General features: G+C 44.0%; 3 protein-coding genes across 13 annotated transcripts; 1 reads left to right on the top strand and 2 right to left on the bottom strand.

Moving 5' to 3' along the window:
• Window positions 1-21,638: 21,638 nt before the first annotated feature.
• Atpsckmt (ATP synthase c subunit lysine N-methyltransferase) lies at window positions 21,639-36,843 on the bottom strand. Of its 9 annotated transcripts, XM_039102846.1 has the most exons (7): window positions 36,554-36,627; window positions 34,876-34,998; window positions 34,676-34,741; window positions 33,278-33,555; window positions 31,172-31,309; window positions 29,807-29,857; window positions 21,639-22,491 (listed from the first exon to the last, which is right to left on the bottom strand). In XM_039102846.1, the coding sequence occupies exons 4-7, from the start codon at window positions 33,332-33,334 to the stop codon at window positions 22,321-22,323; spliced, it is 417 nt and encodes a 138-aa protein (XP_038958774.1). In that variant the 5' UTR covers window positions 33,335-33,555; window positions 34,676-34,741; window positions 34,876-34,998; window positions 36,554-36,627; the 3' UTR covers window positions 21,639-22,320. The 9 variants fall into 9 exon arrangements, with proteins under 9 accessions (XP_038958774.1, XP_038958772.1, XP_038958773.1 ...); XM_039102844.1 differs by having other exon boundaries at window positions 34,676-34,998; XM_039102845.2 differs by lacking the exon at window positions 36,554-36,627 and having other exon boundaries at window positions 34,860-35,928.
• Window positions 36,844-37,060: 217 nt separating this feature from the next.
• Window positions 37,061-48,213, top strand: Cct5 (chaperonin containing TCP1 subunit 5). Its single transcript, NM_001004078.1, has 11 exons — window positions 37,061-37,167; window positions 40,584-40,644; window positions 40,986-41,150; window positions 42,805-43,003; window positions 44,193-44,385; window positions 44,465-44,614; window positions 45,038-45,157; window positions 45,770-45,955; window positions 46,052-46,189; window positions 46,362-46,542; window positions 47,975-48,213. The coding sequence occupies exons 1-11, from the start codon at window positions 37,063-37,065 to the stop codon at window positions 48,100-48,102; spliced, it is 1,626 nt and encodes a 541-aa protein (NP_001004078.1). The 5' UTR covers window positions 37,061-37,062; the 3' UTR covers window positions 48,103-48,213.
• A 742-nt stretch (window positions 48,214-48,955) lies between these two features.
• Cmbl (carboxymethylenebutenolidase homolog) lies at window positions 48,956-70,706 on the bottom strand. Of its 3 annotated transcripts, none has more exons than NM_001008770.3 (6): window positions 70,687-70,706; window positions 57,179-57,411; window positions 54,647-54,754; window positions 53,292-53,434; window positions 50,706-50,797; window positions 48,956-49,490 (listed from the first exon to the last, which is right to left on the bottom strand). In NM_001008770.3, the coding sequence occupies exons 2-6, from the start codon at window positions 57,391-57,393 to the stop codon at window positions 49,311-49,313; spliced, it is 738 nt and encodes a 245-aa protein (NP_001008770.1). In that variant the 5' UTR covers window positions 57,394-57,411; window positions 70,687-70,706; the 3' UTR covers window positions 48,956-49,310. The 3 variants fall into 3 exon arrangements, with proteins under 3 accessions (NP_001008770.1, XP_006232159.1, XP_063137823.1); XM_006232097.5 differs by lacking the exon at window positions 70,687-70,706 and adding an exon at window positions 67,434-69,701; XM_063281753.1 differs by lacking the exon at window positions 70,687-70,706 and adding an exon at window positions 59,555-59,714.
• Between the last annotated feature and the right edge of the window lie 390 nt (window positions 70,707-71,096).

The following is a 71,096-nucleotide window of genomic DNA, read 5'->3' as shown; positions in this document are numbered from 1 at the left end:
CCCTACCTAATGAATCGTATGTATGTTACTTATCAGTAGGGGACAGAATGAAGATGAAGTACTGAGGATTTTTGGCTCCTGAACATTCTACATGTGATTTTTTTTTAAAGAATTGTACTTTAACAGTAGAATATTACTTAGCCATGAAAAAAAATCCTTTAGAATCACAAGTCATTATGCCAAGTGAAATGAGCCAAATGCAGAAAGACAAATCCTACATGGTCTCACTCATGTGTGAAAAGTAGCTGCTCTCTTAGGAGTTGAGGGTAAAATGATGGTTACCAGAGTCTAGGAAATGGGGAGAAAGAGGCATGGGAATGGTTGGACAATAGGTACGAAGTTTGTCAGCTAAGAGAAGTATATTCTGGTCTTCTTTTGTATAGTACTGTGACAATAGATTAAGTAAACATATTTCAAAAAAAGCCAGAAGCAAAGGTTTCTTTTTTTATTTTATTTTATTTTTTTATTAACTTGAGTATTTCTTATATACATTTCCAGTGTTATTCCCTTTCCCAGTTTCCGGGCAAACATCCCCCTCCCCCCTCCCCTTTCTTATCGGTGTTCCCCTCCCCATCCTCCCCCCATTGCCGCCCTCCCCCCAACAATCTAGTTCACTGGGGGTTCAGTCTTAGCAGGACCCAGGGCTTCCCCTTCCACTGGTGCTCTTACTAGGATATTCATTGCTACCTATGAGGTCAGAGTCCAGGGTCAGTCCATGTAAGAAGCAAAGGTTTTACATGATTTTTTTTTTACCAAGGATCAATGTCTGCAGAGACATATTGGTTTATCCTGTCTTTAACATTACATGTTGTGTGCAGGTACCAACACATGCTACACATATTTATATTTATACACATAATTGTGTATAATTCTATGCATCAAAATTAATTTAAAAGAAACCACTAGTAAACTAGTGAGATTGCACATCACTATGAGATCCCAGTCAGGACAGCACCAACGAAGCAGATGCCTGCTCTCTTTCCTCTGTCTGTTTTTATGTCCTCATGAAACTTAAAATGAATTACAAGTCTGAAGAGGTTGTAGCAAAAGTATTTTGGGTTAATGTATGTTGGTCCCTTTGAAGTTGAATTCCCTATGGCCATTACTGCTTAAAGCTGATACCCGGAAGGATGAAGCAGACAGTACAGTGAGCTCTGTGTGACTCTTTGTCTTTTAGTGCAGGGTTACTTAAGCTTCAGATCCATATGTTTTATGTTACAGAACTAAAGTGCCTACTGACTTGGTTGATAAATTCTCACGATTGATTTAGCTGCTCTTATATCCTCCCGCTAATTGAAAAAAGAATTAACTAAAGGCAGATTCTTGGTTTCCTGATGCTGTAACAAAATACCTGTGACTGGCACTTCATGAAGCAGTTTATGGAGCAGGCATCTCTCTTTGTCTTGAGGCTCTGTTCCCATACTCATCTACTTTATTCTTCCCTTCCTCTCCATATACCTTCCAGATGGGCAAAACAGCTCTGTCAACAACATCTAACTGGGGCAATTACAGTCTCTGCCACTACAGAGAAATGGGTTCGATTTTCCAGACCCTAAATCCAAAGTCCTAGGAAAACTCCACATGTGAACTGGAAGCCCCCTTGGGCCAATCAGTTGTAAGAAAGGAAGAAAAGGCATGTTGTACAAAATGGCTTCCTAAGTAGATATGGCAGAAAACATCTGGAAACTTCCAGAAGAAAGGCCAATACTTGATTTGACGGTCAATTCTACCCTCTCTCTCTCTCATGGGCAGCCCTTCCCAGGGGTCCTCTGGAGGCTCTGTTTCCCTTCCTGAATCCCTCCATTCTTTCCTTGAGGCTCTCTACTTTCTGGACCACACACATTCACGGCATGTTCTAGTCTACAGAGTGTTTCAAGCTAATCTTAACTCCTATTATTACAACATTACGGAAGGCATGGTAGGTTCCTTATAAATCTCACTATTCCTGAAAATATACAGCATTCAGTGAGATCACCATGCTATTGTTTGACAACTACTAAGAGTCATGCATAATCTGACCCTGTTCCTTGTAGTTTGCATTTAACCTCATCATGGTCCAGAGATTTTTGGTAGGTCATTCAGAGTCAATTCCTCGAGTGCTGTTACAGCCCAAAGCAGGTGGAACTGATGAGGCCCAGGCTTAGCTTGGATTAGTGATTATACACAACCTTCCCCTGGACGTATGGAGGCAAGCAAGAAGAGGACTATGAGTGGATTTAAAGGAATCTGTCACCACTACTGACACCCTAACCTAGAACAGAGATTCAATAGCGTTACCTTTCAATCCAAATTGTACACAGTGATTGACAGGCAAACTCTGAGGTTAGTTCTTTTTATCTAATCAATGAAGAACAAAATCTAATATATTGAATGACTTGGTTATATACAGTCAAATTCCATGAGAATTTGGGAAATTTTCTCTAACTTCATTAATGATTTGATCAGTCAAGACAGACTGGTTTATGGCACTGCCATTAAAAAGTCCCTAGGATTTCCCTGGCTTTAAATAGTGCATCTCACCTATACCCACAACCATTGTGGGTTGGCTGAAAATACAGGTTAATAGACACTCTGCCATCTGGATGTCCCAGGTTGCAGTTACGAGGGGAACAGAAAGCAGCAAACAGCACTTCGGCGGGTAAGACAGTCCATCTGCTGGTGGTGGATACCTGTAACCCCAGAACCTAGGAGACAGAGACAGAGGACTGGGAGTCCAAGTCTAACTTGATCTACATGAGACCCTGTCTGAAAACAAAGGTTCTGCACCCTTCATTTCTGCTCACAATGCTTCAGCCAAATGAGCTATGTGGGTGCACCAAGGGGGCATGGAGAAGAAGCCTACCATGATGGGATACTGTCACAAAGCCCTGACGATAACTGCAGCCCACTGTCTGACCCTCCAGTATTCAGCTGTTTTCATTCATTCTCTCCCCAAGAGAAGGACTTCAAAATCCCCCACCTAGTCATAGGTCAGGAACCTCTGGGTGATGGTCTTCAAATCTCCATTAGGACCTCATTGTTTGCAGTTTAACAGAAAACCACAGAGTATGTGGGTTAAAAAACAGAGAGATATCTCACAATTCTGGATGCTGCCTGTCCAGGATCAAGGTCTCTTAGGCTTAAATTTTTTTTCCCCCGTGGCCTCTCTCCTTAGCTTACAGATAGTCATTTTCTCCTTGTGTTCTCATGTGATGTGTAGTCTTTCCTCTGTTGCTTTTATCTTCTTATAAAGCCACCAGTCTTCTTGGACTAAGACCTAGACTTATGACTTCATGTAACCCTAACTACCCTTTTAAAGTCCCTGTTTCTAAATATGATACCACTGGGGGTTAAGGCTTCAAATTAAATCCTGAAGGCTGCAAAGCAGTCCTTACCAAGAAATGATAGCAAGAACTGGACCTGGATAGTCACCTATTGTTCTGGAGGCCATGAGTTAAAAAGACAAGTTATCTACCTTCTATATGTCCAGTCTACAGAAGTAGACTAAAGAATACATACCTCTGAGAAGCATTTTAATTTGAGAAGAGGGGAAGAAAGGGGTAGACAGCAACACTGGCTGTAAGCTTCTCTGAAAGTCCCTGAACAAACAATGACCTGGGGAAGGTCATCTGTCCTTAAATGTGCACAGTGGGGGAAGCCATGTTACCAGTCCTATAGTCTCCGGCTTGCTTTCCCATTATGCTCTGCGGCACATGCAAACTAGGTATCAGAGAACGCCCTTGGCCCACAGCTGCACAGCTGCCTTATCTCACTTCCTGCTCCAAACTGTTTCTGGTTTGGGGTCATTTTCGGTCTCTTCCACTTAGCCTTTCTTCATTCTGTCTGCTGGTTCCTTTGTAGGACACCTCTTGCAATGACTCCATCTGCTTTGTATCAGATGATGACAGTTCCTTGTGCTAACAACCACACCTACGATCATCTTCAAAGACCTCCTTGGCCTCTACTCTGGTCCACTTCAGTCCTTCATAGGTTTTGATAGTGATGAGGCAGCAAATGAAACATAATCAGGTGAGTGGTGTTTGAAGGTAGATGAACAGGCTGTGTGCCCTTTGGGACAAGCTCGGCTTTAATGTATTTTTATTGCCAAGAGGCTCTCCCAATTTTATCCCCTCCTGTTGGGCACCTGGAGTCAGTCAGCCTTTCTGAAGATGTGAAGCTTCACACTTTCCATTCATTCCTGCTTGGAGCCCAGCTAATTCTTTTGTGAACTTGTGTCTTACAAACACCATGTCAAAGGCAACCAACAGAGAGCAAAACACATCACAACCATTGCATTTCCTCCTCTTTCCCTATGGCTATCAATTCATGGCCTTCTGAGTCACTGCGGGCAACTGTTTAACCAAGGTTGTGCTGCTCAGTCACCGGTCATCCTCCCAAACTCGGCAATGCTCTCTCCACAGTCTGCAGCTTGTCTTTCAAACCCATGACAAATCATGCTCCTCTAATTATGTTAGTACCCTGCTCCAACTAGCACTTTATGAACTGGTCAGAATAAAACTAAGTTCTGGAAAAATAAATAATGCTTTCTTTCTCCAGTGACATCCTCCTTATGAATTAGCTTGAGGTAGAAGGGAGCCGTCTTGGCTCCACGTCATCTTCACTTAGGGGTACGACCTAACAAAGCCCCTACTATGGCATAGCCCCTGCTATGGCCAGAAAACATGGCTGTAATTGGTGCATTAGAGCTTTCAGACTTCTGATGACTCTTTATTGGCCAACCTGAGTCACATGACCAGGTCTAATTTTGATAGGAGAACACATTCTTGTCCCAGGAAAGTACGGTATCTGAACAGCAATAAACAACCCTATGTCTCGCATTCTTTTGGATGGTTTGTTTTAGATTGGGGTACTTTGGAATAAATTCCAAATAAACGCTCCACATGCCTGTATCCAAAAAGGCCCACCCACCTTTGCCCATGCTTCTACACACGCCATTTCCCAGCATGATTTTAACACTGAAGTCCCACTAGATTTTTATGAAGATGGATATGAAGCAGGATAGTTTTTTCACTATAGATCCACTATAGATCTTCACTATAGATCCACTCAGGAGCACCCATGTAGCATCAAACACACTGTGGGGGGAGGGAGGAGAATGGCTGTCATCTTTAGTAAGTGAGTTCACTCTTGGTTCTGTTAACCTTTATTGCTCAGGAAATAATTCTTAACCTGGTTATTTTGAAAGATACGACCTATAGTATCTAAAGAATTATCAGTATCTGGAGAGATCCACTCTGCTTCTGTATTCCAAACTGTCCAGTGTGTGCTTCCTTCTCTGACGAAGGGAGGCAGTTTACAGTTGGTACAAAAATGCCTGATGTTTTCGTGTATATGATTAACCCACTGTGGATTCTTTCCATTCTCTGTTTGACTCACATCAGTTATTTTTCCCTTCTGCACAATGCTAAGGGTGCCCTTTCAGGAAACCATTTCTCCCAAATATCACCTTTGTAATATGTATGGAGAGCATTTTACTCATTTAATAATAGAACACCAAGCCTATATTCCTTAACACTCAGTGTATGGCCCAAGCTCAACAAATGAACCCTATATTCATTGATACTAGAATAGGGTAATTTTAGTGCCCTTCTTGGTATAATACTGTGTCCTGGTTTTCCCTGTAGAGTACAGGAAGCCCTGTACATACTTGTACCTGGGTTAACCCCGTATTCATGACTTAAGAAACACAAGGTGGTCTCAGCTCTGTTGCTAAATGCAATATGAAAACTCAGTGCTTGTTACATCGTCCAGAACAACTTTTCTGTCTTATTTACTTCAACGACATTGGGCGCACACTCAAGAAAGATAATGCTCTGTGGTTATGTCTTCTCTGGGAGCTGCAAACAAGACCCAGCCAGCCTGCTGAGCACATGTAGATGGGATTCCAATGCGAACAGAAGCTGCGCTGCTCACTGAACAGAATGAACCGCAGCTGCTGGTTTAGTTCTGGCTCAAATCACAATTTGTGACTTCTGCCATCTCCACGGGCTGGTTAAAGCTCTGATTCATGCATGAACCACTCAGGCCATATGGGGTAGGCAACTCTGCTCAGTCTGCAGCTTTCTAGTCCAATTTCATCAAGTGCAAGAAAACAGGCTCCTGTTACCACATCTATTTTCTGATGATTAGTTAGCAGCTGCGCTTAAACTCAAGTAGTTTTAATCTTCCAAAATAGAATGTGACTTACTCAGAGTAAAAGTTATGGTTATTAAAAACTACCATTCCGGTCATAGGCCTTAGGGTAGACCTGATATTGTTACTTTGCTAAATGGTCAGCTGACAGAATTTCCTTCTAAATATTTATGTTTACACCACAGACCTGAGCTGTTCACAACTTTGTTTGCAGAAGCTTCTTTTTGCACTGGGCAGCAGTCAGTAGGGAGAGGGGTGCATGAGTGGCCAACGGGCTGAGTGCTCTAGGTCACTTCTCACACACACCGAAGGTGGGGTAACATCTGTGAAGTAGAGGCAGCAAATATGCAGAGCGGGAAGCTGAAAAGAGTGCTGTCTCCTGAACATGAATCATGAATTCACAGCAGGAGAGTAGCCTGCATAAGACCTGCAAAAGATCAAGCCAGTCAAAAATCCTTGCAAGGTGGGGTAGATGATCTTTAAGCCCTCCCCTTCCTGAGGAGATGTTGGCAGCTGATAGTTACTGGAGGAAGAAGAATGACCTCTCTCTCTCTCTCTCTCTCTCTCTCTCTCTCTCTCAATAATGTGGCCACTGGGCAGCTTCTCATGCCCAAGCAGACAGTGTCACATCTATGCGTATATGGGCATATCTAAGTATATGGACTTAGAGGGTAGTAAAAAAATAAGAATTTTTTAAAAAATGGGAAAAGGAATGTTGAAGGGGATGTGGGAGAAGGTGTAGTGGGGAAACAGAGGTAGATATGATTATACCCCGTTGTGTGTATGGATAAACTTCTCAAGAAAAAGGATTAAAGAAAACAACTTTTTAAATAGCCCTGCCTGGCCAATGAGATGACTCATTAGTAAAGATACTTACCAGCAAACCTTGAATGAGCTCAGTTCAATTCCTGGGACCCACAAGGTGGCAAGAGAAACCAGGTCTCTGGCATCCGCGGGCACACGTGGCACTCACACCCTTTAATCAAAGGCTTAGACAGTTCCCTGCCTTGCCTCATAGACTTCCAAGAACAAGCCCTGACTCTGTGCTCTCAAACCTTCCCTCGGCAGGGTCCTGACAGCAGCTGGTGGCAGTGTCCAGTGGCAGACAGGAAGCTCTGCCAAGCATGCCTGTTGCTCTTTCCATTCCTGTTCTCTGTCTTATGTAATAAGTTTTGGACACACTCTGCTGATCGATAATCAGGGCTCTAATAAGATGGTGAATATTGGCTCAAGTGGACGTGTGCCACCCAGATCAGCAACAAAGTGTGCCCATTAACAAAGAATCTAGTATGAAAAAATCACAGTCCTCCAATGTTGTTTGCCTTTGAAAGGCAGATAGTAACTAACACATCAGACCTAGGCAGCCGTAGTCAACAAGGCTAGTTCTAGACAAGTCGAGAAACTGCAGTATAAAGGCAAGCATTGCTTCAGAAAGATAAAAGCAGGAGTCACTGGTCTCCAGGGAGGAGGTGGGTCCTCCTGAAACAGGCTTGCAGCTTCTCTCCAGTGCACATATTGGCAGGATCTATGGGGAAGCAGCGGGCAGAGCAGCAAAGTGTGTGCAATCTGAGTGGGCAACACCAGCCTAAGCAGGGGAGGTTAGGGAGAGGGGGAGCTGGGAAGCAACACAGAGTAGCTACCACACTTCCTCTCTGCCCCAACGCAGTTCCAGTTGATGCTCTAGGGAAAAAACAAACAAACAAACAAACGGTCATGACTTTCATTCCCTGGCTTTATATGACCCCACCAAGCAATTTAGAGATTTGACCAGCCACAGGTCTTGTCTATAACCAGTCAGGGAGACAAGACGCAAACACTGGGACCACCGACTTTCCTGCGCCAACGCAGTTTTCTATGACCTTGGACACACCCCATTCTCAGGCACCTGTTATTTAACATGAAGAAATTGGATCAAATCTTCTTAAAACTCGTTCCAATCTGTAATTCTTAGAGATCAATACAGAGAAGTTCACCTGTTACCAACATTGTTTTGTTGGAGAGGGGATTAACACATGAGATGCTGAGATTCAGAAGAAACAAAGGCTGGGTCGTGAAAGGTCAAAAGACCTGACAAAGAAGACAGGAGAAAGAAACAAACGCTAGAATAGTGCCATAGTAGAGGCAAGCGGCTATGTCCAGCACTCTGGAGGCAGGGCAGACAGAGCTATGCATAGCTGAGGCTAGCCCAGTCTACATACAAAGTTCCAGATCAACCAAGGCTACATAGTAAGAACCTGTCTCACAAAAGAAAACAAGAAGAGGAGGAAGAGGAGGAAGAAAACAAAGACGAAGAGGAATAGGAGTAGGAGAAGGAAATGGAGAAGGAACAGGAAAAGGAACAGGAGGAGGGGAAGGAGGAAGTGTAATAGAAGAAATTCAAAGATGCCAGAGAAACTATGGGTGTTTACAGGGAGGAAGCACACAGCAGGAGCCTGCCTGGCATCTCCGTTATTCTGACCATGCGTGACGGCTCCTTAATGGCTTCTAGTGGCTGGGACTTGGAAGCTCTGTGTATACTATAATTCCTGCGTAGGCTGGAGACAGAATGGGTGCCAGCCCACTTCAAGGAAAGCCAGCCGTCTGTAGGAACGAACTGGAGTCCTGGTGCAGAAACCTAATCTTCTCTTCCCCTCAGGGCTGTAAAAATGGAAGATGAGAGGCCTGTGCATATTGCCATCTGCCACAAAGCATTTCTTGACATCCGACTCCCTTCATATAGATGAAATACTTGGTGCTTCTTGGCAGAATGGTGTTATTTCAATGTGTACGTATAACTCACTCCCACGCTGTGGGACGAATTGCTTCTGACTGAATCACAGAAAAGGCAGGTGACAGTGCTATGACTGGACTATGTTTGTAGGGAGGACATCAAAACACTATCCCCCATAATTCTCCCTTGACTACGGTTACAAATCACCTGATAATTAAATATCTTCTTCAAGGTACCGTGGCCAATTTAATGAGGGCCAAACCCATCATAACAGATTGTTAATCTGAGCTGGAGGGTCTTTTTTTTCTCTTTGTTTCATTTCCAAAGATTTTTATTGCTATAAGATATTTGGTTATACTCTTTATTAGGCTGATAAGTTTTGAATTGCTTTTCATTTTATTATCACATTAGTTCCTTCTTAATGGTTTTACTGGAACTCAGACGTCTCCTGGGTTTTAATAACCTCTCTTTTTTCAGCACTTATAGTCATGGAATTAATTGTATAGAATCATGATCCTTCAGTGAATGTGTCACTGGGCCAAAAAAAGGGAAATTCAGTAAGAAGAATTGGACCTTGAAGAGTGATTAACGATTCATCCTGCTGCAGATTTCTTGCTTGCAGACTTCCATTTGCTTTGCAGAGGCAGAATTCCCCCTCACTCTACCTTAAGAATTTCACTCAGACTAAGTACTTCAGAATTCTCTGAAGTGGGGAACAGGACAATCAACTGTTTAGGCATCAGCTAAATTGTTTTTAACCTATGAAAGGTCTTCTCTTACCTACCGAAGAGTAACCTCTTTGTCGATTGCAGTGTTTAGTGGATGATAACATTAATACGTATGAGAGGAAATCACCGCGTTATCAGTAACCAAAGTTCTTTGCATCTTATTTTCCTGCTAATTTTCCTTGTTCCATGGCGTTCATGATTCTCCTAAGAATAAATACCTACTAATTAGAATACTGAGGTCAAGTCTTCTTTACTAAGTCACAATTTAATTAATATGAATTAATATGGAAAGAACAAATGTCAGCTGCAAAAGGCTCTAAAATAACATATAATTTACATAATTTCTTGGATATTGTCAAACAATGAGAGTATCAAGTGGAAATAGTCAAGTTTTCCAAAAAGAACAAATAATTGAACACCAGATTATGGAAATAAGAGTTGGGCAAATTAAAATGATAGCTACCAAATAAAATACCATTAAGCAAATAAATATTTTTAAAGAAACCTTTATTTTTGCCAGTATATAACTAGATATACAGACAGATAGATGGATGGATGGATGATAAATAGGTACTTCAGTTCACACCTCTCCAGCAGCAATAACTGAGAATATTACCTCATGCTAAAACCTCCCTTCTAAATCTAACCCATAATGGATGCTCAATAAATGTCTACCAAACGAGTGGGTTTGTTCAATTAATGGATTTAATCAGATAAAGGAACTGAGCCCATCAAAAATAACTCCTTGGTCTGACAAAGCTAAAAGTTTTTCAGGCAGTCAATTATTAACGAAGTTTATCTTCCAGGATCCGAGTTATCCCTAAAGGTGAGTAAGGAAAGTATTAAAATGAGAACCAAATTAAAACAGGATTATTAACATCTTCAAAAGTACATATAACCACAGAGCCTCACCAGTGGACTTTACAAAATGCTTAAGGAATCATTCACTTGAATGCCCTAAAATTTCTACAAAATAAACACCAAGAGTATCACAAAGGCCAGGTAGGGTGGCTTATCCCTGTAACCCCAATCCTGGGGAGGCTAAAGGCTGCAAAACTGACAACATACTGAGTTCCAGGAAAGCATGGGAAAGCATGTGTTTCATTAAACAAAACACAAGTCTATCAAGGAAGAGGAACCCTTTCCAAGCTCATTCTGAGTCCAGCACTACCCTAATGCCAAAAGGAGTCATCCTGAGACCAGAAAACTACATAGCAACATCCTTTATGACTACAATCACAAATCCTCAACTAAGCACTAGAATACAGAAACATGCAAAAATGCTCACCATAACCAAGTAACATCTATCCTAAGAGCACAAGACTGATTCAACACATGAAGAACTACCAAAGTAATACAGCATAGAGACAGAAGGGGGAAACACACACACACACACACACACACACACACACTTACTCCACACTTTATTCTATAAACAAAAATTAACCCAAAGTAGATTACAGACATAAATGCAAAGCTAAAGGTATAAAACTTCTCAAATTAAATATACCAGAAGCCATGACCTTGACAAAGGTTTCTTAGACATAACAAACCTCAGTTCAATTATTTCAAAGATTTAATTAAATTTAACTATCAAAATTTAAAACTCCTGCTCTACCAAAAGACGGTGTTAAGTGACAAAGAGAAATATGGCAAAACACAATGGGGAGAAATATTGGCAAAACACAAGCTTGGTAAAGAGTTTCTCTTCTAATTAAAGACCTATCAAAGCTCAATTAGAAATAAATAATCCAAAGATTTAAAGATGCAAAAGCTTTGCACAGCTATTTCACTCAGGGCTGCAAAAGCATTTGAGATCTTTGACCGTGTATGTCACATCATGAGGTGTTCTATAGTGTATGGCTGAGAAGATGTTCCCTGGCTTGCATCACGAGGAGGCAGTAGAATATACTAGAAGGACGAGTCAGGAGGGCTGAGGCGGGAGCACTGGCCACTTTCCCAAGCTGCTAGACATAGTCTGCTGCTTTCCTCTAAAGCTGGCGTGTCCTGAGCAACCTTGCTCCCAGTCCTTTTATTTGTAATCATCAAAAAAAGCAAAAGGAAGGAAAAGTGAATCTCTTTCTACTGATGAATAAATAGGTCAGCAAAAGGAGCACATCCACAGTGGACCCTCCTAGGTAGCATGAAGGAATCTCAGATGTATGAGCCTCAGAAGGAGCCAGTTCAGAGAGCTCATCTCCGTGACATCACTCACAGGCAACTCGGACAAGGCAAAGCACGGGCACAGAAAGTGGACAGTGATTGCCAGGCAGGACCTGGGGACAGGAGCCATCTTCAAAAGGATATAAAGGGACCTTGTGAATAATGGATCCGTTCTGGGTCTTAATTGGGGTGCTGATCACATGACTCTGAATTGTCAAAACTCACAGTGCTGTGAACTAAACGGTGTGAATTTTTCCACATTGATTACAGCTGCAATGTTAAAGTGTATGGCTTTTATATTTTACCACAAACGCCTTCACACAGGGTTACATTTCTGTAGTGTTTGGGTGTGTTACCACTATCGGGCCATGCACAGAAGATATTCCAATTTCTTAGAACAGACTATTAGTTTTTCTGTATAAAGGACTGAAGACTGACAGGAAAATATCAAGCTTGCTCTGAAACCTCCTCCTGCTGTGAGAAAAAAGAATGTTCCAAAATTGCAAATCACTGTCCCTCCTCTCCCTTCACATGCAAGCCCTTCTTTCTTGTTTGTGTTCTGGCGATAGTTCATTTGCTTTATCCTAGTTCATCTGACTTGTTTCGTGCTTCCTGGCAGTTTGCAGGATCTGGCCAGTAGTCATATGGACGACGTGAAGTCTCTGCGGATTGATATCAGTCTGGACACAATCTACTGTGTTTGATAGCAGAGCGATGCTTTCTGCGTGAAATAAAAAAGCAGAGCCATCTGTTTTCCTAGAAACACTCCCTGTGCAGGATCAAATTTCGTGTCTTAAGTGGCACCAAATTTTTAAAAAGAAAAAAGAATTACACGAAGAAGTAAACAGCAAACAACCGAAGAAAGCACTACATCCCCACACATGAGCCAACTGGCCGAGCGGAGTAAAGCATCAATCTACTGCACACTTATGTCATCTGAAGAAGCGCTGAGCGCCCGAGCCACTCCCCTTTGCTTCTGAACACTAATGGGGGAAATGTTTTCCTTTCATTTACTGCAAACAACGGAGATGCTGTATCAGCAGACAGGCCACCACACAAAACACACACCAAAAAATAACAAAAAAAAACCAAGATTCTGCCTAGCACGTCGTGAGCAAAACAAAGAGGTTTCCTTAGGGCCTGATTTTTGCAATCTGAAGTTGAATCCTGAAAAAGTAAACTGTGGGAAGAAAGGGCCTCCCTCGAGGACAGAAAGAGTGTGCAGACAGACAGAGGACCAGAGGTCTAAGACACACACACACACACACACACACACACACACACACACACACACACACACTGAAGCAACACCAGGCTGAAGTCAGGGAGAGGAAGATCAAAGCAGCCCTGCTTTCCACGAGCTGAAAAACTGTTAAGTAGAAGAGAATTAGTTACGTATACATAGAAGCAGGAACACAGCAAATCTAAAACTCATCCCTCTCTTGGAATATACTACCCCAGAGTGCATATTTCAATTAACAAGACAAAGGAAAAACGGTTAGTAGAAAAATTCTCCTAGCTAATCATTTGCTAAAAGTAAATTTTAATATAAAAATTACAAATCTCAGGTCAGCATGCTGCTCAAGCTGCCAGCCTGAATGTGACTGGGATCTACACAATGAAAGGTGAGAACCAGCTCCTGTAAGTTGTCCTCTGGCCTCCACGTGCTGACATGTATACAACACATAATGAACTAATTAACGGAATGTAACAATTATACATTCCTGGGGCTGGAGAGATGGCTCAGCAGTTAAGAACACTGGCTGCTTTTCCAGAGGTCCTGAGTTCAAATCCCAGCCACCACATAGTGGCTCACAACCATTTGTAATGGGATCTTGGCGCCCTCTTCTGGTGTGTCTAAAGACAGCAGCAATGTACTCACATACGTTAAATAAATTACGCATTCCTAATTTGAGTCCATTATCTCAGGAAGAAGCTAATGCTGCTAAAACTCTGTCTCAGTTAGGGTTTTATTGCTGTGAACAGACACCATGACCAAGGCAACTCCTACAATATAGATAACATTTAATTGGGACTGGCTTACAGGTTGTCCATTATCACCAAGGCAGGATCATGGCAGCATCCAGGCAGGCATGGTGCAGTAGGAGCTGAGAGTTCTACATCTTCACCTGAAGGACACTGGAAGAAGACTGACTTCCAGGCAGTCAGGATGAGGGTATTAAATAAAGCCCATGCCCAAAATGATAAACCTATTCCAACAAGGCCACACCTCCTAATAGTGCCACTCCCTGGGCCAATCATATACAAACCATCACAAACTCCATGGTAAAAGAAACATTTAAAAAGCCAAACAAGTAGTAAAATGTATTCCAACTGGGGATTCTTAACCCACAGAGGGACAACGCTGCTGTTACCTGGCCATGTGGATAAGGGCTCCCAAGTTCTGCCCACAGCTTGAGATGTACCCTGATCCTCTGAGCTGCATCTGCCTGTCTTGGAGAGTTAACCTGGGGCAACACTACCCTAGGCAATTGTGTTTGAGCAAGGATCCTCTGCGGTGCCATTCTCAGCTCAGGTTCTCTCCATTCAAATGAATTTGTATCCTCCCAAGTTCTAGGCTCTGAAGGGCAGATTCTTGACAACAAGAGATTTCTCCTATTGGCCCAGTGCAAAGTGAACTAATGTTTTCTCATTAATGGTGCTGTACTGTTTCTCATTAACAGTGCACAAGCTTACCGTTTTTCTATTGTTGTGATAAAATCATGACCAAGGTAAGTTATGGAAGGGAGGCTGCAAAGGGGTTTATGGCTACAGAAGGGTAAGGGTCCATTCTTATGTGTGCCATAAGAATGAGCTCATGGTAGAGAAGTGGCAGGCATGGAAGGAGGTTGGCACAGGATTCTCAGCACCAGCATCTTGAATGGCAAGCAGGACGCAGAGGGCAAACTCGGAATGTTTAAATTCTCAAAGCACTCCAACAACGTGCTTCTCCCAGCTAGGTCATACCTTGCAAACCTCTCAGACAGTGCCACCAACTAGGGGCTAAGTGTTCAAATGTCCAATAATGTGGGGACATTCTCATTCAATGTGGTGCTAGTCTCTCCAACAATAGCAGCTGACTTCTTATTTACCTTGTCCACAACTGTAAGCTTACTCAAACTCCTTCCTCGCCAACCTACACATCTCTCATTTTCAGCTCCACTTGTTGCTCCTTCTCTGTCAACCTGGATAAAGAAGTGAGCAAGTCACTCTGGAGCCTGGATGCTCTCCTGCCCCAAGATTTCCTCTGCTGAAAGAACTAGTCCATTGCTTTTGAATTTAGCCTTAGTTGGTTTCTTGAGACACAGGCAGCATTCAGCCAGGTTCTTTGTTGGAACAGAGCACAAATGGCTTGTCACTCCTTCCTGATGAGAGTCCTTATTTTCCTCTGAAACCTCTGAAATAATCATTTATTATTACATTATATTCAAGGCTTAGTCCATTATCATTATGGCGGGAAGCATGGCAGCATCCAGGTAGACATGGGGCCGAAGAAGGAGCTGAGAGTTTTGCATCTTGAGTCAAAGGCAACCAGGAGAAACTGGCGTCCTCAGGCAGCTAGGAGGAAGCTCTCTTCTGAAAAGGGTGGAGCCAGAGCATAGGAGACCTCCAAAGCCCACCCCCACAGTGACACACTTCTTCCAACAACGCCACACCTTCTAACAGTACCACTCCCTGTGGGTTAAGTATATTCAGAACACCACGTAAGTTAAAGGTGAATAAGGACTGGGAAATGCTTAACATGCTCAAGGTACAGTGTTGCTAGGCAAGCACGGGGACATGAGTTTGGACTCCTAACATCCAGCCAAAGACTAGACATGAAAGCTAACAGCTATAGTATTAGTACCAGGGAGCATGGGGAGGCCAGAGACAGGAGGACACCTGGGACTTGCTGCCAAATCTAGTCAAATCTGTAACTTAGGTTCAGGGAGAAACTTTGTCTCAAGAAATAAGCTGGAAGAGAGCCATAGAGGAACACACTCAACATGTCCTCTGACTTCTACAGGAACATGCACCTACTAGTCATAGGCATGCATATCCCAACATGTACATAACCTGGACACGCAGACAGACAGGGACACACATACACACATACACACACACACACACACACACACACACACACACACACACAGGAGTAAATTTAAATGGGGTTATTAGAGTGCATCCTAATCCAATCTGTCTGGTTTATGAGAGCAAACTGGGGTGAGGACCCAAAGGTAATTATCATAGCCAAGGAGAGAAGCCTCTGGAGAGACCATTCCTGTCCGTGCTTGGACTTCCGGCTCCAGCCTCCAGAGGCGAGGAGTATGTCTCTGTTGTTTAATCCCCAGTCTGTGTATATTGTCATGGCAGCTCCAGCTCACAGAGACACGATGCTGATTTTCTAATATGGGTGGTGTGTTTGCACCAGGGTGTCTGAGAGCGAGGGAAAACTCTAAAGCAATTCTGTTCTTAGAAGACACCGCTCCGCTAACCTTCTTTAAAGTGGGGAGAAGAAATCTGTTAGATCTGCAGCCTTATCCTTCAGGCATACGCCTTCAATCAAGGATCACCCTTTGCCTACCAAAGAGAAGGCTGATTCAAAGAGGCTTAGAACCCAAGCTTCGGAGCTACTCAGACGCTGTTAATATCTGAGCTCATGCAGTCAAAGGGATGGGCTCATAACAGCCCCATGGCCTGGCCCAGAAGTGCAAATTAGGAAAACATGTGTGTCTTTACTGTCAGCCAGCATCAAGAGATTAAATACTGCACGTGCCTTGCCAAATGTGTCACTGACTTCATGACTTCGTTTATCCAAAAGAGAAATGTCATGTCTACACTGCAGATTTCACATAATTCTTTCCCTGTATTTCCGAAACAAGGTCTCGTGTAATATAGGCTATCCTTGAATTTACTATGTAGTTGAGTATGACCTTGAACTCCTGACCTTCTACCTCTATCTCCTCAGTGTGGAATTACAGCTGTGTACCACTACATCTGTGAAATCCCCCTGTGGTGGACAGTTGGCATATGTCAGCGATCATTGCCAGTTTCTCAGCTACAGATTTCTCATCACTAACATGTTCAGGAAGAGAAACCCCACATGGGCCTTCTTTGCCCTTCTAAGCTGCCATGGGTACGCAGTGTGGTAAGCGGGGATTGCAGAAGAATGTAACATTTCTCCATTACAAATTAACTTTGTTCAGTCTTACCAAGATCAAATCTACATTAAAGAGATTCTTTGACAAGATGCAAACACCTTAGAAGACAGCAGTAAGTAATCTAACACTTAAGTGGATATGTGAACAAGAAGCCGTGTGATAAAATGATCTGTAGCACACTAGGGACCAGGCAGAGGCAGGGGACAGAGGCAAGATGACAAACAAGCGAGCTTTGCCTGCCTTGTGAATTTGCCAACTGCTACTTACAGGGATTTAGTCTAAGCCTTCTGCCACACTGTCGTTCTGTTAACTGTCACATCACACACACAAGCACACTCACATTCACACTCAAATGTGTGTACACACACTACAGAGCTGAATTTAAAGCAAACCCCACAAGACCCCACTACCTAACGTATCCAGCAAAATTACAGAGATGTGTGTGGTTTTCTGAGGCTGTTTTGGAGCTTGGTGTTTCATAACAACTTGGACCTGCTGCTTGTTTTCTATCCTGCAGTATGAAAGAAGAGAACTAACTCATCGTCTCCCTTCCACCCTTGGATTAAACCCGGAGATCAATGAGCCACTGTTTGATCAATCCTTCCTGGATAATGTTCACACCATAATATTAAATTAGAAAAATAAGACATCTCATTTCCCCACCTATAAAAGTTATATGGTCCTTTTGCTCATGTTCAATTTGCATCAGTTCATTGAGTCACAAGTATGCCGCTTCCAGGAGACTCATAATGTGTCATTATTACAGAGCACTTCAATCTAAAGGAAGGGGTTCTGCCTAAGAGGACTCTCAAACCACCAGAGGTTTCTAAGTTGAGAGACATTATTGCGTTATTTAGACGCAGCTGCCCTTTCCTTTGTACAAATATCCACCTTCCTATTTAAGTATATGGTCCATCCTGTCTTTAGGAATAATAGGTTCCCTGTGCTTAATACCTGTTTGGGCAAGTGCTATTTTCATTGGTTCTAAAAATTACCTACTTTATAAATGGTGTCCTTCCAGGAAGAGTTCACTTAGTCTTAGCAAGTAAGGGCAGACTGGGCTCTGTTCCCAAGGGCCTCTGGTCCTGTGGGCTGGCTCCTCCTACTTGGGACCATGACATACTCAGAAGTCTGTTAACTTGTCCTTCCAATGAGCACTGAATTCCCTCTGACCTTGACCTCTAGCCCTTAACTCTGATGTCTGTGCCCAGTCTTCATGTTCCCTAAGCTAACATGGAGTCCAAGTAGCTCCTCGCCCCTTTCTGCTAACAAACAGTCCATCAGCCAACAGTATGCACAGATTCAGATACTCAGTCTTGTTCCCATTGACAGAGGTTTGTGAGGATGTTGGGTCTCTATAAGATTATTCTCTTCACAAGGTTGGGAATGGACACCATTCCTTAAGGGAGGAAAGGGAACCATTAGTGAACTATACTGACAAGAGGATTCAAAAGCTGTGTCTATGGGCCAGCAAAAGGCTCAGTGAGTAAAGGCCCTTGTCACCCAGCCTAATGATCTGAGTGTGATCCCAGGACCCACATGGTAGGAGAGAACTGACTCCTACAAATTGTCCTCTGTCTGCCTCGTGTGTGTAATTCCCGACTCCCCCTGGTGCGCATGCACACACACGCACACACACACACTCACACACACACTCACACACACACACTCATGCACACACACACTCACACACACACTCACGCACACACACACTCACACACACTCACTCACACACACACTCACACACACTCACTCACACACACACTCTCACACACACACACTCACACACACACTCACACACACACTCACACACACACTCACACACACACACTCACACACACACTCACACACACTCACTCACACACACTCACACACACACTCACACACACAGTCACACACACACACTCACACACACACTCACACACACACTCACACACACACACTCACACACACACACTCACACACACACTCACACACACTCACACACACACTCACACACACTCACTCACACACTCACACTCACACTCACACACTCACACACACTCACACACACACTCACATACACTCACACACTCACTCACACTCACACACACACTCACACTCACACACACTCTCTCACACACACACTCTCTCTCACACACACACACACTCACACACACACACACTCTCACACACACACATTCACACTCACACACACACACACACACACACACACACACTAATGTAAAAGGTGTTTTCTAAGTGAGCTTTATCCATTGTAGTTAAACCACTTCCCAAAGTTTAGAGCCCAGCATTCCTGAGCTTCACAGTTCATGGCTGTTCTGGTATAATTTAACCTCATTCGTCAGCATCCCAACATTGTCATCACTGTACTTTACAAAAATTTTAGTAAAAAAGAAAAAGAAAAATGGTCTTGAGAAACTTGCATTTGTGGGGATGGGAGGTTTGGTCAGAATTACACTCTACCTTATACTGACCTAGAGGTTTGTTCAAATGATTCAGGAGGCCCTATGAAGAGTGGGAAAAAACATCATTTCAGTTCATCTTGTGACTCCTACATGCTGCAAAGATTACTTCTGCAACATCCCCACCAAGTGGCTGTCCAGCTTCTGCTTTCTGTCTACAGAAAGAATTTTGAAGTCTAACTTGAGGTGACTTCACAGAGCGCATTTCTTTTTGGGTCTGGCCTCTATCTTAGTCAGGGTTTCTATACCTGCACAAACATCATGACCAAGAAGCAAATTGGGAAGGAAAGGGTTTATTCAGCTTAGACTTGCTATTCATCACCAAAAGAAGTCAGGACTGGAACTCAAGCAGGTCAGGAAGCAGGAGCTGATGCAGAGGCCATGGAGGGATGCTGCTTATTGGCTTGTTTCCCCTGGCTTGCTCAGCTTGATCTCTTATAGAACCCAAGACTACAAGCCCAGGGACCGCACCACCCACAATGGGCCCTCCCCACTTGATCCCTAATTGAGAAAATGCCTTACAGCTGGGTCTCATGGCAGCATTTCTCTGTGATAACTTCAGCTTGTGTCAAAATGACACACAAAACCAGCCAGTACAGCCTCCTTGTCTACATCTGCCCCAGGATCCTCGTCACTCTCCAAAGCCAATCAGTATAACCTAACTCAAGGGGAAGTGGATGAGCTCAGGCTCATTAGCAAGAACCCCTTGGCCCAAAACGTGTAAGAGTGGGGGGGTGACACTGGGCCTTGCACATGCCAGGCCAGGGCTCTCCCAAGAGCTTTTAGTTTCTTGAGCTTTGAATTTTATCAAGTTGTCACTGGTCCTTGATCCCAATCTGTTTTAGACATGAACCATATTTCTGACATTTAACATAGTAGCTAGCTCTCATGAACAAAATCAACCAGTGTCCTTAACCTAGCAACTGATAGAGAGAAGCCATGCCTCCTAGTACGGAAGCTCCTTATCGCATTGTTTACTTAACAAAGCACCATCTTAAAGACTAGTTCACGACTTCAAGGAAGCTGGGCAGTACACTTCTATGGATCTCTGAGGTCACAGGACCTAGCACCCAGTGATTCTCACCATAGTAAAGGGGGAAGGGGAAGTTATGACTGCAGTTTGATGCCTTTTACAAACCCATCAGACACATACATAGAAACCTGTGAAATACCTCCAAGGTCCCAAAGACCCTACATCTCCTCACCACACATGTGTGGCAAGGAGCAGGACTGGCCCCTCTCAGTGTGTCTGGATTATTACAGCAGTGGCTGGAGCAGGAGGTGAGAGCAAGAGTTGGACAACAAAGTCTGTGCTCCCACCAAGACTGCCCATCCACACAGAACTGACTTCCCAGGAAAACCCAAGGCCAGGAGAGCTAAGGGGAGCAGTAGTCAACAAATGATTTAACGCCCACGCCTTCCATGTGCTCCTCACAAACATTCAAAGCTTCTATTTCTTCAGAGAGTCTCGCACACACTAAAAATTGCTGTGTGTTTTATATTCTACAGAAGTGCTGGGGTACATGGTTTCTCATCATGAACCTCAACAGACATTACACGTCATGAATGACTGATGAAATGAATGTATTCCCGGTTGGTCCTCACTTACAAGGAAAATATCAAATGTTCCTGTTTTCATCGGTTTAGCGAAATATTCAACCATCTTTTAAAATTAAAGTCCCATTAGGACATGTGGGATTTAGGTCCCAGATGTAAGAGTGGAGCTCCATTTTTTTCTCTGACAAGAGCAGATAAGTTGAGCTGCCACCATTCAATATTCATTTTTCAGATCTATGAAGCCTGTCTACTCACACTCAAAGATTTTCCTTAACTTGTCTTCTATCTAAATCAGTCTTTTCTCATAAGTGAGAAATGCTAAATAAATGGCTGTTCTCATAAAATAAGAGAAGTGAATAGCAGAAATAATTTGTGACTTCCCTGCATAACGTTCCCAGAATGTTGGCAGACCAAAGAGTGTGTGGTTAGGTTCAAAAACTGATCCCCAGACCCATGTCTAGTATGTCACTGTCCTGGTGCCAGACACTAAGGCTCAGACACAGTAGGTAAGTCACTGTCCCAGGCCTCCTCGGGGAACAGGAACTCAGCTCACATCCAAAAGCTCACTCACTACTTACCCTTACTAACCGCTACACAGATCCCAGCCAGAGCCACAGTCACTCACTGTTAAACCTTACTCTCTGCTCCCTGAACCAAGGATGTTCTCAAAAAGCCTCATCAAATCTAAGATAGTACCATGTAGATTATAGTAACACAATGACACTAAAACTGCCAGCACTGCCAATTAAAGCCATGTGCAATTTATCACAACCCCAATGTTGAAACATGTGCGTGTTACATAGTCCATTTACATTTACACACAGTTGTACAGGTACATATTCAATCAATGGAGTATAGTACACCACCAGCCTTAGGGTAAAACATTCCTTGTAAGAATTATAAAATCTAAATGTCACTCTCTGAATCTTACAGAAAATTAATTTAACTGCAAACTACACAAAGGAGATAAATCTCAGTCATGAACAAAACTACAGGAAATGCAGATGTTTGCATAAGTGCCCCGTCCTCTTCACCCAAGCCATCAAACCATGCTGCTGAGATGACAGTCTTCTTACCCACAGACTGTCACTTACTTTTATGTTCATGCACCCTAGTATATGCAAAGGTAGTGAGCCCATCCAGAATGTTCCACTAAAAGCACATTTTACTGGGGAGGTAAAAGTGGAAGGATCAGAAGTTCAAGGTCATCAGCAAACTCAAGGCCAACCCAGGCTGTGTGAAACTGCCCTTTAAAAAGCAGCAGAGTTTAAACTTAAATGTTTCTCTGAGCTTCTGTTCATTTTCTCAAGGAGAGCAGCGGTGACTTGTCATTCAGTGTCAAGGAGCTGGCTCTGCGTCTCAGATGAGGAAGCCCACAGTCCACTGTCTCTGCCAAGTTCTACTGGCCGAGCTGATCACAATCAGGCCCTCTTTCCTTGTGTTCTACAAGCACTCATGTCGTAGGCCCACACAGTGTCGATACCCTCTCCAGTGGTGTGGTCTGGAGTCCAGTGTGGGAAAGGGAACCGACAGGCAATAACTCTAGCACCATCCTCAAGTTCAAACTCAAGTTTCTTCTCCAGCTGTGGCATCTGTGGAAAATAACAGCCATTAGGTTCCCTGAACACTGACAGAGAAGACTTCAAAATGCCTTTCTGCACTTCAAAGGCCCTGAAAATATGACAAAACACATCACCTCAGGCACAAACACTTATCAAGCAATCCATTAACACAAGAAGACGTATTACCAGCAGTAACAGGGACATTTTCTAGTACAATCATAAAATAACCTATTTCAGCAAATACGTATCATAAATTTTGCTTTTCTGACAAAAATCATGACATGGCAATAATTAGAATACTATTTTAAATGGCTTACCTACTTACCTACTGCAATACAGCATGTGCCAGGTAGTTAAGACACATTTGTCTACACTTTTACCATCTCTAAACTGACATTACCTTACAATTACCAGAGCTGGGGTTTTCCCTCAACTGTTAACAGTACATCATAGCACCAACATTTAGAGTCTGTGAAATATTGTTTAATTAGACCATGAGAAAGTATACACATTCTATCATTAGAAATAATGTTAGAATGTTTATAACACACTGATGATGCATGTCTTCCCTTAGGGGTTTTTAGTTCTACAAAGTGCAGCCAGGACCTCCCATATGCTGGGCACCCCTTTCCCACTAAGCTAACTCTACACCCATAAGAGTGAATTTCTGAACAATATAGATTATATCAATTTTGAATTAATTTTATTACCCAACCTACCAATAAAGTGCTTTTAATATTTGCTGAAAGTATTGACATTTTAATTACATCACAAATTAGCAACTATTTAAAATTACCTGTATTTGTAAAAGTGTACTAACACCTTCATATTCTAACATTGTTTGTTTCACTTTCTACTTTTAACTGATTTTGAGATGGTGTAAAATCGTAGACAAGCTACAAGAACTGGAAAAGGGACCCATGAGCAGTCCACCTCGGGCAGAGTTCTACCCAGGGCAGGTTCATTGTTCACCACAGGCTTTTCCTCCCTGAACTCTGCCTCTGTGCCTTCAGAGAAGAAGCTGCACACAGCAATCCTGTTCCTTACATGCTCCCCATGAGGCTCACCTCAGGAAGCATGTCACTCTACCCACAGTAAGCCCATAACAATTCAGTGATGACTGCACCACCCAAGGAGCCAGCAGTGAGTAATGCTCTTGCTTAGCCATATGGGTTTTTAGTCTCCTAATTTTATTTTTGATTTTGTTTTGTCTTGTGGAACTAGTTGATGAACCTACGGTCTTGTGCATGCTGGCTAGGGGGTGTTTACCACTCAGCTATATGCCCACTTCAGTCCCTTCTGACATGGAACAGTTCCTATCTTTCTTAGTCTTTCATGGCAATGGATCAAATGACGCTCACCTCAGGTTCTTCTGACATTTACTCCTGATGGCTCAGTGCTTGGCGTGTGGGTCTATGGCAATGGCCTTGCTGCAAGCCTATGAACTGACCAGAGCTCCAGAAGCCCAGGCGGCCCTTCTGCCTGAATGGCTCTATCAGGCATCTGTTCAGGGTGAACCCTGTATCTCCGTAATGTACTCACGGTCTTCCCTTTACCCTTAGCGACCTGCTGTAGAGTACTGTAAGCACCTTTACTCACAGGTCACCTCTGCCCTAGAAGCAGCATGCACTGAGGATTCTGACTGAACTCAACTTTTACCATAAAGACTCAAAGTGATGGTAGGACAGTAATCCTCCTTCTGTCCTCTAGACGGAGGTCATATTTTGTTGCAAGGAGGAGCTTTCCCTTCTTGTGTCCCCGTCTCCGTGCCTGTAACATCTATCTATGGCAAGTAGGAATGTCCATGTTCTAATGGCCCTCCCAACGACTCAGAATCACTGCTGGTCTTCCTACACTAATGTTCAAAATGTCCAAATCTGCCCAAGGAGCATGTCCTACACCCAGCTTCTTCATCCTTTGGAAATAGTCCCATTAAAAATTCTGAGTACTTCCTTATGTTTTGGTTCAACAAAAGGTTTCAAGCTTTTGTACCTTCCTTTCTGAAACCCTAGATCAGCAATTCTCAAGGATTCCTGTAATGAAAAATGATACTTCGAAATGAAGATCTAAGCAAAAACCACTCCCTCTGAAAGTAACTACAGCCAGACAGAGAAACCAACAGGGCTCTTATGAAGGTTTTATTCTTGACTAGCATCTTACAAAAATGGCTTGGAAAAACCTCCATGATATGGACGGAACAAACCCAAATGCTAATGCATCGTTAGACTTGGTAACAAGAGAAAAAGTCCCCTTAAGGAGAGGAGATTTCTATTCTTCCAGTGGCTGGCAAAGATGTTAAAAAGGAATTATTCCTTGAGGGAAAATTAAATACACAAAAATAAGACAACATACATTTTTCAAAATATCAGGTTTCTTATGGTAATTTTGTTCATAAAAAGATAATTGTAAGCGTATTCACATTACTATTCTTTTCTCTTTTATAGTTTCTTTTATTTCAGGGTGACTGTCATATGCTAAGTCAAGATAAACCTAAAAATGAAAGAAGCCATTTCAATCATAAGAAATTAACTGACTAAATTACACATAAATATGCATCAATCTGTCCCAATATCACACACGAAGAGAAGCAGTGATGTGTTATGCCTGCCTAATAGAATTCAAAATTATTCATACAATTATGGGTTTCAAAGTGACACAAACTCATCATACTCTAATCATTCTTTAGCTAAAGGCATAAGACAGGCCTATGGCTGACAATGTGACCTGAGACCTGGCAGCCTCCTCCTTCTTCTTGGCTCCAAGAGTGAGGACATCTTTACCAGGAGGATCTCCGGAAGCCTTGGCTGGGTATGCCTACTTCTAAGACAAATCTTCGGCCTCGGGTGGCTCCTCCCTAAGGTCTGCCTGTCCCTGCACCTGAGCTTTAGACTCTGCTTTACCCAACACTTCCAATGTGACTTCAGGAGCCCACACTGAGCTGACAGAGGGCTCATCCTGTACCTCTCTTCCCCAGCTCAGCTCCTGATGACTCAAACACCCAGGAAGCAGAAGACAAAAAGGAACTGGCCTTGACTCTTCTGTCTCACCAATGCTGGACATGCCCACTACTGCTGCTGAGTTTCTCTTTGTAGAGCAGCTGGAATTTGACATCTTCTCACCAGCTAACCTACACAAAACTGAGCCTCAGTTCTGTCACCTGTATACCCAAAAGAGCACATAATGTGTCTCCCAAATTCTACTGTCGTGGGTCTGACCTCCATGAAGTTGTGATGGTCTTTTCTACCCTAACCAGTTCCTATGCCTTCTGCTTACCCTCAACAACTCCTTCCCATAAAAGGACAAGCATCCTTCATGTACCAGCTCTGTCCCCTGACTCATCTCAAATCTACATCACCCTTTCACCTATCCTTACTTACTGTTCTCCAACCAACCATTCACCATTCCAACTAACAAACCAGCACACACTATTCAGCACTGTCACTGCAGGTTCTCAGCCTGGATGACAACTCACAGATAGTATCCTTCCAGAGATACTGACCTTGCCATACCCCTTCCCTGCCTCCAATAACCCCTCAGAACATTTTTCTCCTCAAGTATATGGTGTATTCTACATGGGTGTCTCATTCGACATATAATCTTTCTGCTAGTGTAGAGGTATAGGTTGATGTCGTTATGCAGGTGAAGGCAGGTACAGGATAGAACAAGGCCTGTCATTGGACAAGAAGGAAGGATGGACGGGAGAAAAGTTTTAGAGAGGAGAGGAGAACGGAGCAAAGAGAGGAGCAGTCAAGAGAACATGGAGGTGGATGTTAAGATTTCTCTCTGCACATTTAAAGGTTGTTATAACTATTCTTAAGGGATGGATGTGTACAGGATTTTGTGTGTCTAGATAAGCAAACTGTATCTTCTCTAGGTGGGTGGTTTATATCCTTATCATTTGGTTGTAAGTTAATTATATGGATGTATTGTACATTGCATAATTAACATATAAATCTGGTTGTTGGGTTATAGTTTGTTGAGTCATGGCTTCACTGGGTTGTTGGGAGTGTGAGCAGAGTCCATAGCAGGAAGCCGTGCTAGGCTATAGAATGCTTAGGGCTAGCATGTTGCAGGGCCATGCTAGCACGGCCCTCGGAACACAATGTCATGTGTCAGGCATAACAACCCGCCAAGGGGGCAATGTGTGAACTGAGAAACAGTGGATCCTCTCAGAGTGGGAACTCACGGGAACCAGGTCATGTGCTTTTTTCAATTATACTGCAACATAGAGGAGCTGTCAGAACATGGTCCTCACATGTTTTTGCTATGTGTGACTGGGTCTTGTGACTGCATGTAGTGTGAACTCATGGGCACTTTGCTCATGTGGCCCTTCTTAACCCTTCAGAGTGTAAACTGTCTGGGGCTCTGGATAAAGTTGACCACTGCATGAGACTTCAGCTCGCCTCATCTGTTGGCTCTGTTCTGCCAGGTCCCACTGCCTCTATAGCAGTGACAAGGTACCTCAGGGTGTTTGTATTACTGAGGTAGTCAAGTGATAAGGAGACCCTGTCTCCTGTGCAGCAGCCATCCTTATTATATGAGCAAAGCCTTCAGGCACAGAGGGGCCCAGTGTACAATATTCAGTGAAGGACAGGATCAAGGTGCTGCACAGTAGAAAGTCAGGAGCATTAAGACCCACTTCAAGGGACCACTATGGACAGCTTCACAGAAGAAGGGGCAGACAGTCACTAACTAGGCCCAGAGCAGAGTGGGCCTGAGGTCAACAAGAATGGATGGCCCCAGACTCTGGAAGAGAGCGCAGCCAAGTCCATGAACAACTAATAGAGAAATGGCTAAGACAAAGTCACAAGTGGGCAGGGCCGCTCGACACCAGTCTTAGAGTCCCTCAGCAGGTTTGGACTTGTCTCTAAGAGAACAGGAAATCACAGGGGTTGTTGTTTGGGGTTTTGCTTTGGGGGTGTTTATTTGAGAGAAGATCTTATGTAACCCATGCTAACCTCAAACACATGATGGAGCCAAAGATGACCTTGAACTTCTTTCTAATCCTATGCCTCTACCTCCCATGTGTTGGGTTTACAGGCATGTGCCAGCACAACTGTTTTCTGTAGTACTGGGGGCTAAACCCAAGGCTTCGTGCACACTAGGTACACACTCTACCACCTGAACTACATCTCCAGTCTCGCAGAGAGTTTTAAACAAAGGCCCAATCAACTTGTTCCATGTTTTGAAAAGAAGCTCTTGTTTCATAAGCTTATGCTATGGTATTTGCAAGCTTCGTAGTATTTAGCAGGTCCAAATGGCATTTGTCATGCTACTTTGATACATGCTACATATTGAAGTGTTAGCACTAATTTCCACTTATAAGTGCCCTGTGCCATTAGGAATAATCCAGTTAGCATCAAAGGCATGGCTGAGGATTTACAACGCCAGCTGTCCTCCTCTGCACTTCCCTAAGGATCCGCCGTATCTCCACGTGCCTGTCAGTGCATCGGCTGCCCTGAGACACTTTCCATGGCATGCTGCGTTTACTTTCCGTGGCAGGAGTACTACTGACCAGTGCCCAAGAGAATAGGATGCAGTTTAACAGCATCCTCACACAGACAAGCAAGGACTTTTTCAGGGCCACACAACTATGAGAGGGCAAAGCTGGTCTCCAACTTCCCAGCCAGCATTGTCGCCTGCCCCTCACTACTTCCACTTGAGTAAAGTTTGATGTGGGATGAAAGTGGGGGTTCCATACATGAGACTCAGCCTTCCAGCTCAACAAAAGCCAAATGAGCATCCTGTGCCCCTCACCAACCCACCACATGGAGAACACAAGCTAGCCCAATCTCTTTTTAAGGGACACACTGCTCTGTGAATTCCCACTGCTCCTCTCTTTCCCTGGGAACAGCGAAATACTCAAATTACTTGGTTGAAAGCTGTCTGTATGTAGGGGAATAAGCAATAATTGCAAATGTATTTTTCAAAATAACAAGACTCACGCTGCTCCTGAGGAAAACAGCCCCTGACATAATGTGCAAAACAGCCCTGACTCAGGCAGCAGAGCAGCCTCAACCCAGCATCATAAAGGCCACTGCTGCCCCCAGCTGGGACAAGGCAGCAGGGCTTCAGAGCCTACATGTCAGCCTAGCACCTCTCCAGTATAGGATTCCCAGTAAATCTACTCTCTACACTCCTACATCCAATATGCTAACTATTACATCTTAGAAGGAAAAGGCTGAGCATTATAAGTAGTAAATCACCATGACAAATCCCTATCTAGTCTATGATCAAAAATTATGTTTATTTGTGGGGTGGGAGAGTTGAGACAGGGTCTCACTCTGTAGCCTAGGCTGGCCTCAAACTCACCATAGCCCTTCCTCCCTTGGCCTGCTGAGTGCTGGGATTGCAGGTGTGAGCCCAGGCCTGACCCAAGAAAGTTTTTAAATGACCAGGGAGCAAGTCTTCACACCTGCCTTCACTTTTAGAACAGAAGTACTCTCGGGTACTGTAACAGACATATAAACAACCACTTCTGTAATAGTGTCATTGCTGGTTTGCAAAAAGCAAAGACTGCACCATTACACTGAAAGTTCCAATGTGGGGATAAACTTCTCAAGCAGTTAAACTCTGACTACCCAGAGATACTCTAGCTCAAAAAGCAACAACAAAAATCTAAGGCATAAATATAAAAACAAAACAACAAAAACTAAATTTCCTTTTCTTTAATTAAAAACTGGATCCTCCATTTAGCAAACATCTAATTCTGCCAAGATTATTATGACTACAATTACAACTTTGAGAAGTAAAAGAGGGTTGCTATCTCTGGTCTTTAAGCCAAGAGTGACATAAAGCATCCTACCCTGAACGTCTCTGAAAAGCCCATTTTCAGTACAATAGTGGGGTATTCTCACTTTGAACATACCTAATCAAAGTTCAATATTCAGTTCTTTGGCAAATCTGCAAATTGGAGAAAATTGAAACCAGTCAATGCTCATCCACCCTGAAAATTATCTTCCAGAAAAATTGAAGGAATGATCAATTCAAAGGGAACATCCATTAACTTCCCCAAGTGATTGCAGCAGGGTGTGGGTGAGCAGTCATGAAAATCACCGACTACACTCACTGCTGGAACCTCATGAGCAGTTTCAAACTGCGTTGTTAAGGCTTTGGGAGATCATTGAGATTTTTTTCTCTTTAACTGAAGTTTTTAAATGTGGCTGAATTCTTAAAGATTAAACTTTGAAGATCTGTAAGTATTTTATTAAACCAAAGAACTGAAATCCAATGTTCCCTAAAAGTCACCGGGAAGCTCTCACTGCCTGTGTGTGAGAGGTGATGTGTTGCATATAGCTGGTAGTGCCAGCAACAAGCAGGTCACAGGGAATGGGTGCAGACTCACCATCTGGGGCACACCAAAAATAACGACATTCGAGTACTGTGCAAAGGTGACCTGAACAAGATGGAAAACAAAGGTGGGTTAATTCTATTCTAAGTCATGAATCTTGTTTCACAGGAGCCCACACTGCCAGAACAGCCTCAAGAGGCCAAGCAAAAAGAACACATTGCCACACGCACATTGACGCACACCAGTCAAATGCATCAGCTCTTCAGATGCATCCTGGGACTCATCCTCTCATCCTCACTGGGCCTCCTTCAGGGCAGGACTCTGCCCTGCTCCTGGTCATCACCTAGAGCCACCTGTTTCACACTGTGGCATCTTCACCTTTCTAATCATCTTCCTCTTCCCTAAAACAGTACATTTAAAGTACAATAAAATAGTTTTTACAGCAGTTGAAAAAAATGGGTTAAAAGTGCTTTGCCAGCCAAAATTCTTATTGCCCAATAAAAGTCCTATTTACTCTGTGGAGACCACTCAGCCATACAGAGCCTGAGAACAATACACAGTCCAAGTGCAGTGTCATAGCTGTCGAGGACAGTGTTACAAGTGGTAAATTCTTAGTTAGGAAAAGCACTTTGTGAAGCTTTCCTAACACAATAGATAGTTTGTGGTTTTATTAAGAGTACAGATAAAAGGATATGAAAGTGTAGTTCTCCACAATTGAGGGGCTCTGGTGGAGGTGCGGGTAAGAAAAGACTCAGTTTTTTTAAAGAGGCCGACCACTGGTGGTTTGACCATGCTCCAGTGAATATATAGGCAACACAAAATGGACTCATGGGGTTCTTTTTTCTTTTCTTTTCTTTTTTTGGGGGATGGAGGGGTAAGTTATAAGAGGGGAGGGCAGACCTGGGAGGACCGGGAGGTGTGATGGTGTGCATGATGTGAAATTCCCAAATAATAAAAATATTGAGAAAAAAAAGAAGACATAAATGTATTTAGAAAACCCTCATACTTATGAGGACAAGAAGGAATTACCATAGCGTAGTTCATAGACTCTTGGCTCTATCCTCCATCTTTGTCTGTCTCTTAACATGCAAACACACAGAGCAAAGCCAAATACTTATCAAGAATAAACTATGATTTCCAAGTAAAATGAAATATTTCATCATTTCATAAGAAAAAATGAAAATGCTTTAATTTGGTCAATAAATTCTTAGCATTCATATGACTTTTATCAAAACTTGAAGCTTCTACACTAAAGGATGGCCTATTGTAAAATCTATCAGTTTAAAATGCATATACATTTGTTATGCCAAAATATTCATGTGGACTGTACTTCTCTTGACACACTCTATCAGTCATGGTAATTACGAATGAATAAGGTCCACTAACTTCTGCAGCCCCATCCTCCAGGGTTGTTCATACCTTCCATAGATCTGAAATGTAAAACTTGGCAGAGCCATGCACGCCTTCCCTCCAAGCACGGTATCTGGAGTACCAAACCAGCCACGGATTCAGTTCATACCCGACGGCTGGGAAGCCTGCCTTTGCAGCTGCAATCACCTGACAGAGGCAAGAGGTTAGCAAAAGAAAGAAGTTATCTTGTATGAGAGTTCCCTATCTGTGATTTATAACCCTAAGCCGTCCTATTAAAAGATACTCCTTTAGGGCTATTGGGAAAGAGGCAGGGATCAGGGAGAGGAGAAATATGGTAGATTTATTGAGAACGGCCCCCCTCCCTCACCGTAGGCCATAGTTTAATACTTGGTCTCCAATTGGTGGAGAATTAGTAGGAGTGGCCTTACTCAAGGAAGTGTATCACTGGGGGCAGGCTTTGAGGTTCCTTCTCTGCCTTTTGCAAGTCAATAAGATGTGAGCTTTCATCTATTGCTCCGATACCCTACTGCTGCTGTGCTACCCACCATGATGGCCCTCTGTAACTGTAAGCCCACCAAAACTCTTCTTCTTTAAGTTGCTTTGGTCAAGGTGTCTTATCACAGCAATGGAACAGTAACTAAGACAGGAGCTACAAGAAGGGGTGGGGTGACAGGACCAAAGTTCATAGTGTACACGGACAAAATCTCACAATGAAACTCATTATTTCATGTAAATAATATAGGCTTTAAAATGGCTACTGCCCCTTTGATGAAGATGCCATATAAAAATCTTATATCTGAAGTTCTATCGTTCATAAACAAGACAATGGCCAACTCAAAGTTTTCTCCATTTTGTCAAAGATTTCACCTTGAGTATCGGGAAAGAGATACTCAGGGTTGTGTTGGACAAATGTATCCCTGATTCTGACTCAGCTAACCCTAAGAGGCTACAAACTGAAAATCTGCATGCCTCTGCACCAGTGGCTGGCAGAGCAGAGGGAAAAATGAAAATGCATGACAGATAATAAGCAGTAAAAATAACCTCCCCATGACCACAGCTTCATGAGCTCCCAGCAGCTGTGGCTGCCTGCACAAGATAAAGCCAGTCAGCCTTGTAGCCTAGAAGGAAGGGTGCTCACAAGCCCCATCCAAAGCCAGATGAAAGCATCTCAGGGATGGACAACTGAACCACAGGAATTACTTAATAGAACAGAACTAAAAATTGCTAAGGTGGGAAATATTAATGTTCAGATTTTGCCACAGTATAAGAAATGTTTTTAAAGCTACATAGAGAGCCTTTACTGTCTCTGTCATGGTTTCAGGTCTCCCCCACAAAGCCAGTGTCCACAGGACTAAGAAGGTAGTGCAGTCTGGCTGGTCTGTGCACACATGCTGCCAGAACACAAGCCTTTCCCACTGTCTCCACTCCTTCTCATCAGGACGTGGCCACCTGCCTCAGCTCACCCGCCAGTCAGTGAGTGACCTTTTCTTAGAGAGATTCAGGCTGGGATCATAAGTTGAAGCCACTAAAATTCGGAATTTCTTTTTTAGACAAGGCATCATGTAGCCCAAATTCTGTATATAGAAGAGGTTAGCCTTGAAGTCATAATCCTCCTGCCTCCATCCCCCAAGTACTAGGACCACAGCTACATGCAGTTAGTCCTATCTTGAAATCCTGTCTTTAATCAAGTAGGGACTCACCAAAAGTGAAGAGCTTCACTTCTCTTATTTAACTCTCTATCAACTCCTAGGAACCACCCCTTACCCATGTATCAATACAGAAAAATGTAAAGCAAGCATCTAAGCTCCAAGAGTAAAGACAATTAAACACCATGGTCAGCACGTTTCTTGTGATTATGCCACCTTTACTGGACCAAAATTTCTGATAGACTATTTTATAATTAGCAATTAACTGCTCCTTTCTCTCTGGCATGCTTACAGAGCTCTTTTCCTCCAGGGGAGAAAAAAAAATCAATCACAGTAAAATGAACTCTGAGCACATGCTGGTGGTACAACAGTTTAGCCAAACACAAAATAGAACACACTTTTAAAACTGTCATATTTGGCAAATCTTTGCAGAAACCTCATAATAAAAATAAAGCAGGAAATTTAACAACTCTGGCTCCAAACCTTAAAATGTTTTAGGATAACTCACAATCCGTCCATCACCACTGCCAATGTCCACCAGAGGTCCTCTTCTGTGTTGCAACATCTTGACAACATTTTCAACCTGCCTCGAAGTTGCAGGTACAAATGGTAAACAAACTTTCCGGAGGGCTGGAGCGATAAATGGCGTAGTCACAGCATACACTGTCACCAGGGCACCACCAATGACCCCAGTAATCAAGAACCCCCAATTGCTTGTCTTCAAACTGTCAGATTCCGGACTTGTAGGAAGAACACATCCCGACTGCCTTTCTTCCTCAGGCGTTTCTAGGTTGAGCCATCGAGAGAAATCAGAAACACATGGAGCACACACTAGAAAACAAAGGCTACATCTTCTCAACAACTCTTCTGACACTGATTCATGCTTTGTGTGTCTGTGTGTCTGTGTGTGTCTGTCTGTCTGTCTGTCTTCCCGAAGAGGCCAGAAGAGAGTATCAGATTCTCTGGAGCTGGAGTTTCAGGTGGTTGTGGCTTCCTGACATGGGTGATGGGAACCAACCTTGGGTCCTCTGTAAGAGCAGCAAGTACTCTTAACACCTGAGCAACCTTTCCAGCACCACTAATCTCTTTTAAAGGACAAATTCATTGAATACTGTATAAAATTCTAAATGACTTCTAAATCCCACTGTCAAAATTAATTTGGTAAATTTCTTCAATATTAAAGAAAATTAACATCTTCTATCAGTAGATTTAGTGTGTCTGGGACTCTAGTAATTAATGCATTATCTCAGTATCCATTACTGCAAGTTTTAATCATAAAACTTCACACTTTAATAGTCTGAACAAAGAAAGCCTCAGCTTAGAAACCCAGCGTTTTTAGACTTTACTAGGACAGAATTAATACAAATACAGTTTGTCCATTTAATGTGTACAATTCAACAGGTTTTAGTATAGGTGTGTGAAACCCTCACCAGTCAATTAGAGAAGATTTTTATTGCCCAAGAACCCTTTATCCTTCAGCTGTCATCTCCCCACCCACCCTAAGTAACCACTACTTTAGTCTCTACTTCCTCAACTTTGGACTTACAGAAGTAGCTTCAAAGGTAACTTATATCAACCAGCTTACAAAGGCCAGGGAGATGGCTCAGTGGGTAAAGTGTTTGCTTTTCAAGCAGATTCCCAGAACCCATGCAAAAGACAGGTACAAACACAGCACTGGAAAGTGAAGACAGACCCCAGTGACAGGCATCGAGCCAGCCTAGCAAAAACAGGCAAGTTCAGTGAGTGGAGTACAACAGAAATACCTACTTTAAACTGTGGCCTACGTGGTTACACATATGGAACTCCTGCACACACATGACCATGGACATATATAAATCTGCAAGCACACACACACACACACACACACACACACACACACACAGTATTTGGTCTCTAACAAACTTACATTTAAAATGATGTCTTCTGGATTCATTCATGTTGCTCCTTATCAGTACCTGATTCATGTTTACAACTGAACATAAGTATTATTATTTAAATAACAAATATTTCTACCATACAGACAGATCACACTCTATCTATTTGGGCGATGACAGTTAAACACGTGTCAGATGGCCCAGGGTGTGCCTCACCTGTAGACACACGTACCATCTCACAAAGCCAGAAGGTAGACAGTGAGGCCCTGGTCTCCAGGGTCTCCGAGCTGGCCTCTGAGTTGTAGGAACCAACTGAGGCAAAGGATGCAGGAAGTGTCAGACTGTGTATGAGCATCTGAAGGAATACAGAGGAAATAAAGGGAACCTAAGCAGAGGATCTGAACTGAGGGCAAAAGCATCGAGCCACTGGACCAGTCCATGAAGAACAGAGTGGGAGTAGAGCAGAAGCCAAACAGGAAGGCAGTCTGTGATCCAAGTGGGAGTCTGCTTGCTCCGCAACCACATGGGACCCAGAAACTAAGCACAAGTCAGGTTCAGCAACAAGTGCCTTTGCTTGCCTGTGCAATCCATCAAGTGCTTCCTGACCCCAGCTCGATGCCACCGACAGAGGAATGGATACAGTGTATGTATATACATGGAGCTTTATTCAGTTTTAAACTAATGGCTCAGAACTATCATGTTTTCTCTGAGGTAGAATCCTGTTTGTATCTGAGTGTGTGTGTTGTGTGTGTGTCAGAGGAGGAAGGGGTCTGAAGGTGGAAAGGGAAATAAGTGAGGGCAGGAGACAAAATACTACATGTTTTCTAATGTGGAACCTAGACTTTATGATATAATATATGCATCTATGTGATAACTAGTTGGGGAACAATGAGGACCAAGTGGGAAGAGTGGAGAGGATAATGGGGACAGTTACTTATATGTCATGGCAAGGTACAACATAATGATTCATTCACACACACACACACACACACACACATATGACTAAGAACTATATATATGAAAATGTCATAATGAAACTTTAAAAAAAAAAAAAACTTGTCCTGAAATGTCAATCTGTGTCCTTTTGCTACATATCAACGATTGATACTAGGAGTTATCTTAGACAGCATTCAGACAAAAAAAATAAGATGCAGAGGACACCGTTAGAGATTTTCTATTCTTCTCAAATTAACAAGCAAAATGGATTGCAGAATCCACCATCTGAACTTTTTAAAGCCCAAAAAAGCATCACTGAGTCTAAGAGACAGAAAGCTATACATTAAGGCAAGATTAGCAAATCACCACCTGTATGACAATAGGCTGGCTTTCAGGTCTGCGCTGTTACATGCATTCTAATTTTGAGTACCTAATAAAAAACCGACAATACTTCAGGGACAGCTTCTATTCTGTGGGGTACGGGTGGAAACAGTGGAAACTCGTAACAAATAAACCTCAGCTTATAAATGAATCGTGATTTCTGGCAGATGTACAGAGCAATTACCCTTATGGGGTATCTTTCTAACAGCAAAACGCTGGGGGAAGAGACTCTGAGCACAAGGCCGTGCTACTTGTCTCCACCAAGCAGGACACCCGTGGGCAAGTCACATGATCTGTGTAACCTGGGAAGTTATGAACAAATACTGCGTGCCGACGACTAAGGACGTTCTCCCTGACGTCCAGCAACCTTGTGAAGTAGGTATTATTCTTATTACTGCTATCTTTGCAGTAACTCAATAACTCAAAGCAGCAGCTAGTTCGCGACAGGGAGAATTCTAACAGGCCTAGGATCGTATGCACGGAGGGGCGGAAAGCAGCCCCCAGCATGCACTGCGGTAGCCTCGACCCAGCCAAGAAAACACGGGCCGGCGAGGGGCGGAGAGCTCGGCAGCCACGCGCGCCCGCGGCCATACCAGCGGGTCGTGCTTCATGCGCGCCACAGACAACTCAGCAGCCCGCCTTCATGCCGGTCAAACCTCACCTCCTCTTTCCATCGCGCGAAATTTCCGGGGAGACCGGAAGTGGAATCTACCAACGTCTCAGAGGCGGGGTGGCAATAAAGGAAAAGAAAAATGTCTTAAGGAAATTAGCTCCCCGCTGCAACTCTGCATTCAGAAAAATTCAAAACCCAAATCCTTGAATCGGTGACTGGATTAGGTCTAGTATTTGCATTTGTGTTCTAGACGCTGCCTTCTAAGTTTGGAACACCCCCTCGGTTCAAGGAGGACAGACGTTTCCAATAGCGGCGGCTTCCAGAAGGTACTCTGTGGCGTAAAAAAAGTCACTGTTGAAAAGTAAATCTCGCGGTCCGCACTGCGCACGCGTGGGATTTTGCGTCCTCTCGCGAGAAGGAGGTGCTTCCTTTCTCTTCCCAAGTGGTCCCCGCCGGTTATTGGAGAGCGCTTGTTCCAGTTCGTCCACCATGGCGTCCGTGGGGACCCTCGCCTTCGATGAGTATGGGCGCCCCTTTCTTATTATCAAGGACCAAGATCGCAAGTCTCGTCTCATGGGGCTTGAGGCCCTCAAGGTAACGGCCCGGAACGCGAGGTAGCGGGATGAAGAGAGGCGGCCAGAGCGCTGCTGCGCCTGCGCTGGCGTGGGAGCAGTTCGGCCATGTGCTGGCCTGAAAGATCTAGAATCTCCGGTTCCGGGGAGTCCCTATGGGCTCTAGGTTCACACCCGCCCTCTGGGTGTGGAAGAGGGCATAGAAGCCTTAGTCCCAAGGTGGGGTAGAGAGCGCGGTCCGACTCTTCCGAGCTGGGTGGAGTCGCATCCCTCAGCTCACCAGAGGAGCAGGCCTGGGCCGTTGTATTTGTAAATGGCTTGTCCCTTAGACACGGTGCTGTCCCGTAAAGGAAGAAAATTAGCGAGAAGTGTGAAAAACGTGCACAGGACAGACCAAATGGCTACTTGTAGGAAGGATGAGAAATGACGGTGAAGGAAGCTCTTCCAACTTGGGATAGGAGGAACTACCAGATACACACACACTTGAAAGGTCTAGAGCAGTGTACTCAGAGGAGACCGTAAATTCCCTTAGTCCAGAAAACGCGTGGTAATCTTTGAAATTGAAGGAGACAATTTCGGTGGAGCACAGTTGGCTGCAAATTAGGATGGTTCCCAAAAGGGAAACAAAGAAGTTACCATGAGGGAAAGCAGAGCCGAAGTGTTAAGTAGGAAGGAATGTCTTAACAGAAGGAAAGAAATAAAAGGCAAGACCCAGTGCTAGATCCCAGGTAATAAAGGGATGACAGTCACAGGTGTTGCCATGAAACGCACAAAGAAAGGGAGCCCCATTTTAGGTTGTACTGTGCCAGTTGTGTCTCCAGGTTTGAGGTACCCTTGTTAACCTGATGTTAGGGAAATCTCACTGACTCCAGTTATTCGTCATCTCAGAATGAGGTTTCTGGGTGGGTTTCCTGTAATACCAAAGACTTAACCAAGTGTTTTGGAGTGACTGAGGGAGTGGACATAGCAATTGAGGCGTGGTAGATGCTTGGCTCTCTTTGCTCTCGGGTTATGCACATTATATATTCAATTCCACCTTTTTTTTTTTCTATTTCAGGAGACTTGCAAATAAAGTAAATTCCAACAGACAGACCAGTGTAATTCATGTAACAGTTCTGTTGTGTCTGCCATTTGTGTTAACTACAAGGACTATTGCATGTGGTCCTCACTTGGGGTGGGTCCTGTTTACAAAATTAGGTACTTGAGCGACAGTGTCATAAAGAAATTGCCAAAGATATCACAGCTACCCTAGAGAAGGGTCGTGGTTTAGTTCCACCTCCAATCAAGTCAAAGCTAGCAGTGCAGGCAGTGAAGTTAGCTTTGGCATTCAGACCAGATCATCTGTGGTTGGAGGCCTGTTCTGTGTGTAGTGTTGAGCTGTTTCCTTGGCCTGTGCTAGTACATACCAGTTTAGACAACCAAAAATAAGTCTGAGTATCCAGTGTCTTTGGGCAGCCCAAGAGACATTTCCCTCGGGTGGCTATTGAGAAACTCCGTTGAGAATGAGTACTTTCAGGTTGCATCTTATAAGAGAAACGGAGTTTGCAAAGGCCAAATGAACTTGATTTGTAGCCTGTCTTGGTGACAAAGTTAATGAATGTACTTGCACTGCTCTGAAACCACCCAATGTTTCTGTGCTTATAAAAGTTTATCCATCTGCATCTTGGGGGTGAGAAGATGAGTTGGAGACTCAGGGAAAGCCTGGAGTGCTCTGCAGAAAGGGTTTGAACTGGTATTAAAGCACAAGAGTGGCTTTAACCCTTTAGAGTTGTTACAGTCACTAGAAAATAGGAGCAGGCTGGGGATTTAGCTCAGTGGTAGAGCGCTTACCTAGGAAGCGCAAGGCCCTGGGTTCGGTCCCCAGCTCCGAAAAAAAAAAAAAAAAAAAAAGAAAATAGGAGCAAATAGAAGAGAGCATCTGGTTTTGGAATCTTGTAGGATGATTTTGACCTGAGTTACAATGGTGATGGCAAAAGAACACAGCGTTGAAGGAAGTGAACCAGGAGGAGCAAGGAGGGTCCTTTCAGGCCTGGACCTCTACTATCTTGATAATAAGTGAAGTCTGTGGGGAGGTTCCCAAGAATGTCATAAAAGCTAATGAGCCGGGGTTGGGGATTTAGCTCAGTGGTAGAGCACTTGCCTAGGAAGCACAAGGCCCTGGGTCCCCAGCTCCAAAAAAAAAAAAAAAAGCTAATGAGCCTGAGCAGTGTGCAGTGAAGCTGTGAGTTACATTCCCAGAGTGGGGTCAAGGTCATGGGACTACTAGGCTAGTAAGTAGCATGAGTATTGTTAAGTATCACGTGCTCTCGATCAGCCCCTTTGAAAATCGAGGTTCTTCTGTTTAGGGGCATGTAGTTGGCCCCAGTCTTAGCGAGCTTCTAGGTCTGAGGGAGCCAAGATGACCCAAAAAAAAAAAAAAAAACCGCTGGTAAAGGTGTCATGACCATATGCTTGCCATGGGAAGGTCACATGACCATAGTGCTTATGGTTAAAGTTCACACTTTTCTCCTGTCAAGTTTTACATAACTGAGGGTCTAAACCTAAATAAAAATAGGTAGGTAAACAGCAAACCTCTACTGAGAATAAATCATAAAGAACATTACTTCTAAACATTTGTCATACATGAATCTTTGCTATTTATTAAACATGAAGTCAGGTTTGCATAATAATGAGATGTGTGTGTTCTTTTTGGTTTGGAGGGGGTTTCTTAGATTTATGTGTGAATGTGAGTACCTTCATCCGTATGCATGCATTGTGGTGCCAGTGAAGGCTAAAAAGGGGCATTAGATCCCTAGAACTAGGGTATAAACCATTGAAAGCTTCGTTGTGGGTGCTGGAAACTGAACCTGTATCTTCAAGAACCGAAAATGTTACTAATGATCCGCCCACCTCGTGTGCATGCTAAGCAATCACTATCCCCTTATTCTAGTATCTCTCACAGCTAATTTTGGTCTGTCATTGTTACTAGGATTTCTGACAAGTACAAGATAAATTTTAGAACAGTGTAAAAGAGCGGTCTCCCAGTTCCACACCTCGATTACTAAATTCTTAGCCATTTTTCAAAACTTTCCTTTTGAAAATAGTGTTTGCTAAAAATGTTAACAAGGTGGGTTAATGTGGTTTGATATTTCTCTACAGTAAGCCTTGGTAAAACTGAAGGTGTTAAGAATTTGTAGTTGGATTTTGTGTTCTCGGAGTTCAAAATGGTGAGAACCTACACCTCCTTCCCTTGCTGAGAAGTGAGAGACATAATTTGCTTGATCCTAAAGCTTGTAGTTGTGAATGTTACTGCTCTAGTCAGCCCACCCTGTTGATGAAGACCTTTCTAGATTTTAGAAATTACATCCCAAATCTTTTTTTTTCCTGCAAATATGAGCTATGTGCCTTCAGCTGTTGGAAAGACATGTAACTGTGTCTTTGCTTTTTTGTTCCATTTAGTCTCACATCATGGCTGCCAAAGCTGTAGCAAACACAATGCGGACGTCACTGGGACCAAACGGTGAGAGAGAACCTTTACTAGTTTTACTAAAGGCTTGAAGTCACAGTGCCTCTTTAGAAATGCAGTGGATGGTCCACTCGGTCCAGCCAGGATGCTGAATGTCAGGCTCTTCTGTTACCGTGTGCTCAAAGTTTTGGTTAGAGGCTTTTCCTCACTTCATTACTGTGTTCCAGAGCGAGCCTGTATGTCTGGAGTTAGACTGTTTCCCATGTGGAGTTTGGGTTATCTAGTGGATATTTAGTTCATGTATGTTGGATTATTTTTTGCCTGTCAATTCCTGGTACTGGGTACACTTTATTTTGCTCAATTTTCCTTCTGAACTCTGAACTCTTGTCTTTTAGGGCTGGATAAGATGATGGTTGATAAGGATGGTGATGTGACTGTGACCAACGATGGTGCCACCATTCTAAGCATGATGGATGTTGATCATCAGATTGCCAAGCTGATGGTTGAACTGTCCAAATCCCAGGATGATGAAATTGGAGATGGGACCACAGGAGTGGTTGGTAAGAAACGAAACAGCCTTTCTAACTTAAGAGATTGTTTAAAAGTATCACAAGAGCTAATGTTTCTGCATTGCAGCATCATGAAGACAGTGAGTGGGGAACAGACTGAAGTTGGGGGACACATTATAGTAGTACAAGTGGGCCAGACTTTGAAAAGTGAATACTGAAGAGAAACAGGAGGCTGGGAGGGTTTCCAGTGAGATGGGACAGCCAGCTGTAATGTGTGCTTCCGATCTGTTTAAGTTGCAAACGTTGAGATAACTGTATGGTGGCATTTTTTAGATTGTGGATTGCACTGGGAGAATGCCCTGGTTCTCATACCAAAATATACAAGTGGGGTATGCCTTAACTTCTCCAACTAACTCTGAACCATGTGTGCTTGCTTGTGCATAGGTACAAAGAGGGCCTAATTTTTAACTGTTTTACAAATGAAAGGAAATGAACATATATTAATTTATGCATGGTTACATTTGCTGCAGCTAATTTAAAATCATTTATTCAACATTCTTTTGGAGTTGCCATGATTTCCCAAGCACTGCTCTAGTATATACTTGGAGCACAGTGGTTTTAAATTAGCAGAACTAAACTCAGTTCCATCGCAAAGAGGGAAAGGGAAAGGGTTGGTGGTGGGAACAGACAACTCATTAGCTCTCCAAAAGCCAGGCTTTCTTCACTGAGCAGAGGTCCCTGGCCACAGAAACCCAGTTTGCTGTTTTCCATTTAAAATGTTCTTGCATTATGGCCTATGTAGTAGCAGTTTTGGAATTTTAGTTACTTTAGAGAAAGTGTTTTCATTTTAATCACCAGGTGTGGGGATATGGGGTAGCTTCATACTGTTGATAGCAGTTGACTGATTGGCCTCTTCTAACAGAGGCGTGGTGGTTTTGTTTGTTTGTTTGTTTGTTTGTTTTTGTTTTCTTTTTTTTCGGAGCTGGGGACCGAACCCAGGGCCTTGTGCTTCCTAGGTAAGCGCTCTACCACTGAGCTAAATCCCCAGCCCCCAGAGGCGTGGTTTTGCCATCTTCAGATAGTTTCCCCAATTGTGTGATGTTTGAAATGCTGGTAACTTTTCAAGGGGTATATAAATACCAGAGCTCTGACTTTTGGGCGGGGTTTGGGGAGGAGTAGTAGATGGTCATTTAGGAGGGTTGTTTGCAGTTTATTAGTAGCCTTGATCAAAAAAGAAACGAAGTTTGTTTCAAGAATCTATTTCTTTCTCTCCATCTGGTGATAGGGGATGGAAGGGAATGCATAAAGGATGGGAAAAAGAACCCACAAAGTAGCAAAGATTAGCTGCAGGCCTACATCTTTCTGTTTTAACATTTATGGGGAGGTCATACAGAGATCAGAATACAGCTTTTGGGAGGCAGTTTTCCTCTTGTGAATTCCAGGGCTGTCGATGTTGGCAGTAAGTGCTTTAACCATTGTACAAACACACACACACACCCCAATCTTAAGTTCTTGTTATCTAAGTCATCTTTAAAGGGCAGCCTGTTGGACCTTGACTGTGGTCAAAACTGAGAGGGTGGGGTCTCCCTCCAATAATAGCCTTGGATTGCATCCAGCCCAATTTTAGAATGTTGTGATTTTCAGGGTAACATGTAAAGATGTACTAAAAGGTGAATCTTAAATTGATGGGTCTGCTCTGTTGCAGTCTTGGCTGGTGCCCTGTTGGAAGAAGCTGAGCAGCTGCTGGACCGAGGCATCCATCCTATCAGAATTGCTGATGGCTACGAACAGGCCGCCCGAATTGCTATTCAGCACCTGGACAAAATCAGCGATAATGTGCTTGTTGACATAAACAACCCCGAACCTCTGATTCAGACTGCAAAAACCACACTGGGCTCCAAAGTGTGCGTGTCCTATCTGTAGTGTACTGTGGGTTACAAGCCTTCCCTTCAGAGGGCTGTTAGCCTGTCCTAAAATGCAGCAGTGTAAATTGCTCAAGTTTCTGTTGGTTTTGCTTGTTTCCCTGTGTTCTAGTTGGAGGCTGGATTTGCCAGTTAGGTTATTGGATCACCTGACTTGTAAGATTCTTGAAACCCACCCTTCTTCCCTTTACCTCGGCACTAGGAAGTCATTTTGGGGAAACGTTTGTATTTTTATTCAGTAAGCAAATGTACTGATCTAAAGATTTAATGTAATTAGAAGGGTGGTCTTAAAATTGACCTTCCTGTCTTAAAATTGCTGTCAACATTTCCTACTGTCTGCTCTCGCCCCTGAAGACTAGCAACCTCGAGCCAAAAATGCTCCTCTCTACAGTAGCATACTCCTCTCTTCCAGTCCGCTGCTATATACACATGAGCTCCTTTTAATCCTACATAGTAGGGTTCTAAGTGTTTCCTTGTATGTTGCTCCTGCTTGATATACCATTCTTTAAATTTTTTAATGTAAATATTCTACATATGAGAGAAATGAGGATGTTGTCGTTTCCTTTTTGCCATTTCAGTTCTCCCTTGTTATTCTGCTTACATTTATTTTCTCTGTGCATGTACAACTTGTGAAAGTCAGCTCTTTCCCATCATGTGGGTTTGGGAATCAAATTCAGATCACTAGGTTTGGCAGCTAGCACTTTTACCTACTGATCCAACTTACCAGCCTTATGGCCCTTTGTTAAATCGTTTAGTCCTGTGAGCTGTCGAATGTTTAACATGTTAGCTGGCAGTTTTAGCAGAAAGGAATTGTCTCCACACAGGGAAATACAGTGAGTGAGCCGAGAGGCACCTGAGGACTGCTCATTCAGTGTCTGAGAGAGCAGGGGGCCAGAGAGAGATGAGGCTAAAGTATAGTTGAATAGGAAACTGAAGATCTGCCACCACCCGGGGATTCATGCATTTTTAAGGGGAAATCAATATGCACTTGGGTTTCAAGACTTGCAAGTTTAAATCATAAAGGGTTTGCACAGCTCAGATTTACTGCTTTGCCTAGACCATTATTGACCCCAGTCTACATTGAAAGTAGCACTGGTCTTTGTTGAGGTGCATGATATGGCTAGGGTGCTGCAGTCATATGAGGAATGTAAAAGTTGTGTGTTTCCATCAGGGTTAACAGCTGTCACCGACAAATGGCTGAGATTGCCGTCAATGCTGTCCTCACAGTGGCTGATATGGAGCGGAGAGATGTTGACTTTGAGCTCATCAAAGTGGAAGGCAAAGTAGGTGGGCGGCTGGAGGACACCAAACTTATAAAGGGTGTGATCGTTGATAAGGACTTCAGTCACCCACAGATGCCGAAAGTGAGTAAGTGCTCTTATACTCTTATACACTGCTTTTAATCTAAACCCACCATTTAAGATGATCTTCCTCTCCCCATAGGAAGTGTTGAATGCTAAGATTGCAATTCTCACGTGTCCATTTGAACCACCTAAACCAAAGACAAAGCACAAGTTGGATGTCACATCTGTGGAGGACTACAAAGCCCTGCAGAAGTACGAAAAGGAAAAGTTTGAAGAGATGATTGCGCAGGTGAGACCTGGAGTGCATCCTGAGCTGAGTCCACTCCTGGGTCCCTAGATGCAGTATAACCTGGGTTTAGTGTCAGTCAAAAACGACCACAGCACAAAAACCCAAATGGCGTATGAGCAAAGAGTTGATTCTATTCTGGGCTACCCTGAGGGTTTTGCTGTGCCTTTCATTACGTTATCCTGGCCTTGAGTGGAACAAACAAGAACTGTGAAGTAATAGGAATTAAAGCATGGTTTGGAAAGCAAGGTGGTTCCCATTGGCACATCTTAGACTCGGAAGGAATGGATAAAGGCCTTCTCTGGCCTTCCTGTCCCTTTCATTGCACTGATATCACACAGCTGTGCATCTCCCCCTTTTTTTGGTCGTGTAACACAGATAAACACCTACTTATTATTGCTAAAATTGTAACATTTCTTTTCCCAGATAAAAGAAACTGGTGCTAACCTAGCTATTTGCCAGTGGGGCTTTGATGATGAAGCTAATCATTTACTTCTTCAGAACGGCCTGCCTGCAGTTCGCTGGGTAGGAGGACCTGAGATTGAGGTAGGAGGCCAGCACACACGCAGACCCCTGCCTAGGTGTGGGGTGAGCCTGAGATACATGTCTTCAGTATCACTTTAAGAGCCCTTGCCTGAAACAGTCACATCACACCAAAATGCAACAGCTTAAAGAAAGGAACTGTAGAACATTCTAGAATCATCTTTGTTAGAGTAAGTGTGCTTTATATTTCTGCTATTGTAGTCAACTCTCTGGGCTTCCCCATTGGCTTTCAGAGGCAAGAAAGCTTTGTCCTCCTGTGGCTTCAGAATAGGACCAATTCTACTAAACACTGCTCTGGACAAACTGTTCCTCCCTTTTCCTGATACAATCCATTGTGTAGGACATGTGAGCTGGATGGCAGACAGGGCTGCCCAGACAGTGAAAGACTGAGTTGTGAGTAATAGAGCTGGGTAGCACCAGCCGCCGCCACCTAAGGTCCCATGTCCTCAGAGCCTGTCTTCTAACAAGATACTTTGCCAGAAACTTGAAAACTTTGCCTATCTGGTAAACCAAGTGATCCTAGATGAAATGTAAATGTAGTTCATTCATGGTTCCATTTTGGAAGTTCACTGGTATTGACCACATCTATCTGTCCTCTCTGATGCATCCTGATAGCTGATCGCCATTGCAACAGGAGGCCGGATTGTCCCAAGGTTCTCAGAGCTTACCTCTGAGAAGCTGGGCTTTGCCGGTGTGGTGCGGGAGATCTCATTTGGCACTACAAAAGACAAAATGCTGGTTATTGAGCAGTGTAAGAACTCTAGAGCTGTGACCATTTTCATCAGAGGAGGAAACAAGATGGTAAGAATTCCTGTCCTTGAGTTGGGGGAGATAGTACAGTGGGTCTGGGCACTTGTTCTGCCAGCAAGAACTGAGACATGATGGCCTTCTCCCCAGATCATTGAAGAAGCAAAACGATCTCTCCATGATGCCCTGTGTGTCATCCGGAACCTCATCCGTGATAACCGTGTTGTGTATGGAGGAGGGGCAGCTGAAATATCCTGCGCCCTGGCAGTCAGCCAAGAGGCAGACAAGGTAAGGGACAGAGTAGCAGTGAGAACTGCTGTCTGAGGTCTTGTGTGTTTATGTCCTCCCAGCTTCATTCTGTAGATGAAGTTTATTGAGCTTGCCCTGGTGAGTTTTCCATGTACAGCCGTTGGCTTGGCTATTGCTGCCGAGTGCACTGTCTGCCCCTGTGTCTTTCCAGTGCCCCACTCTGGAACAGTACGCCATGAGAGCTTTCGCAGACGCCTTGGAGGTCATCCCCATGGCCCTTTCAGAAAACAGTGGCATGAATCCCATCCAGACCATGACTGAAGTCCGAGCTAGACAAGTGAAGGAGTCTAACCCTGCCCTGGGGATTGACTGTCTGCACAAGGGCAGTAATGGTGAGTTGCTTGTTGGGGCTCTCTGAGTGGAACAAGCTTCTGTCAACTTGGAGGAGGAGGTGCCCTTGCCAGGCAGAGTGTGCATGCTACAGAACTGTCCTATGTGAGCTCTTTAGTGCACTTGGGACAGTTACGTTCTGAGTTTTAATTTAGTGTCTTAATTGATTGCTGTAGGACTTAGTATTAGTAACACAACTCATTTTAACCACAGTCCAAGGGCCTGTTGATGTGTTCACAGCTTGCAGCCTGGCTGTTGTCCCATGGCTATGGAGTGTTTGAAAAACGTTAACTCTGTAGCAGCTTGGCAGTCCTGCTCTTGAAAAGGTGGCAGCTTTGAAAATTTGCTACATTTCTGCACTGATGGACTGGCCTTACCTGAAATCCTGTGATGAATAGCTGCTCCAGCACCCAGCACAAAACCAGGATTCTGTCTACACAAGCATCCAAAACAAAATAGCAACTCTTAAATGGTCTATGTTGCTGTTCTGACACAAACTGTCTACTGATTTAGCATTGCAGAGAACTGTGTTTCACTACTGTTCCTCTGGGTGCTTTGAGATGTCCTATCGCTATCTAGCCTCCTTTTAGTCATGAGCTGCCATGAGCTCTACCCTGTTCCCACTAACACATCATCAGTACTTAGGAAATCCATCTGAATGTGATGTAGGGCATTGTGGCCAGTTTACTGCTACAGCTTCGGGGTTTTAGTTTAGGGTTTATTTGCTAAGATTTTTTGTGTATGTGTGTGTGTGTGTTTGTCTTGTACCTTTGGTAGCCAGAATCGTGTGGTGGATTCAGTGATTTAGCTGGATAGATATAAGCTGCCATGTAGATGTTAGGAGCTCAGGTCCTCTGTGAGAGCACTTGGTGCTCTCAATCAGTGAGTCATCTCCAGCCCCTTTTTTATAGATAAATATATTTTTAACTTCATTGTTTGACACTTCGATATATATGATGTATTGTGAGTATTCTTGCCTCGCATCCTGTTAACCTCCCTATAGGTTCTCTCCCACATTCTTATATTTTGTTCTGCATGATGAACTGCTGGGTTAACCAGGACTACCTCTGAACATGGGTTTGTAAAACTGCCTGTTGGAGCCTGGTGGGCTCAACTGTATACACAATTGAAGACAGATGACCTATAGCCCACCAGGGGCAAGTAGTTTAGCAGGGAGAAATGGGGTCCCATGAGTCACTCTCCACCCATGACTAATGGCACAGACTTAAACCATTTTTGTTTTCGAAATGAAATTTCACTATATTTCCCAGGCGGCCTCAGCTCCACCTTAACCTCCCCAGTAACTGAGAGCAGACTTGTGTACTGCAGCGGCTGTGTTTCCTTAGCTTTGTTGTGACTACTAGGTTGAAGCTGCTTGTTGATAAGTACATTTGTATGCTCTTGGACCACTGATTGCTGTGTTTTGTTTTTCAGATATGCAGTATCAGCATGTCATAGAAACCTTGATTGGTAAAAAGCAGCAGATCTCTCTTGCCACACAGATGGTTAGGATGATTCTGAAGATTGATGACATCCGTAAGCCTGGAGAATCTGAAGAATAAACTGTACCATTACCACTGTGATTAAATAAAGGGTGTGTAGTACTGCGTCTGCAGTTACTGCTCGTCCTCTCACAGCCTGTAGATGCTGGAATAAAAGCAGCTGTTTGGTAACTGGTTCCACTTACTCAGAGCTTGGAGAAGGATATGACTTCAGTTTCTGCATTCATTAGATGTCTTTAAGCATCCTTCATCTGCAGAGCTGTAATAAAGCAGAACAACTCTACAGATAATTTTTTAGCAGCTCAGGTGTCCTGTTGTCTGGTTTTACTTCACAGTTGACAGGAAGATAAGAGAGCCGAGGGGTAGCAATCCTGATTGTAGATGATGCCCTTGATGGTATTCCTGGGTTATACCAGCACCTGCATGGCTGATAAACTAGAGCTAGAGACTGTTCCTTCTGAGTTGCTGGACAATAGCCAGTTAGTTCAGGCGCCAGTTGGAACTGGCTTAGACAGTTCTGTGCCTCTGGCATATGCTCAGAGGGCCATTTTGGCTAGGTGTCATAATTTGAACCTTGGAGGTCAAAGCCCATGCAATCTAGCAGTTACCTGTCTTGGTATCCTGTGAAAAGCAAAGCATCCCTAATGAAATCTGGAGGCCCTTCCTTGCAGGTGCAGTCTGCTCCACCTCCACCAGCTTGAAGGACTTGGAGAGCCTAGTCTGGGACCCAGCAGGATGATAGTCTTACATTTTCTGTTCTGCAAGGTACTTCAGGGTGGGGTTGCCACCAAGTCCAATGACCATGATTCCTCAGACCCATGTGGTGAAAAAGATTGCCACAAGTTAAACTCTGACTTCCACATTTAAGGCATGTAGAAACAAGTGTTTGTTTAAAAGTGAAGCTACAAATTCACAAGTTTTAAAAATCACTTTATTAGGTTGAATAGTTAGAGTGGTGAGAACTGAATGTCAACACTGCTTACACTGAAGTGCAGAATTGAACTTCACTAGGGGAGATTGAATACACATAGAGACAACTCAAGATCTTCCTGGGTTTGTACATGTTAACAAATTACCAAGGTAAGGCCATATCTGAGAATCTAGCTGGTCCCTGAATGGCCCCAGGTTCCCCTAATAATTAGTTATGCTATCATTTAAGTCTTACAGATATTGATCATTTAGTTCCTACTGTATGTTTCAGGAGAATTTTAGGAGATGGTTAATTATTCGGGTCAATTTAATTATTCAAAATTTGTGCTTGAGTGCTGTTAAATATACTTGTTCAGCCATTCGATGAGATTCCTCCTCGCTTCCTCAATGTAGGGTTTGTCTGCAGGGGAGCAGTCTTCTCTCTTCCGATGCACAAAGCCATGAGTTTGCCCAGAAAATGTCTTAACTTGGTAATTAACTATGCAGTGTTCTTTAAGCTTCTGGATCAGTATAGAAACCTAATACACCAGGATGGGGGAAATACATGTACGTATGTGAGAATGGTGTGACCTTAACCCTTCAGTAGCATCTTCTAATCCTTTTGGGATTTTTGGTTCTATTTTGAGACAGGGTCTCTACCAAGCCCTGGCTGTCCCGGAACTTGCTCAACATGTAAATCAGGCTGGCTTCCAACCTTTCCTCCCAAGTGCTGGGATTAGTGGCATGCACCACCACAGCCAGCTAGAGTCTATTGGTCACACAGTGAGCTGGTTCCATAGCTATTGAGTTGTCTTAAACAGTCCTGGCCACTGAGGAGTTTCGGGGCAGCATAACGTTGCCTCCATACCAGTTCTAGGAGCTCCTGCATTTACACTGGAGCTGAGACCCAGTGTCCACTGTGAGTTGGTGCTGTGGGTCACAACTGCACCAGTCATGGTGGGTGCAGATTCTTAATCCCAGCAGCAGAGAGAAAGGCAGATCCCTGAGACCAGCATGGTCTATGTAAAGAGATCTGAAAAAACTTGAAGTGATCGGGTACATCCTTGCTGGGTTCAGTCCACAACAGCATAGGGCAGGGTGGGCATTCGATAGAACTGCCCTCCTGGCCATCCTAGCTTAGCCAAGGGTGTTAAAACCATTGCTTGTTTCCCTAATGACTATGGGGGCTATTGGGGAAATGGACTTTGCCCCAGCTATCAACATGAAACTACACACATGGGTCACTAGACCAGAAAAAGATCCAAATTCAAAGTTGGCCTGCTGTGTGTTAACTATTGCACATAGTAAAAGAAGCAAACCAAATGATTTTAAGTTGAGGACTGCTATAAAATATTTGTATTGAGACCTTAGTTAAGAGTTCTTAACAGTGCTTGCCTAGCAAGTGCAAGGCCCTGTGTTCGGTCCCCAACTCCGAAAAAAAAGGAAAAAAAAGTTCTTAACAGATGGCTGTTTTTTAACTTAAACTTTTTCCTAACCAACTGTGTGCTTAATAAATCCATCTCAGGCTATGCATAGGAACTAGTAGACAGAGTACCATGGAAACCATTCCCAGTGAACAGGCTGTATCAGGAACACATCCTTCAGCTGTCATTCTAAACAGGTCCATTCTGGGCTTAAGTTCATTAGTAAATTGTCACCATTGGGAAACTAACTGATAAATCAGTTTGAAACTTTCTCCAAAAAAGATGTCATGACATGCGATTAGATATGCAAATGGAAGGCTGCCTACTCACCTGCTCAAGTGGAATCACAGCATCATTTTCTGCAAAGATAAACAACGTTGGGTTCTTCAAATTATAAACATCTTCAGAATCTCTGATGATACCTGGAAAGAGTTGAGGGAGGTTGACTTCTGCCTGGATTTGGTGTGGTTTTGCAACATGAACCATGTGGTTAGACTGCTTTCATGTGCTGGGGGTGGAGATGGTATGCATGCTTTCATGGGGGTGACTGCATGGAGTCCTGTGCACATGTATATGTAAGTGTGGAGGCCAGGTATTCTTAATTCTTCATTTTGCCATAGGGTCTCACTGAGCCCAGAGCTCGGGGATTTCTATAGACCAGTGAGCTTGAAGAACCCATCTGTCTCCACCTGCCCAGTCCTGAGGTGGCAGACATGTGCAAAACCCACAACCCATCCCCCAAGCAGGTTTTTATGCAGATGCTAGGGATCACAACTCAGGTCTCCATGGATATGTGGCCAACACTTTATTGCCTTAACTATCTCCCCAGCTGTTTTTATTTTTAGCAATCCCACAGAAGCCTGGCCTATGGATTCTGTAAAAGTGCAACTGATTTAGCCAGGTCTTTCTACTCTGCATCCTGTTCAGCAGGAACCAGACCAATAAACTTGGTGCTGTTCTCTCTTGAGATGGCTTATACATCAGGTCATAATTTTCAAACCACCACTCTAGAATTTTCTACACAGGTCCCACATGTTCAGTGAACTGGACAGTTACATGAACAACAGCCATTGGACCAAGTTATTCAAACAAGACCCCAGAGACACAGGGAAGGTCTGCTCTACAGGTTATTGTATAAATTGTATTCTTCATGGACTGGACATCCTAAAGGTTAATTTGTGCAAAATATTGCTCTGCCAGGCTCAGGACAACCCACTGGTGCGCTTGGTTGGAAAAAAGCAAGTCCAGGTTGGGAGAATGAACAGGAAAGGACTAGTGAGATAGCTCACTTGCCACACAAGCCTAGGAACCTGCGATTGATCCCAGAATCCACATCAAGTTGTTCTCTGACTTCCACACAGGCATTGTAATGCACATGCACACATCATGCACGCATACACATAGGGATTTTTTAAAAGATGAAAGGAAAAACAACCTTTTCCCTGCTTCCTGCCACTGTGAGAGCAAAGCTAGGTAATACACAGTGTGTCTCCACTCTGTGTCTCCTCTTCAGAAAACAGCAAGCCACAGGCAGGATGGCAGTGCTCCCTGTACAACTCTGACAAAGCCAGGTCTGGACATTCCATAGATGTCTCTTACCCAGTTCCTGCCATAACCTGCCACTCACGTGCTGTACAACAGCAGCCAGCAGGTGGCGCCAAAAGGCATGCGTCTGGACCAACTTTTAATTCACCCAGAGATACTGTTGGCCTGAAAATTGGCTAGCCTCATACTAGTGATTTATTGCATTTGTTTGGTTGTGTGAGACTAGCTCTAATTATGTAGCTCGTGCTAGCCAGAAAATTTCAATCTTCCTGCTTCAGCCTCCCAAGTACTGGGGTTTCAAGAGTGTGTACATTCCTCACTTCTATTTCCTTTTGTGTAAGAAAATATTTTAGGGGTTGGGGATTTAGCTCAGTGGTAGAGCGCTTGCCTAGGAAGCGCAAGGCCCTGGGTTCGGTCCCCAGCTCCGAAAAAAAGAAAATATTTTATTTTTTTCCTTAGTGCTAATAGAAGATGAAATGCCATCTCAAGGAGTTCAAGCACCAGATTAAAAACAGCTTGTGAATGTGTAACTTTGAAATAGCAGTCAACTTTCTTATATTTGTTCTTGACATATTTTAATCTGGATGCTTTTAAATTGTACATTCAGTGTGCTTTCTGTCAACAGATAAAGGGTTCTTATCTCATAGTTCAAATAAGTTTTCTTTTGGCTAAAATGTAAATGTTGGGGCTAAAGCGATGGTTTATGAGGTAGGAGTACTGGCGCCTCTTCCAGAAGACCCAGATCAATTCCCAGCACCCACATGGTGATTCAAAATCATAACCACAGAAGGAATCTGACCACCTCTTCTGGCCTCTCTAACCACTAGGCACACGTGGGCATAGACATGCATGCAGGCAACATGCCCATACAATTTTTTAAAATCTGCTAATTTAAAAGAGAGTTAAAAGTTGCTGTTTGTACTGTTTGCTTTCTCGTGTGTGTGTGTGTGTGTGTGTGTGTGTGTGTGTGTGTGTGTGTGTGTACGCGCACAGATTTGCTGTTGCACAAGCACATAGATACATGAGAGGTCAGAAGACAACCTTGGATGTGTTCCTGGGGAGCCTTTCCACCTAGATTTTTGAGACAGGATCTAGAACTTATCAAGTAGGCTAGGCAAAGTGCCCAGTAAAGCCAAAAATAACACCTGTCTCCCTTAATATGAGTTCTGGGGACCAAATTCAGCATCTCATGCTTGCAAGCAAGACAAGAACAGTACTGACAGAGCCATCTTCCCCAGCTCTATTTTTAGATTCTGAAAACCATGCTAAGCTGGTTTACCTCACGCCATCGGGTTTTGTATTGCAGCTCGTGGGAGAAGCCTGTCACTCAACCATCCTGCTTTCCCTGAGTAAAACGTGCTAGGCACTTACCATAGACAGACACCCCCGCTCTGACTTCTGGATATGTCGTCATCACGTGGTGCACCACAATACCCCCCCAGCAGAAGCCCACAATGCCAATCTTCTGGGCATGACACTGTTGTTTCAGATACCTCAAGACAGCATCAACCTCTCTAGAACAGAAAAAAAAGGCATCACAGACAGAGCTGACAAGGCTGACCCTCAGGGTTGCTGAAACTGCAATGTCTCAGTGAATAGTACTCAATGTTTGAGATTTCTTTGGTGGTGAGAACCAGAAATCCTAGAAAGAAGCTGAGACTTGAAGGCTGACTGACTGCTTAAAACTCAGTGGCTGTAAAAAGCTTGGGAAGTTGCAGGTCTAGAGCCTGATCCTGAGCTACCTTTAGCCTATTAGTGAGGCATTCTTTGTCCACCTCTGTATTGACTCTAACTCCTGTAACTAGCAGATAAAGTTGAACCTAACATCCTGATAAGTACATAAGAGGAAAGAAAACCTTTGGAATATATCAACTCAACAAAACCGCATACTCCACCAATCAAAGAGCTAAGAATGCTACCAGATATCATCTGGGTCCTACAGCTGAGATTTCTCTACTAGCTATAACTGCCTAATTAATGTGTCCACCAATGTATTTGGAAAGTGTCTTGATTTGGAATCTACCTTTGTTCTGTTACTATTAAAACAAACAACAACAAAAAAAAATCTTCATGATACTGCTTTCATGGTGGAATGTAGAATTTGGAGTGAACTAAATCTCTGTGGCTTATATTGGGCCAATCAGAGAAGAGCAGTCTCCTCATCAGAATGATGGGTTTTCAGGATAGACTACAGAATCAATGAGGATGGGGGAGGGGGTGATGCTCTCAGGTTGCTCAGAGAGAGGCGATGGGCCTTCCTGAGCATGAAGCCAGCATACAGGAAGTGAAGCTAAGCTGTGATGAACAAATGAGAGCAGGATCGATTCCTGCTTGAACCCCAAACTACTTTCTTTGGGTCTATAGACCAATAGCTCTTTTAACTGCTGATCCACTTGGGATAGGTGTTCTATCTATCACTTGCAACCAAGCACCTAGGTGGATACAGGCAGGACTTTGAGTTCATGATTTCTAAGGGAAGTGAGCAGGTATGCTCACCAGGGCAGTGTGGCAAGTAATACATGTCAGCCTCTATCCTCAGCCCATATAGTGTGGTGGACCAAAACTCTTTCCCATAATGCTGTTGGAAGGACTCTGTCTAGAGCCAAGTGAAGTCATGCAGGGGGGAGGAGGAGAGGGGAGGGAGGGAAGAAATCCAATGAAGCTCAGCTTGTCTGTCCCTTCCCTGGGCTACAATAAATATAAAACCAAGCCTCTTGAAAACTTACCGGTTGATTTTTCTGGCATTTCTTGATTTCAACCACTCAGGGAAGGTGGACCAATCACCAGCCGGGTCCCATGGCTCTTGACCCACAAAGAAGTCTGGGACAATAGTTCTGTAAAATATGGGCATGAATCAACCTTTGAGTCACCTGGACTCAATGTCCTGGTTTATTAAATGCCTCGTCGGGTTGCCAATTCTAGGCAGAGGGAAGGAAAATCCTTGGCCACGAAGGCCACCCTTTATTGCAACAGAGATCATCTGCTGCGGGCCAGATTGCCTCAGATTCCACAACTACAAGTACACAGCTTCCAGCAGTTTGGTGTGACCCTGCTCTAGCAAGTGAGAGGGCCATTAGCAGGGATACTTCTCAAGAGCTATTCCAGTGCAGAAGGAAGGAAAACTGGACCTATGGGCAAAGGGTGTGTCCTGCCAAAGGTCCTTCCTGCCTCGATAGAGTTAGTTGATCCTCTCAGCCAGCCCAGGACTCTCAATGATCGCCAGTCACTGTGATAGAGTCATACTGCCCCAGACTCTGCACAGGCTGCCAGACAGTCTCCTGCCCCACGAGTAAGGTCCACAGCAGGTTCTAGAACAGGCAATGAGAAGAGTAAACAAAGTGAAGGCTAACATCTGAGGCTGTCCTCTGACTTCTAAATGCTCACAGTGGTGAGCATGAACCTTCAGTCAGACACACACATATATATCATTGTGTACACATACAAGTCATATGAAGGATCAAATAATACATCGCCCAGCCATAGGCAACTCAGAGTTGGGAAATCATGGACATTACTAATACTAGTTACTTTACATACCCTCAAGCAATCTGAGACTGGGCAGTGTAGCAGAGGGCCTGGTCCCTGAAACACAGCTGCAGGTAACTCTCTACCTTGGGAGACTGTGGCCCTAGCTCAATCCTGAGTTGGCTTCTAGAAGAACCATGGACTCCAATTCGCAATCCTGCCTCTCTCCTCCCAAGACAAGCCCCTCTGCTGTACAGGTAGGCAGAGCACTACAGCCTGGGTCTGACAGGCCAAGTTGAAGTCTTAGTACCACCTTGTACTGTAGAGAGAACTTGACAAGTAACTGGCCACTTTTATCCCTCACACTTTTAAAATATGTGTTTACTTTTATGAGTGTTTATCTGCATGTATTGTGTGTACTACGTACATACCGGGTGCCTGCTGAATCCAGAAGGTGGGTCAAATCCCCTGTACTTAGTTACATGTGGTTGTGAGCTGCCATGTGTGTTGTCTGAACCAAACCTGGGTTGTCTGCCAAGTCATGGAGTATTTGTAACTACTGAGCCATCTCTCTAGCCTCTGGGCTCCCATTCTTGACCAGACAGACAGAAGTGTGGACCATCTAGGCTCAGATGGCTTGAGGATAAGTAAATGAGTATCATGAATGGGTCAGAGCCTTGGAAGGCCTAGTTAGTTCTCTGCTTGTGCTATATATCCTCCCTGTACCTAAGGACTCTCCTACGACAACAGGCATTGTCCCATTCAAGCAGCCGCTTACTGTTCACCCAGAGCAACTGAGAACCTCTGGCTTCATGCCTTGACTTCCCAATCTGCAATATGGGGACAGTAATATTCATCCCTCCCAGGGCTGCTGGAAGAGTGTGGTTCCTGTCCATGTTAGCTATTATAGGTTTACTTAGAGGTTTCCCCAGAAAATGTCCCACTTTCCCCAAAGACGTCTTCTCATGCATTGATAGGTTCTAATCTCAGTGGGGGAAAGAAGATGGGCTTGCCCTAGACTTCCAGCTTTCTTTGGACTAGGAACTCAAGTTTCTATAATAATAAGCTGCCTCACCCATGCAAAAGTCAGTGCTATGCGAGTGAACTGAGTGGGATGTCATCACTGTGGAGAGTTTGGAATGCTGCAGGTCCAGGACTCAGTTCTCTTGGGGTGTCTTCATCCCTCATAATCTGTTCATGACCACTCTGCGTTTGACCTACCTAACGCCTCCTGGCTATCACCTAAATCCTTTGGAATGCACTAACAGAGCAGTAGTATCCACCAACGTAAGAGCTAAGACTGTCATCAGCTGTCACGTGACACCTACAGCAGCAGGTTTCGATGACACTCATCTACTCTACCTGACTTTCTTTCGTTCTGAGTCACTGTCCCAGCAGACCTGTGAAAATCACCCCGAGGCTGGGATTCCTCAAGGTCCACAGGTGAGTGTGCATAGGGGTGCTGCCCTGTGCCTGGATGGAGCCCTTCACGGGGAGAGGACCCTCGGTTCAGCATGTCTGCAGGGCTGGGTACCCTGGGGACTTGATGTCCTGGGATTCTGTTGGGAAGAGTTGGCTCTACAAGGTTAGAGTTAAATCTCAAAGGACAGTTCCCACTTCCCATCACTGATCACCAAGGCTATGATAGATTATATAAATAAGAATATAACTCAAGCCACTTTGGGTTTTGGGTTTTTTTGTTGTTGTTGTTGTTTTTTTTTCTTTCTGAAGTGAACAAAACAGACCACAGAAATTCACATAAACTTAAACAAAGAATAGAACTTCATACGTACGTGTATCCATTTCCAGCAATCATGTCAGCCATATACCTGGTGTTGGACAGCTGCCAGCCAAATATATCCTGGACAACAATCACAGCTTTGCCTGCATCCACAGGGGACCGGGTGACATATGCCTTGATGTGCTCAACCTGAACTTCCTGGCCCATGCCACCATAGTCTAGCCTGTGACCAATGTCACATGGGCAAGGGTTAGCTTCGTTAGCCATTGGGGTCTTGACGTCAGGCTACAGAGGGAATGAAATATTCATCACATGCTGAGTGGTTCATATCTAAGTGGTTCATAATCTGTGCTAAATAAACTATAAATAAACTCAGTAGTGTGGTGGCTAAGGTCAGTCAAACTGGAAATGTAGCTCTGTTGCTAGAGCACTCACCTCGTATGCCTGAAGCCTGGAATTAGATCCCTAGCACTTCATAAACCAGGTGTGGCGGTGCACACCTGTAAAACCAATGAAGTCAGGCAAGCATAGGGAATAGTTTAGCAACTTAGGACTCCACTTGGGTTGAGCTCTGCATATACCTCTCTCTCTCTCTCTCTCTCTCTTTAAAAAGATTTTTATTTATCTTATTATGTATAATAATAATACAATAGTACACACAAGAAGAGGGTATCTGATCCCATTACAGATGTTGTGAGCCATGTGGTTGCTGGGAATTGAACTCAGGACCTCTGGAAGAGCAGCCAGTGCTCTTAACCACTGAACCATCTCTCCAATCCCACACTCTCTTCTAATGACATACCTAGCAGCCTAGAAACCTTACCTGTAGATACTATGCATGCATACCCTCTCTGAACAATGCCCATAGCAACCTGTTAACACCTAGGACTCCCTTGGCATCAAACTATATATGCAACTCCTCAGAACAATGGAATATGTTTCCCCTCTCCTTAACAATCATCAAACTTCGAGTCTAGTCAATCATGCTCCAGTTGTGTTACAGTAGGAGGGGATGACCTGGTTTCAACTGGTTTGGGCGGGGGGAACGTTTGCAGTAAGGAAAACTGTATCCTCTAAATGAACTTAGAGAGAATCTTCTCTCTGACCTCTTGTGCCTATTCATGATTGAGCATACATGTAATTAAATCGGGAGCATTATGGGGAGGGACTTGCACAGTAAAGAAAAGATTATACAGCTTAATAGAGAAACTACAACAAAACAAACAAAAACAAAACACGGTTGCACAATCTTATCACTTGGGAGGCAGGGTAGGCAGATCTCTGCAAGTTCGAGGCCAGCCTGATCTACAAGGTTCTAGAAACAGCAAGTGCAATGCGATAAGACTCTGTTTCCAAAACAAAACACAAAATGAAAACCACCCAAACCATCCCCCTATTAACCAACCCCCCCCCCTTCTCGAACTCCACAAACAGAAGGCCCAAGCCGTAATCAGAACTCTGAGGTCCCTTTTCAGCCTTATGCCCCACTGTCATGCTTGGTGGTGGATCTGACCCATTCTGCTGCTTTGTGTTGTTTAAACAGCATTCCCTTGACACTTGGAAACTGTGTGAGTCTTGAGTAAGACACAGAGAGCCTGAAAAAAGCCAGGCCCTGGCCAGCATTTGGGTGTGAGATAGAGGCGGGAAGATGAGAAGTTTAAGGTTACCTTCAGTTACCTAGAAAATCTGAGGACAGCTTGGACTGTGAGAGAGACCCAGTCTCAAAGCTAACTAATAAACGCTCAAATGCTTTGCAAGTCAGTTACCAGGGAGACCGTACATTTAAAGGCCAGTGAGTCTCTGCAGAATGGATGGCAGAGAGCTCTCCATCTACACTGTGTATATTCAGGAGGACAGGGTAAAAGGGAGCTCAGCCTCAAGAAGAAGCAGACCTGTGAGCCCACTTACACTGCTGTAGCAAGACAACAGCTCAAAAGCAACCACAGAACACTGTCCAAAATGGCGGACAGAGAGGCCCAGAGAGTGGCAGAGCCACTAACTGCTGTCTGTAGCAGGAACTCTTTCTAACCCACAGATGTCACCTCCTCCCTGTCCCCTCATGTGGTAGGAGCAGAGAGACAGTTCTCATAAGATGCTAAGATGAGCTGGCCCTTGTGAGCATCCCCCCCCCCCCTTCCCCAGGCACCACCTCCTGTTCGCACTGCTTTCAGAACCACGATCGGTTCTGTGAAGTTACTTTGGAAGCACATGTACATTCACACCTAAAACATCCTTCAAAGAGGTGAACAACAAAAGAAACTAACGACATTAAATTCTGACTCCTGGAAGAATTCTAAACTAGGTTCACATATAGCCAAGGTGTGACAGAAAGAGAGGAGATGGGGGGGAGAGGGAGAGGGAGAATAAACAGAAGGGTGCAAAGGAAAACAATGGAGGAGGAAGAGAAGTAGATTTAAAAAATATTTACCCTTATGAATATCGACGCAAAAATACTCAACAAAATTCTGGCAAACCGAATCCAAGAGCACATCAAAACAATCATCCACCATGACCAAGTAGGCTTCATCCCAGGCATGCAGGGATGGTTTAATATACGGAAAACCATCAACGTGATCCATTATATAAACAAACTGAAAGAACAAAACCACATGATCATTTCATTAGACGCTGAGAAAGCATTTGACAAAATTCAACACCCCTTCATGATAAAAGTCCTGGAAAGAATAGGAATTCAAGGCCCATACCTGAACATAGTAAAAGCCATATACAGCAAACTAGTAGCTAACATTGAACTAAATGGAGAGAAACTTGAAGCAATCCCACTAAAATCAGGGACTAGACAAGGCTGCCCACTCTCTCCCTACTTATTCAATATAGTTCTTGAAGTTCTAGCCAGAGCAATCAGACAACAAAAGGATGTCAAGGGGATACAGATCGGAAAAGAAGAAGTCAAAATATCACAATTTGCAGATGATATGATAGTATATTTAAGTGATCCCAAAAGTTCCACCAGAGAACTACTAAAGCTGATAGACAACTTCAGCAAAGTGGCTGGGTATAAAATTAACTCAAATAAATCAGTTGCCTTCCTCTATACAAAAGAGAAACAAGCCGAGAAAGAAATTAGGGAAACAACACCCTTCATAATAGACCCAAATAATATAAAGTACCTCGGTGTGACTTTAACAAAGCAAGTAAAAGATCTGTACAATAAGAACTTCAAGACACTGAAGAAGGAAATTGAAGAAGACCTCAGAAGATGGAAAGATCTCCCATGCTCATGGATTGGCAGGATTAATATAGTAAAAATGGCCATTTTACCAAAAGCAATCTACAGATTCAATGCAATCCCCATCAAAATACCAATCCAATTCTTCAAAGAGTTAGACAGAACAATTTGCAAATTAATCTGGAATAACAAAAAACCCAGGATAGCTAAAGCTATCCTCAACAATAAAAGGACTTCAGGGGGAATCACTATCCCTGAACTCAAGCAGTATTACAGAGCAATAGTGATAAAAACTGCATGGTATTGGTACAGAGACAGACAGATAGACCAATGGAATAGAATTGAAGACCCAGAAATGAACCCACACACCTATGGTCACTTGATTTTTGACAAAGGAGCCAAAACCATCAAATGGAAAAAAGATAGCATTTTCAGCAAATGGTGCTGGTTCAACTGGAGGGCAACATGTAGAAGAATGCAGATCGATCCATGCTTATCACCCTGTACAAAGCTTAAGTCCAAGTGGATCAAGGACCTCCACATCAAACCAGACACACTCAAACTAATAGAAGAAAAACTAGGGAAGCATCTGGAACACATGGGCACTGGAAAAAATTTCCTAAACAAAACACCAATGGCTTACGCTCTAAGATCAAGAATCGACAAATGGGATCTCATAAAACTGCAAAGCTTCTGTAAGGCAAAGGACACTGTGGTTAGGACAAAACGGCAACCAACAGATTGGGAAAAGATCTTTACCAATCCTACAACAGATAGAGGCCTTATATCCAAAATATACAAAGAACTCAAGAAGTTAGACCGCAGGGAAACAAATAACCCTATTAAAAAATGGAGTTCAGAGCTAAACAAAGAATTCACAGCTGAGGAATGCCAAATGGCTGAGAAACACCTAAAGAAATGTTCAACATCTTTAGTCATAAGGGAAATGCAAATCAAAACAACCCTGAGATGTCACCTCACACTAGTGAGAATGGCTATGAGCAAAAACTCAGGGGACAACAGATGCTGGCGAGGATGTAGAGAAAGAGGAACACTCCTCCATTGTTGGTGGGATTGCAAACTGGTACAACCATTCTGGAAATCAGTCTGGAGGTTCCTCAGAAAATTGGACATTGAACTGCCTGAGGATCCAGCTATACCTCTCTTGGGCATATACCCAAAAGATGCCCCAACATATAAAAAAGACACGTGCTCCACTATGTTCATTGCAGCCTTATTTATAATAGCCAGAAGCTGGAAAGAACCCAGATGCCCTTAAACAGAGGAATGGATACAGAAAATGTGGTACATCTACACAATGGAATATTACTCAGCTATCAAAAACAACGAGTTTATGAAATTCGTAGGCAAATGGTTGGAACTGGAAAATATCATCCTGAGTGAGCTAACCCAATCACAGAAAGACATACATGGTATGCACTCATTGATAAGTGGCTATTAGCCCAAATGCTTGAATTACCCTAGATACCTAGAACAAATGAAACTCAAGACGGATGATCAAAATGTGAATGCTTCACTCCTTCTTTAAAAGGGGAACAAGAATACCCTTGGCAGGGAATAGAGAGGCAAAGATTAAAACAGAGAATGAAGGAACACCCATTCAGAGCCTGCCCCACATGTGGCCCATACATATACAGCCACCCAATTAGACAAGATGGATGAAGCAAAGAAGTGCAGACCGACAGGAGCCGGATGTAGATCGCTCCTGAGAGACACAGCCAGAATACAGCAAATACAGAGGCGAATGCCAGCAGCAAACCACTGAACTGAGAATAGGACCCCCGTTGAAGGAATCAGAGAAAGAACTGGAAGAGCTTGAAGGGGCTCGAGACCCCATATGTACAACAATGCTAAGCAACCAGAGCTTCCAGGGACTAAGCCACTACCTAAAGACTATACATGGACTGACCCTGGACTCTGACCCCATAGGTAGCAATGAATATCCTAGTAAGAGCACCAGTGGAAGGGGAAGCCCTGGGTCCTGCTAAGACTGAACCCCCAGTGAACTAGACTGTTGGGGGGAGGGCGGCAATGGGGGGAGGGTTGGGAGGGGAACACCCATAAGGAAGGGGAGGGGGGAGGGGGATGTTTGCCCGGATACCGGGAAAGGGAATAACACTCGAAATGTATATAAGAAATACTCAAGTTAATAAAAAAAAATATTTAAAAGGTGTCCAGCACCTGAAGAATGCTACACAAGGTTGTCTTCTGGCCTCTCCATGCATGTATACACATATGTACATGTACCCCACACATAGGTACACCCATCCACAGACACACACATGCACAAAGAAATAAAAAATATAAGGTAAAAAAAACATAAAATATCTGAAATTCCATGGAACCAAGTGTGGAGGGGGGCGGGCACAGGAGAGAGCCAGATTTGGTGGTCCAAGAGGTAGAGGCAGGTGGATCTGTGTGAGTTTTAGGCTAGCCTGGTCTACAGAGCTCCAGTTCAAGTTCCAGGACAAGCAATGTTGTTACACAGAGAAAGCCTGTTTCAGAAAGCAAACAAAACCATCACACAGACAGGGACTGTGTTCCAAGGCAGACTGTGAGGGAGTAGAGTTTCTTCATTGTTAATAGAACTAAGAACTGTGTATCAGGGAGAACCTAAAACCAGGAGGGAAGATGTCCTACAACCCCGAGCCTTGTGCTTCCAGCAAGGTCCTGCAGTCAGGAGCAGGTTTCAGGTGGGCAGAAAGGCACAGCAGGATACTGTGAGGTCATCCTAGAGGCCAACAAGACAGGACACAGTTAACTAGTTGACCCACGTGGGAAGGATAGACTGCCCAAGGAAGGAGCAACAGAATCCACAGAGAAGCCCAGCTGAGAAAACAAGTCACATAGAGCCCCTCCCAGCCAAGCAGAGATCATATCCCAGGCCTGGAAACCCAAGTGGAGAATACAGAATTAGCCTGTTCCACACACATGCAGAAGAATACCTTTCCTTTAACGCTAAGCTACAATGGGGTCTCTTAAATGAGACTCCAAAATCAAAACATCAAGGAAAAGATTCATAAATTTCAATTACTTTAACCAATTGTTAAGGAAAAAGCAAAAAGCCAGGGATGGAGGGATGACTCAGCAGTTAAGCTCTTGCAGAGGACCTGAATTCAGTTCCCGGCACTTACATTATTAGATGGTCCAGTTCCAGGGGATTTGAAGTTCTCTCTGACCCTTGAAACACCAACACACATGCAGTGTACATAAACTTATGCAGGTGCACGTGCGTGTGCGCGCGCACACACACAGATATAAGGAATAATTTTGTTTTAGATTTATTTCTTTATTTTATATATAAGTACACTGTAGCTGTCTTCAGACACACCAGAAGAGGGCATCAGATCTCATTACAGATGGTCGTGAGCCACCATGTGGTTGCTGGGATTTGAACTCAGGTCTCTGGAAGAGCAATCAGTGCTCTTAACCACGGAGCCGGCTCTCCAGCCCCATAAGGAATAATTTTTAAGTGGGGGAAAAAGCCAAGGAATGGTGCTACACACTTTTAATTTTTAATCCGTGCACTTGGGATACAGAGGCAGGCAGATCTCTGTGAGTTCAGGCCAGCCTGGTCTACAGAACAAGTTCCAGGACAGCTCATGTTACACAGAGAAACCTTGTCTTAAATGAGAGAGAGAGAACACTACAGAAAATTCGAAAATTGAGTGGATATTTAAAGATGTGCAGACTACTATTAAGATGGGCCAGGAAGAGGGAAAGCTGCTATGTGGCAGAGTCCTGTCTTTCATAGACAAAAGACATCTGTACAGATGAAGTGACCAGATGTTTGGGACTCATCACCCAGTGTAGTGGGGCGAGACAGGGAGATGTTCTAAGTTTCATCAGAGTCTTCAGTGAGTTCACAGATGTCCTAATCTCTTATTTGGCTATCTTGAGCTTGTGCACAAGGTTTTAGGTGTTCAATATAAAGAAGACAATAAAGTTTCTAAAAAAATAATCAGAATGAATAACTCGGGAGGCACAATCAACTAGATATCTTGAGTTGGAGGCCAGCCTGGGCTACAGAGCAAGTCCCAGGCCAGTCTGAGCTGTATAGTAAGATGGTGTCTGAAAACAACTTTAAAGGCTCCATAAAAACTAGATATATGTCCTACAGAAAGTCACAGGAATGCGTGCACACTACCACACATTAGTGAAGAAACAACGTTCCAAATGGCACTAATGATAACAGCAATTGGACACAATGTAACTACACAAAAAACATGTTTGTTGTTTTTCCTTTTGTAGAAAAGTTTCTCCATGTACACCAGGCTGGCCTCAGCCTCAAGGATCTGCCTGTCTATGCCTCCAGAATGCTAGGATTAAGATAAGCACCATCGCACTGGGCTCAGTTGTGAGTATTTTTCATTGTAGTTTGAAACGTGTCCTTTCCAAATACAGGTATGTTCAATTCTTGATTTTAGTCTCTGAAAGTGACCTTAATTAAAACTATGGTCCTAGCAGATGCATCACACCAAGTGGGGCCAGGCCTAGCCAATGGTTGGTATCCTCACAAGAATACAGTGATCTGCACTTACATATAGACATTTGTGAGAGACCACATGAAGAGGCAGACCACTGGAAGCCACCAGGAGCTGAGAGAGACAGGGAAGGATTCTCTCCTACATGTTTCAGAGGGAAGATAGCTTTGTCGATGTTGGACTTCTCGCTTCAGAACTCCAGAAAATAAATATAGTAGTACCTGGGGGGGAAGACTAAGATTGCCCTAGATGGGCTTCGTCTTGGCCCAAGATGGCCTTAAATTCACTCTGTAGTCAAGGATGGCCTTGAACATCTGGTTTTCCTGTCTGTGATTCCCAACTGCTGGGATTGCAGGCACGCACCGCCAGGGTTGGCTCTAAAATCTTTCAATTTGTATGTAGCACAAAAAGGAAAGGGAGGAATAATGGCAAATGCCTTTAATCCCAGCACTCAGGAAGCAAAGGCAGGTGGATGCCTGTGACTGTGAGGCCAGCCCGGTCTGTACAGAGAGCTGTAGGACAAGCAGAGCTACATAATGGGACTCTGTCTAAAAGGGGGGTGCATTATACATCAATATTAAGCTATATATAAGTGGTTCTCAACCTTTCTAATGCTGCAACCTTTTAACATAGTTCATGATGTTGTGAGCCCCCATTGTTACTTCATAGCTGTCATTTTGCTACTGTTATTATAAATTGTAATGTAAATATCCATATGTAGGATATCTGATCTGCACTCCCCTATGGGGTCTTGACCCACAGGCTACCACCTCTGGCTTATATGTTGGGCTGATAAAGTGAGTGGATGTTAAATAATTTACTACATGCTGCTGAATAGTCTTAGTTTCAAGTTTGCAGAGGGAAAGGGAAAGTTTTAAGAGAAAAGAAATTAAGAAGTTATTCAGTCAAGCCAGGTAAGCGATTTGCTTGGTTGTTTTTATGAGCTACTTACAGAATGATTACCAGCTAGACATGTCACCAGAGACCAGCATCAAGACCCATGTCCATTGCTGCCCTGTGCGGAGAAGAGATTCCAAGGCCAGACATAGGGTGCATGGCTGTTATATCAGCTTTCTGCAGGCCAACACAGGATATGCTCCTTAGGGTTTTCGTTAACTTGATATAAGCCAAAGTTGTTTGACAGGAGGGAACTTCAGTTGAGAAAATGCCCCCATCGGACTGGCCTGTAGGCCAGTGTGCCAGACAGTTTCTTGACTGATTGGGGATGAAGGGCCATCTCTGGGTGTAATGACTGGTTTTGAGTCAACAACACAAGCTATAGTCATCAGAGAGGAAATGAGATCCAGCTGTGAGACATTTTCTCAGTTAGTGATCAATGGGCCAAGACCTGAGCCCATTGTGGGTGCTGTCAGGCCTGGGCCGGTGGGTGGGTTCTATAAGAAAGCAGGCTGAGTGTCTTAGTCAGGGTTTCTATTTCTGCACAAACATCATGACCAAGAAGCAAGTTGGGGAGGAAAGGGTTTATTCAGCTTACACTTCCACATTGCTGCTCATCACAAAAGGAAGTCAGGACTGGAACTCAAGCAGGCCAGGAAGCAGGAGCTGATGCTGAGGCCATGGAGGGATGTTACTTACTGGCTTGCTCAGCTTGCTTTCTTATAGAACCCAGGACTACCAGCCCAGGGATGGCACCACCCACGACAGGCTGGGTCCTCCTCCCTTGATCACTAATTGAGAAAATGCCTTACAGCTGGATCTCATGGAGGCATTTCCTCAAGGGAGGCTCCTTTCCCTCCGATAACTCCAGCTTGGGTCAAGTTGACACACAAAACCAACCAGTACTGAGCAAGCCAGAGGAAACAAACGGCAGCACCCATCCAAGGCTTCTGCTTCTGCTCAGCCTCCAGGATCCTCCCTGCCTTTTTGTCTCGGGGTTTTGTTGTAGCAATAGAAACCCTAAGACAATCGGGATCCTGGGGTGTAAAGAAAGCTGATCTTCCACTCACAAGCTTCCACCTGGCATCTGCAGTCCCTATCTGAGTCTTTCTCTGCTTTAGTCTTCCACAGAAGCAAAGGGCCTAAGCTTAGACACTTCAAGATGTCTAGTGTGCTTCCTTTCCTCTAAGGCTTGGATTCCATTATTGGGTTTAATGTTTCTCCTTGACCCCACGTTCCTACGAAAATATCTTAGAAAAACTTTCAAGGATGACCAGCCTGCTCTGTCCTTCGGCAGAAGCCGAAGTGGCCAGACTTGAGGTGGTCTTTATATGAACTGGAGTCAGGCAAAGGCTACCTGTACACTGCTCTGGGCAGAGAAGGAAAGTGAATCTTGCAAGAAAGAAACAAGCAAGCAAGCAGGAAAAGGCAAACAGAGCAAGCAGAACAGCATTCCTCCATGACTTCTGCTTTAGGTCCTGCTTTCCTGCTCTGACTTCCTCAGGGATAGATTAGGATATCAGAGTATAAGCCAAATAAATCCTCTGCTCTCTATCTAGTTTTTGATCCTGGTGTTTTAACCTAGCAATAGAAAGCAAACTAGGACAAAGATTACAAGTTGGCTTGGAAGCCAGCCTGGGTAAGAGATCGTGAGCAACCTATCTCAAAACAAAAGAAGAAAAAGAACGAAGTGGTTCCATGAGCTAGTCTCTTACCTGGACTCTGCTGGGAAGACCCAAAGGAATCTAGTCCCTTCGAAGGTGCTGGCAACAGGCTTTTCCGACTCGAGCTCCAATTACAAAAGGAATTTTTACATCCAGGAGAGCCAAGGTTTTTCTCCCACAGAATGGGGTAGAGCCAACATAGGCCCAAGAACGCCACATGTGGAAGGCTGGAGTCCTGCCCAGCTCTTTCACATGGTCTCAACCGCTGAGCCCAGTCTAAGAAGCAGGAGCCAAGTGTACTCTGGACAGGGCAAGCAGTTTCTACCCACGGACAGGCCTGTGGGGGTTCAGGCTAAGAATCAAGAATACATGCTTGACCCTTGGCAGCCCGTGTTTTCTGGGTCTGCCTCCAGGATTTTTGCTTTTCCCCATGATACATTTTCTAGAAGGCGAGCTTCAGGATAAAGCAAAGACCTCACTCCTATACAGACTAAAAATGATCCATGGGCCCTGTGGCCCCTGAGGCTAAGTCTCCAGGATCAAATGATCTGAGTGGGAACAAATCATGGGACTTCAGGTCTCCAAGCTCAAAGGAGTACAAAGCGCCCGCTCAAGATTACTAAAGCAAACAAAACATGAGGTGACATTTATGGTTAGCTTAAGCAAATAAAGGACAAGGAAAGGCCTCTGGTGCTATATCTTACCACCTTTAGTCATGCAAAAAGAGCCTAGAATATTCCTCCCAGGCCTTTCTTTTCCTTTCCTACAAACATAACGTGGACATGCCAGGACGTCCCTTCATGTCCTTGCTTTGGGGGTACATTTGCTTAGAATACTTTATGCAATTCTTTCTAGAAGTCCACCTGTGGGAAGAACATTCCGTACTCTGCCATAGCCGTAGTTCACAGTAAGTTCACACCTGGGGTGACAGGAGAGAAAGGGGGAGATGCTGCAACTGGCTGGAATACAAGCCCTCCAGAAGGTGAGATGAAGTTCACATGGATACAAAGTTTCTTCTCAATGGAAGCAGGAAGGAGATTAATTATAACAGGCAGGACATTGTTTGGAAATCTATCAGCCTACCAGTAGCCCATGACCTACAAAGAATTGCAAAATGCAAATACACGGAATAAGGCCGGAGAGTGAGCCACAGAGAAAGGGCACTCTGCATTGAGGCGTGGTTTCTTCTGCACAATATCAGGTCTTTCATAGGACTGGCAGGCTTTCTGTTCCTCTCAGGTTGGGGCAGGCTCATTAACTGTGTGTTTGAGGCTACATCCACCCTTAGAGCAGGTCCATAATCCCCACTGGCAGAGCCTCCTAAAGTCAGGGAGTTCGTTGTGGTACCATTGTCCTAAGAAGGACACCCTGATGATAATGTCTTCTGGCAAGGGTGTAATGGCTATTGACAGAGAATGCTAGATTTCCCCCATAATCGTTCATGGGAGATACTGCAAATATATAAATCACAGGCTTTCTCCTGTAGTAGGACATCTGTTGCTCCTACCAGCCTGCCTCTCACAGGCAAATCCCTATAAATTACAAGGCCAAGAACCAGGTGGGCTGGGGTCACTCTGCTGGAGGAGGGAGTGCTCATCTGGCATTCGTGAAACCCTGGGCTCAATCTCCAGACCCCCAAATAGGGCATGGAGAGATAGACCTGTAATCTGAACACTGAGAAGATGAAGGGTGAAAAGGTCAAGGCTGCCCCTGGCTGCACAGGGAGCTTGAGCACAGTCTAGGTTTTTCAAAATAAAACTCTGAGGATTCCTATTATAGGTGTGATGTGCAAATTTCAAGGGCTCCCTCAACCTCTCCAAGGATTTCCCATATCTCCTTTGTCATAGGCATCTCCCTGGGGTCTTCCCTTGCTGCACATAGGTCTGCACTTTCTGACAACTTTTTTTGAGTCAGCTAGGACATCCGTCCCCTCTGTCATGACTATCACAAACCCTCGGTTGTTTACACCTGGGTGAATGTTCATCTTTTGTGGAAAACAGTCTTTCAGGAGTAGAACTCTATCACTTTCCCTGCTCTCTGGAAGTCAGACACAGTCATAGAGCATGTCTCCAAGTATAGTTTTCCTGATTTGAAGCTCTGAGGATTTGCGTAGCTCAGAAGTCCGATCACACAATGAAGTTGTCCAAAAGAAATAGGAGAAGAAGAAAAAAAAAAACCAAAAACAAAAAAGAAAAAATTAAAAAAAAAAAAACCTCAACAAGCTCAGGGCACAAACAGGATTGCAGCAGGAAGTACCTGCAAATAGGAATCATAGACCTGGGCTCAGAGTGCAAGGGCAAGTTTGATCCTGTAGAAAACTGGTGTTCGAGAGGGAGGGGCTGGCAGCTTGCCAGGTTAAAGGTTATAGAAACTTCACTGCACCTGATTTTGAGTCCTGCCCTGGGGAAGGCAGAGCCAACTCCTAGCCATGGGTGATTCTGCTGTCCCTCCTCCAGCTACTTAGTTTTCCTGACCATGTGTGCAATTTGCATAAGGTCCATGGTTTAGCACGCATTTCCACAGCATTAAGTAGGAAGCTAAATCTAAGGAGCACATAGAGACCTCTTTAAACATGTCAATCACTGCCATGCCTCTGGCCTGTTCTCTCTGTTGCAGGCCCAACAGGCTGTCCTGTGTGTGCACAGGGCTCCACTCTGACCACCTTGTTTTAAACTGTCTCTGAAAACAACAGGTGGCCTTTTCTGTCAGCAAGTGGATATAAACTGCATCGGCCAGTCTCTTTAGGGCCTGGGCCAGACCCAGTGGCCATGGGGCGTAAAACCACACTGTCTGTCTTGGCAAGATCGACCCACCATCTAGGATGTCATATTCTTATATGACAGCACCTCTCTGCTTCTACGCACCCAGAAGGGCTGCTGCCAGACATTACTGAATTTAATGCAAATATACTAAATATGCTCAGTTTGTTCACAGCTCCATGTTCACAAACAAACAAACAAACAAACAAACCAATACAATCAAAACGCCCAGCCTAAAAATAGTATTTAAGGGCAGGGAAGAACGGTTCTTCTCAAGAACACTATTTGACCACAAGCTCTTCGCTGTTTTAAAAAGCTAACATCTGAATAACTACAGAAAAATATACTCAGAAGTAAAGGTGGGTACCTAGGGCTGGCTCACATTGTGGCCCTTGCCTTTTTGCCAGGACAATATATATGGCAGTTCATTTTGGAAGATAGAATTTTAAGTGCCTCATGTCTGCACCTGCAAACGTCCTTTGCTTTCTTGCAAACCCACAAGCAAGGTCCAGCAGGCTTGTCTGTCCCCAGTGACCGGCACCTACCTTGTCTAATGGTGAAGAGCAAGTCAGCAGGAGGCAAACGCCCTGGAGCTGACCCGGTAGGGAGGGACATGCAGAAGGAGGGAGGAGTCTCAGTCTGCAGGGGAAGTGGACGCTGTGACAGTGTCCTGAATTCCCGGGAAAACCCGGGGGAGGGGCAGGTCCGCAAGGACTGAGAAGTGGCTGGCTCCGAGATGGAGGCAAGAGGGCAGGGTGGGAAGAGTGGTGATAGGAGGGAAACAAAGGCCCTGAGGAGGTAGAAAGGGAGCCTGGCACAATGCCCTGGGCCTGTCTACCCGGACACGTACTTCTCTGTGGTCAGTCGCAATCGGGCTATTTCAAGGAATAAGCTACTATATTTGTGTACTTACCTCTCCCCTACCCTCCAAACACACACACTCTTACATATTCTC

The sequence above is a fragment of the Rattus norvegicus genome, chromosome 2 (genome assembly GCF_036323735.1).
Source record: "Rattus norvegicus strain BN/NHsdMcwi chromosome 2, GRCr8, whole genome shotgun sequence".
NCBI classification, from domain to species: domain Eukaryota; kingdom Metazoa; phylum Chordata; class Mammalia; order Rodentia; family Muridae; genus Rattus; species Rattus norvegicus.
The sequence above is the reverse complement of the archived record's forward strand: the minus strand, read 5'-3'. Positions and strand labels throughout refer to the sequence as shown.

Coding starts and splice junctions, on each gene's coding strand:
- Atpsckmt (NM_001109178.1), bottom strand. Junction 29,858..31,171: donor ACATTTCAGATCTATGGAAG/GTATGAACAACC, acceptor CATCTTGTTCAG/GTCACCTTTGCACAGTACTC. Junction 22,492..29,806: donor TTTTTGGTGTGCCCCAGATG/GTGAGTCTGCAC, acceptor TATTTTCCACAG/ATGCCACAGCTGGAGAAGAA.
- Cct5 (NM_001004078.1), top strand. CDS start 37,063: ATGGCGTCCGTGGGGACCCTCGCCTTCGATGAGTATGGGCGCCCCTTT. Junction 40,645..40,985: donor GACGTCACTGGGACCAAACG/GTGAGAGAGAAC, acceptor CTTGTCTTTTAG/GGCTGGATAAGATGATGGTT. Junction 44,386..44,464: donor GTCACCCACAGATGCCGAAA/GTGAGTAAGTGC, acceptor CTCTCCCCATAG/GAAGTGTTGAATGCTAAGAT.
- Cmbl (XM_063281753.1), bottom strand. CDS start 59,692: ATGGTTTTCCGTATATTAAACCATCCCTGCATGCCTGGGATGAAGCCT. Junction 57,412..59,554: donor TTGCGTCGATATTCATAAGG/GTAAATATTTTT, acceptor TTCCCTCTGTAG/CCTGACGTCAAGACCCCAAT. Junction 50,798..53,291: donor AGCGGGGGTGTCTGTCTATG/GTAAGTGCCTAG, acceptor AACTCTTTCCAG/GTATCATCAGAGATTCTGAA.